The sequence below is a fragment of the Pinus tabuliformis genome, chromosome X, assembly GCF_031772625.1.
Source record: "Pinus tabuliformis cultivar Carrire ecotype Pingquan chromosome X, CPIR1, whole genome shotgun sequence".
Lineage (NCBI taxonomy): Eukaryota > Viridiplantae > Streptophyta > Pinopsida > Pinales > Pinaceae > Pinus > Pinus tabuliformis.
The window spans coordinates 474053835-474125923 of record NC_142308.1 but is presented as its reverse complement, the minus strand read 5'-3'; the positions used below and the strand labels follow the sequence as shown (position 1 = coordinate 474125923).

The 72089-nt window shown below is 39.0% G+C and overlaps 1 protein-coding gene across 8 annotated transcripts; it reads left to right on the top strand.

The window, feature by feature from the left end:
- Nucleotides 1-22219: 22219 nt before the first annotated feature.
- Nucleotides 22220-51839, top strand: LOC149140730 (5-methyltetrahydropteroyltriglutamate--homocysteine methyltransferase 1-like). Of its 8 annotated transcripts, none has more exons than XM_089446198.1 (16): nt 22316-22390; nt 23642-23727; nt 47045-47414; nt 47529-47616; nt 47989-48116; nt 48256-48447; nt 48579-48781; nt 48869-49032; nt 49155-49235; nt 49491-49657; nt 49853-49958; nt 50050-50300; nt 50413-50485; nt 50599-50727; nt 50855-51076; nt 51212-51839. In XM_089446198.1, the coding sequence occupies exons 3-16, from the start codon at nt 47065-47067 to the stop codon at nt 51356-51358; spliced, it is 2301 nt and encodes a 766-aa protein (XP_089302324.1). In that variant the 5' UTR covers nt 22316-22390; nt 23642-23727; nt 47045-47064; the 3' UTR covers nt 51359-51839. The 8 variants fall into 8 exon arrangements, with proteins under 8 accessions (XP_089302320.1, XP_089302322.1, XP_089302321.1 ...); XM_089446199.1 differs by having other exon boundaries at nt 47034-47414; XM_089446201.1 differs by having other exon boundaries at nt 22327-22390; nt 47094-47414.
- Nucleotides 51840-72089: the final 20250 nt, after the last annotated feature.

The window sequence follows — 72089 nt, the reverse complement described above, 5'->3', positions numbered from 1 at the left end:
TTCAAGGACAAAAGCTCGAGGAAGGCATCAAAGCGAATCTAGAGGATCGTATTGAAGTCAAGATCAACATAGAAGTGTCAAAACCCTAGATCGAAGAAGAAATCTTCATGAAAAGAAGTTATGGGATCCTCGCTCAAGTGATCATCAAAGAAGAGGACCTCAAAGACCTTATTTCTACTCAAGAAAGGAAGGACTTGGCTCATCCAAGGGTAGCTATATCCATGGTGTCATCATCATCAAAGATATAAATGCAATCTCTTTATCTCTGAAGCAAAGGATTGCATCTCAAAAGAAAATCCTTATCCCTAAATAAGATCATCTAAGAAAAATCAAGACATTATCAAGAAGTCATCATTGATCATCATCAACAAGGACATCACCAACAAAATATCTAAAGTGATCCCCCTCTTTTTGGAGTCAAGTATCATTCTTGAAGAGAACTATCTTCATCAAGGATAAGTTCTTTATTATCTATATCATCATCAAATGCAAGGAGGAAACAAGTGGAAAAATTATCTTCACAAGTAAGTATATTTATGTATACATATGAATCTGTCAAAATGTCTTTTTGCAAAGAAAGCAACAAATTGGTTTGGGCTTCAAACCATCTTGCATGGAAGAAGAGGACATATCTGAATCTCATTGAAAATGAGATCATGGAACATGTCAAAGGCTCAATCACCAAAACGTCGAATGAATATGCTTAAGCACTTGCAAAGTTTGTGAAAAGGGAACTCAGGGTTCAAAGGATTCTCATAGAATCCATCAAGGATCCCCTCATTCCATATGTATATAAACTCGACACCTCAAAAGAAATATATGACAAATTGGTAGAGTTGTTTTCTGTAAGCACTGTAGGACAAGTTATCTCTCCAAGGCAAGAAATCTACAATCTAAAGATATAAAAAGAAGAAGGAATTGCCTCATACATTATGAGGATATCTGAAACAAGGGATCAACATAAGGATCTAGGTGAAATAATGTCCGACAAGGCGATGACCACTGTAGTACTAAATGCACTACCAAAGGAGTGGGGAAATTTTACTTCAAGTATTTATGGGAAGAAATAAGCTACTCCATTCCAGGATCTATGGTCTCTATGCAAAATTGAAGAAACCAGACTGAAGGCATAAACTGATGTAGGACCAAGTGAGAAAAATTAAGCATATGCTACTATGACAAAGAGAAGAGGAAAGTCTGGGAAATTTGGTCCTCAGAAAAAGCAGAAGAACGTGACTAAAATTCAATGTTATGGATTTCAAGAACATCTGAATTACAAAAGAGATTGTCCTAAGCTCAAGAAGGATAATAAGAAAAGAGGAAGAGAAGAAGCCCATATCATCGAATAAGTGGAGGAAGCTTAAAAGAAGAAGTCCAAGAAAGAGGAAGTAAAAGATCTCTACTATGATTGAGATAGTCTCCCTCGCCTAGTTATTTTCAAGTTCTTGTTTTCAAGTTTTTTGTTGTAAGATATGGCTATCATGAGTCACTAAGGAAAATGATAGGATACATCATGGCATCATAGAAGCATTGAAAGAAAGAGCTCGTGACATCATCATAGAGAAGCATGAAAGATGGACGGAATAAAAGTCTATGGAGGTCACCTATAGAAGGATATAGCATTGGTAACCTCATTAGAAGCATAAGTGGTACTTATGAGAAAAGGAAAAGTTATATAGTACAAATATCATCATACATCAGTCAAAAGGAAACATTTTCTAGATGAGCATACTCAAGATCCTCTATTGGAATCTTCATTGGAAGGTTCACATTTCAAAAGGAAGCAACGGTTTCATCAAGAATTCCATCTTATGGGAATTTATGGGATGATGGTATGATGACAAAAGAGGTGAAGCAGATCAAGGGATTGAGGTTATTTCAATCAAGAAAGTCGTTGAAGGAAGTCTAGATGACCTAAAGGAAAATGAGGTATGTATGCTTGTATTCAATATTGTAGAGCCATGTCATATGGTTGCAGGTAACATGGATAAATACTCTATCTCAAGATATGAGGTGGTTGACAATAATTGGTGGAACTCTGATTAAAAGTTCCTGGGAAGAAAAAAAATATGTGTGAAGAAAGAAGGAAAGAGATTATGGAATATGCAACCATGAAGAAGGCAATCAGCATCCTAGAACTGGAAGATTTGACTAAGATATCTTGTTATGAAACCAACTCACAAAAAGATAGAAAAGAAAGATCAACGCCTTAGAATTCAGCCTCTTCGAGGGGGAAACCTCCTTTACATTACACAAATGAACAATTCTTGGATGATACAAATGAAAAGACCTCCTTTCTATATATAGGAGTCTAAGGGGTCTTAACATAATCAGAGCCGACATAACAATAATAATGTAAGGGCACAATAATAACAATAGTAACAATATGGGCACTACATGGGTACATCAATATAATAAGTGGGTTGTACTAATAAAAATAAGGGGTTACACTAGTAGTATAGGGGCCTAACATGCCCCTCTCCTCCAAAAAGTGTTGTCCTCAATGCTTGAGTAGTTCTTGATGCTTCTGTATAAAATTCTTGTCCTCCCATGTGGAATCTTCAGAGGGTAAGTTCTTCCACTTGATGAGATACTCTGAAATTGATCAATTTCGTAGCTGTCGAGTTCTTGTTTCTATGACTGCTCCAGGTTCCAATATGATTTTTCTTTCCTCTTCAATTTCTGGCAATATTGTTTGAATTGGGATCTTTTGCAACTTTTGAATAAGTGGTCATACTTCTTCATCCTTCTTCCATTCATCCCTTGCTTTGTTTATCCAATCTGGTTGGATAATAGAAATAGCACAAAACAATGCTTCCACATCCTCATCCTTGAAGAGTCTTCCCATTCAGTAAGGTTGCCATTTTTTAAGTGCATGTAGTATTGCCAACATTTCCTTCTCATAAATAGCTTGCTTGAGATGTAGCAGTAAAAATACCCAATCACCTACATCAAAACATTTTTCACTACGATGTTGATCTACCTGTTGTTTCGTTTGATTTTGCATTGAAGTGGCGTTATCCTTTAAAAGTTGGAGAACTTGTTGTTGATGCTCGATGTGATCTTTCTCTGCTTGAACCTTTTTCTTCTTGATATGTCCTTCTATCTCTAGAGTTTGAGGAGTGGTAATTTCTTCCAATCCTTTACAAGATATGGTCGGATTCATTTTTTTATGCTCGATGTGATCTTTCACTTCTTGAACATTTTTCTTCTTGATATGTCCTTCTATCTTGATAGTTTGAGGAGTGGTAATTTCGACCAATGAATTACAAGATAGGGTTGGATTCATTTCTTCTTTCTCGATGTGATCTTTTACTTCTTGCACCCTTTTCTTCTTGATATGTCCTTCTATCTTGATAGTTTGAGGAGGTAATTCTTGCCAATGCTTTACAAGATATGGTCTGATTCATTTCTTCTTTCTTTGGGGTGGGGTCCTGGCGTATATCCTCTTCTTTTGATGTTTCTTGATCCTTTTCTTCCTCCTCTTCATATTCTATGTAAAATAGTTTCTTCTCAAAACACTTATGACCTTTAGTGCATTTTCTATCACAATTGTAACAAATCCCTTTGTCCCTTTTTTCTTCCAATTGTTGTGGTGTAACCCTTGTAGGTTGTGGAAGGCTAGGAGAAACAACACTTCCATCTTTATAGTTGTGAGGGGTATGCTTCCTGGTTTCCATAATTTTGCTTTCCACTATGTCACAAAGCCCTTTTACTCTTTCCAATTGTTGTGGTGTTTCTCTAAAGAAGGTGTTGCTCTTTGTATCCTCATAATGTGTTATCATTTCCTCCGTGAAAATTGACCACGTAACAAGTTGTTTACGAGAAAAAATCCCTTCATACCATAAAAATTGATCTGGTTCTAAATATGAATATGCAATACATACCTTTTGTAACAGTGGTACACCATGTAGATCAAAATATTGCTCCATCTGAAGTATCCAATTTACTGGATCCTTGCCATCAAACTTCCTCATCTTGCTTTTTCTTGATTTTAGGAGCTCGATCTTGAAACAACTGTAACTCTGTACTTTCAGCTCTTTAAGTTCTGAAATTACGACCTGTAGTAGCCCTCTGCGTCCTCTTGCAATGGCACCAGTCTGATCCAAATTGGATTCTCCAAGGAAGAGTTATGTGAAATCTCCTACAGTGACCTGATTATAGACTAGTTCAGTAGAGCGAACTTGTAGGACGTGCCACGAGTCACTGTTTTGACCTTTGGCACTGAAAAATATATACAAGAAACTACAGTCCGTCCTCTTTCTGTACCTTCTATGAAATTTCAATCTGATGCTCAGAGAGAAAGTTATGACGATTTTCCCCAGGTCACCTGTTAGGAATGTAATTCAGGAGTTTGCAAAAATACCAACTTCCTCAGATCATATCTCCACAAATATAGTGCGAAAAGCTCTGAAATTCAAACCCGAGATTCAGCGCGAGGTCTTCTAAAATGTTTTTTTTTTTAGCTTCTGAAACATCACAGAAAAAAAGTTATAGCGAAAATTCCACGATGACCTGTTTGGAGCGGCGAAACCCTAGAATCCAAAGCTCTAATACCAAATGTTATGAAACCAGCTCACAAAAAGATAGAAAAGAAAGATCAACGCCTTAGAATTCAGCCTCTTCGAGGGGGAAACCTCCTTTACATTACACAAATGAACAATTCTTGGATGATGCAAATGAAAAGACCTCCTTTCTATATATAGGAGTCTAAGGGGTCATAACATAATCAGAGCCGACAAATAAAAATAATGTAAGGGCACAATAATAATAATAGTGGGCTTCTATGTGGCACAATAGTAACAATATGGGCACTACATGGGTACATCAATATAATAAGTGGGTTGTACTAATAGCAATAAGGGGTTACATTAGTAGTATAGGGGCCTAACATACCTCCATGAAAGTTTTGACAGTGTTGGACCTGCCAACATGTAAGGGGATCTCCCAGGTAAGAAATCCAAATTAGACCTCAGACCATTTGGTGTAGGAGTCCCAGTAGTGGGTCATACGGTAATGCCTTAACCGCGATTTTGCACAGAGGCAAGTAAGATAACTCTGTTGGTAGCAAGGGTGTGACAGCCGTAGTGAGCCAAGGAAGGTGCATGAGAGGTTCTAACACATTGGGATTGAGATGAGTGTGCCCCTTGGAAACCTGTAATAGTTCTTAGCTTGAAACAGAAAACAGGAGTGAAGATGCATCACAAGCTGGAAAGAAAGTTAGCGAGCAATCCAAAGTGTTGGTTAAACCAACAACACATTTCAGAAAGATCCATACATACTTATACAGAATAGTCCATACATGCATGCATAAGAAAAAATACATATATCATTTAGAGTAAACTAGATAGCATAGAATACACAACATATGCATGAAACATGTTGGATCTGTTATATTAAGAAGTGTAAGTTCCAGTCATACAATACATCCATGTCCAACCACTAGTTCCAATATTAGAACGTTATAGCCACAGCCGCCTGCTCCTCCAAAGAGATGTACTAGCTCTGCGCAATGGAGAAGCCAAGGCTCGTTACAATACTATCCAATATTTCTCTAAGATACTCCTATCGAAGCTTGGCTGACGAAAAGCATTTACAATGAGTTATGAGGTTCTATTTATAACAAAGGGTGGGGTGACCCTTGACATTCCCTTTTGTGACAGTTCATCTACCCTCATGACTCTTCATCTATTCTATGACTGTTACATCCAACTATCGACACTTGAACTTCCACTTGACAAGATGTTACATTACAATGCACATGTGCTCATGTGAGACAAAATGGCTTGAGCAAGCCATGCAAGACATCACTGACACTCGGTCTGTTATGGTGAGACCAACTCTTTGACATGCTTGTGATGGTGAAGTTGGTGAGCTGATGCCAGGCTTGGTTGTCCATGATGGTGTGTATGCACTCCATGGTGACATCTTGTTGAAGCGAACTCTTGCCTATGTTGCATCCGGGTGCATTGGTATGGCTCCTCCATCCAACTCGTCTGCGAACATGCGCATGGTCTTCTTGGGTGTGGACAAACCGAAAAGACACTTATGTATAGCGTCCGTGTTGACCTTCTAGTGTGTGCTGGTGGTCATGTGCATCAACTGTCAACTACATGTTCAACTCCAGTTGGACTTGCTTCTTGTCTTCACCTTGGTGAGTGTGTTGAATGGGTTGGATCGCATGTGTGCGCACAATGACATGCACGTTGCTGAATCCCATGCATACGATCAACAACACTGCTCACCGTGTCTGCTTCGTGCCAGCTACTGGGATGGATCTATAACTTGTACAGGCACATTTTCATCCGTGAGTGTATGTTGCACCCCTTGTTGTTCCTATTCCTGCTGCAACTCATTCGCTTGTCTGTGTAGCTCATGTTCTTCCTTGAATTGTTGCTTCAGCACATGCAACTCCTTCTTTGTTCCATTCTTTGTCTTCGTGTGATCTTCATGTCGCTTCGTCGCCTCATATCCCGAGTCTCCAAAGTTTCTTTCATCATCAGTGGATTCACTTGAGCTTGCAACTTTGTTCCGCCTCCGTGTTGTCAAAAACCTTCCTCTTGCATTCATTGCATTCAGTATGCTACCTTCTGCTTTCGTTCATGGTGTTGCTCGTTGTGGCTATGACCATCACACCTTGATGTCCTTGCCTATGAACAACTTGATATCTTTGTGAGTAGGCAAGCTCATGGACACTTGATTGACTGCATCCCCAAGTGTTCTCTGAACGATGTCTTTGACTCTACTCTTCTGGAAACCATTGTACCTATGTTGCTGAGAGGCATATGAACACCTACGATACTTGGAGACATGGCAACACTCATGGAAAGAAATCTGTCAGTCGAAAACCAAAATGAACTTGAGAACTGACTTGCAACATACCTGTGTGACTGATCATGAAGTCACGCAATTTTGACTGGGAGGTCAGGAGACTAAGTGCCAAAACTACGCAAGGCATAGCCTGGGCTGCTGGGAGGCTGACTGACTACTGGAACTGTGTAATACACAATCCAGTCTAATTGTTGATTGTTGGATTTACACAATGTGCAATCTCAGCTAGCAATGGTTGCAGGCTCAGTGACTGTATTGCACAATTCTCTGGGCCAGCAGTCATTTTCCCTTAGATTTATGCAAAGCAAGCCTAGACAATAGCTTCGGGGAAGAAATGCACATTTCTGGAGAGGAAGACAGATCCTTCCCTCTTAGGATTGTGCAATGTTGTCTTGGTGTGGCAGAGTCTGGGCCGAGGCTGCCCAGACTCGCCGACGGACAACTGAACGTGAATGTGAAAGCGAATCCATGGTGATATTGAGTGTAAGCATAAGATAATTATCATGCATGCAAATAGTGAATGACAAATTCAGAAAATGGAACAACATGCATGTGGGTGAGGCGAGTCGCCGAATCAATGACCGTTCGTGAAAAACAGTTTCATGCATGCGACAACAATGAGATGTTAATGAAAACTGAAACGGTGCTAGTACAAGCTAGTATGTATCAAAACGATAATAAACGCTCACTGAAATCAAGCAGATAACGTTCATACAAGGCGAAACACAAAAACGCTAGAAATGCAACACAAGACATGGAAAGTGGGCTTACCCCAAAACAACTGAGTTGAATGTGCCGATAGCTCTTAGATGCCATGTGGGATGTTAGAGCTGTAAGATTGATGTGAGGAATGAGCTCCATAGTGTCTGGTTGAAGAGTTTTGATAAAATCAAGGTTGTCACATGCATGCCACAAATCTAGGGAAAGCGACACTTGGTGGGAGGTTTCTGAAATGATCCTTGCATGTAGCCTCCAACTGCCAAAAATAGATCCCCGAAACAAGGGATCCCTTTGCATGTTGCCTTGGGAGAAGCAACCCATGCATACAAGTCTATTTTGGTCGGTCCCGGATGGAACCGGACAACTCAGCTTCACATGCAAGAGACTACTCAGCTATTGGGAGAAAATGCGCATTTCTGGCTGGGAGCTGGGCTGACTACCAAGAAGATTTGTGCAATTTATGGGCAGAGCAGTTGACTGTTGCCTAGATTTACACAAATTCTGGGCTGAGCAGCCCAGTTGGGAAGGATTGTGCAATTTGCTGGGTGAAGCTTGCTCATCATAATTGCACAATTCTGGGGCCAACAGGCTGCCAGTCAGGATTACGCAATTTCTGGAGGGAAGGCTAGTTTCCCTCCATATTTGCGCAAATTATTGAAGGAGTTGCTCAGCCTATTGTTGGACCAAGTCTGGATGAACAACCTGTGAGGGAAATGCATCAAGGTTTGATCGACAAGTTGTCTCTCTGCAAGAAAATCACTGGAGCTTGTGTACTTGACGAAGCAATACATGCTACTGTGACGGTTGGTAGGGAGGCTCCAAAACGAAGCTAAGGAAAAATTTTGGAGGTTGGTTGTAGCCGCTACAACACTTGGCGACACATTGGTAGAACTCTAGCTCTCTGAATGGACCTTGTTCGTGAAAAGCAAGTCTAGCACCTCTGGAAGTATTGTTCAGTTCTCAGCTTGTCTCAGTTTCACACTAGCTTGATTGTAAGATGTAGCATATGCCAAGTTCTTGGTCGATTGACACACATTCAAAGCCAAGGCAACACAGTTTTTTTGATTGGGGTTGAGGGGTGTATTGGTGCACAAGTAGTATAGTCGTCAGAGTCTTAGTTTCATCTCTGGTGTTGCTCCACTACCAGCAGGCCTGGACAGTACCCTGACAGAGTCACATACGAACATAAGCATGGCTCTGCTGCCAGCAAGCCTGGTCAGTACCCCAATGGATTTACTTGCATCACCTCTCTGTGCAAGAAGCCTTTCTCTTCTTTCACCTGATTCATTTTCATTTTGATTTTTTTCACTTTTTCATTTTTTTCAGCTATGCATAGCACTTATTCATTTTAGAGGTGGAAGAGGGATCCAGACTTATTGAGAGAAGAAGAGGTTGTTCCTCTTAAGGTTTTCCCCCTCACCTTACTCTACTGGACTGAGCTGACAAGGGTTAATCTAAAAACAACTGACTAGAGTAGGTGATACTAGTTAATGCGCAAGCGTTTTATTTTCACCAAGGTTCACTTCCAACAATACATATTTTCCTTCGACGTATCATGGACAAAAAGTAACAAGCTCTTCATACAGAGTCAAGATGACAAATAACCAATCAGTGATAGCTGCACAAGGCCTCTTGTACTTTACCCAACTTGTTTCAAGAGTCATACATGGTTTCATGCGAAACTAACCTATGAACAAAACAAGTAAACTAAAAACAAAGCAAATAAGAAGAAGAAGCAAAAGCGAAAGCGAAGCGAGTAAACAAACAAGCAAGCAGACAAATAAACCAACAAAGCAAGTAAGCAAACAAGCATGCAAGCACACAGACCAAAAGCAAACACTACTCCTACTCCTAATCTAACGGTGCATGGGCCATCTCACATGAAGTGATACTTCCAATGCAGCCACCGACGCATTGGTTGACCCATGTTGGTGAAGGCATGGTTCGTGAACAAGACAACTATGCAAGTCAACAAACAAGAAAGATATAACAGTGAAGAAAACACACCCCGAGTTTACAAGCTACCACAGAACAGAGATGTGTGAAAGCGCATGACATGCACTCTGTGGAACTTCCATGGTGTTGTGCTACATTGCATGCAGATGTTGAGTGTGTGCATTCTCTTGACTGTGACATGCAAGAAAACATGAGAAAGGTAGACCACTTATGTTGTGCATGTGTGCTTGTTGTGTAAGGTTCCTCCAATACATGAGCGATGGGATCGTGTAGTTCAAGTGGAGAAGCAAAGTTTGGGTGTTTGATTGATCTTCAATGCAAAGCAAAGAGTGAGGAGGAGCCTTGAGTGTTTCAACAATTTCCTGACCGGAAGTGAAACCAACCCCAAGACAGTGAAGGCCTGACATAACCATAAGCTCAGGTTAAAGTGCCTCGACAGTCTGTGGGGTTTCGACTTCGTTGACAGATAGATCATCGTAGACCAATGTCTTAGACATATTAACAACAATTGAATCAACATCATGATCAAATGAGGAAGTGAATAGATCACGACAACCAAGATAAGAAAATTCAGGATGTTTGTCGACATCCTCATGATTTGATGAATCGGTAGAGGGGTAGATGGGAAGCAAAGATGTTCACCCTCTGTGTTTTCAGGAAAGATAAATGACAAATCAGACGAATTTTTCGAGGAAGAAGTGTCCTCTCCGCACTGTAATGATAGATTGACATCCGACGTGTCCTGTGAATGACTGGAAGTAGGAACATCAAGAAATGGGTTTTCACAGGGGAAATCAGTAGTGGCAGAATCACAAGGGATGTCAGGATGAAGCGGACAAGGTGGGGCTGGAAGGGAGTCATCCTTCACCGCGAGTTCTTCATTAGGTTCCCACACACACTCATTATGAATGATGGCGCAGGTAGGCTGCATAACACGAACTTCATCGAAAACTTGATCCTTGTTCACAGTAGGTGAGGATTCCAGAATGGGAGAAAACAAGACAGTACAATCCGAAGCATCAACAGAATGCGATGATGAAGGTCGAGGGAACAAATCTAAGTGACAACCAACAGGCTTGCAAGCCAAATCTATGTAGATATCTAGAGCAGGTGGGGTGGGAGGATGTGATAGTTCAACAGAGGTGTGTGCATGATCTCCCACATCACTTCACAGTGGTGGAGTTGTTTGATGAGGTGAAGGCGGACATTCACTTGTGACAGCAACGGTGCTGGCCTCTGATTGCGTAGCTCCAACACCGAAGTGTGTTGATCAGGGTTCGAATATGTGAAGAAGATATTCAAATCTTCCATCAAGAAATTACCAATCAATATCATCGTCGGGGAATTGGTATGAAAGATTACAAAAGTGCGTGTAAAACTGTTCAACAAATTCAACGTGTGCTTTTCATAATTTCTTTGTTGAGTGATTTACGTTCGAAGTGATTGAAAGCACGGTCTATCTCTGTGACCAGATGAGCAAGAGAATGAATAGATTTTTTGGGCAGTGTGGTACACCAATGCATTGGGTGCCCTCAAAGCGTGTAGACGAACAATGCACAACTCATGTATTCTTCAAAGAATCTATGTCTTTCGCATGAGCCTACAACGCCGACCGCGTGCCTAACCAAGGCTACATGGCCTCCACCATCATATGTTTTATCTGGAAAGTTATCTGAGAGATTTTCCGAGATAATGAAGTCATTTCCATAAGACATACATTTTGGAAGAACAAGTCGGTAGTTAGTCATGATAGATGTGTAGAGATTCAAAACAAATGTGAGGACTCAACTTTTCATCTAGCCCTCCTTCTAGCACCAAAATGTTAATGGTGCTGGACCCGTCAACATGTAAGGGGATCTCCCTAGTAAGAAGTCCCAATTAGACCTCAAACCATTTGGTGTAGGAGTCCCAGTAGTGGGTCGTATGGTAATGCCTTGACCATGATTTTGCACAAAGGCAAGTAAGATAACTCTGTTGGTAGCAAGGGTGTGACAACTGCAGCGAGCCAAGGAAGGTGCATGATAGGTTCTAACACACAGGGGTTGAGATGACTGCGCCCCTTCGAAACTTGTAATAGTACTTGGCTTGAAAGGGAACACATGAGTGAAGCTACATCACAATCTGGAAAACAATTTAGCGAGCAATCCAAAGTGATGGTTAAACCAAAAACACATTTTAGAGAGATTCATACATACTTATACATAATAGTCCATACATGCATGCGTAAGCAAACAATACATATATCATTTAGAGTAAACCAGATAGCATAGAATACAATACAACATATGCATGAAACATGTTGGCTCTATTATATTAAGAAGTGTAAGTTCCAGTCATACAATACATCCATATCCAAACACTAGTTCCAATAGTGGAACATTATAGCCACAACCGCCTGCTCCTTCAAAGAGATGTACTAGCTTTGTGCAGTGGAGAAGCCAAGGCTCGTTATAATACTGTCCAAGCTTTCTCTAAGATACTCCTATTGAAGTTTGCCTAACCAAAAGCCTTTACAATGAGTTATGAGGTTCTATTTATAACAATGGGTGGGGTGACCCTTGACATTCCCCTTTGTGACAGTTCATCCACCCTCATGACTCTTCATCTACTCTATGACTGTTACATCCAACTATTGACACTTGAACTTCCACTTGACAAGACGTTACATTATAATGTACATGTGCTCATGTGAGACAAAATGGCTTGAGTAATCCATGCAAGACATCACTGACACTCGGTTCGTTGTGGTGAGACCAACTCTTTGACATGCGTGTGATGGTGAAGTTGGTGAGTTGATGCTAATCTTGGTGATTCATGATGATGTGTATGCACTCCATGGTGACATCTTGCTGAAGTGAACTCTTGCCTATGTTGCATCCGGGTGCATTGGTATGGCTCCTCCATCCAACTCATCTGCCAACATGCGCATGGTCTTCTTGGGTATAGACGAACTAACAACACACTTATGCATAGTGTTTGTGATGATCTTCTAGTGTGTGTTGGTGGTCATGCACATCAACTGTCAACTACATGTTCAGCTCCAGTTGGACTTGCTTCTTGTATTCATCTTGGTGAGTGTGCTGAATGGGTTGGATCGCATAGACATGCATGTTGTTGAATCCCTTGCATGCGATCAATAATACTGCTCACCATGTCTACTCCGTGCCAGCTGCTGGGATGGATCTATAACTTGTACGAGTGCAGTTTCATCCGTGAGTGCATGTTGCGCCCCTTGTTGTTCTTGTTCCTGCTGCAACTCATTTTCTTATATGTGCAGCTAATGTTCTTCCTTGAGTTGCTGCTTCAGCACTTGAAACTCCTTTGTGCCATTCTTTGTCTTCGGGTGATCTTCATGTTGTGTCATCGCCTCATAGCATAAGTCTCCAAAGTTTCTTTCATCATCAGTGGATTCACTTGAGCTTGCAACTTTGTTCTGCCTTTGTGTTGTCAACAACCTTCCTCTTACATTCGTTGCATCCGGTATGTTGCCTTCAGCTACGTTCATGATGCTGCTCACTGTGATGCTACGACCATCACATCTTGATGTCCTTGCCTATGAACAACTTGATATCTTTGTGAGTAGGCAAGTTTATGGACACTTGATCGCCTGCATCCCCAAGTGTGCTCTAAACGGTGTCTTTGACTCTGCTCTCCTGGAAACCATTATACCTGTGCTTCTGAGAGGTAGATGAACACTTGTGATACCTAGAGACACGGCAACACTCATGGCAAGCAATTTGTTAGTCGAAAACCAAAATGAACTTGAGAATTGACTTGCAACATACCTGTGTGATTGATCCTGAAGGTCGCGCAATTTCGGCCGGGAGGTCGGGAGACTGAGTGCCAAAATTTCACAAGGCATAATGTGGGCTACTGGGAGGCTTACTCATTGCTGGAACTGTGCAATACATAGTCCAGTCTCGTTGTTGAATACTGGAATTGCACACTGCACAATCTTAGCTGGAAATGGTTGCAGGCTCAGTGACTGCATTGCACAATTCTCTGGGCTAGCAGTCACTGTCCCTCATATTTGCGCAAAGCAAGCATGGAGAACAGCTCATGGGCATAAATGCGTATTTCTAGAGAGGAAGACAGAGTCTTCCCTCCCAGGATTGGGCAATGCTGTCTTGGTGAGGCAGAGTCCAGGCCGAGGCTGCCCAGACTCTCTGACAAGCAACTGACGCGAATGTGAAAAAAAATGCATGGAGATACTGAGTGTAAGCATAAGAGAATGATTGTGCATGCAAATGGTGAATGACAGATTCAGAAAATGGAACAACATGCATGTGGGTGAGGCGAGTCGTTGAATCAATGACCGTTCGTGAAAAATAGTTTCATGCATGTGACATCAGTATGATGTTAATGAAAACTGAAACGGTGCAAGGACAATATAGTATGTATCAAAACGACAGCAAGCGCTCACTGAAATCAAGCAAACAATGTTCATACGAAGTGAAACACAAAAAGCGCCAGAAATGCAACACAAGACATGGAAAGCGGGCTTATGCCAAAACAGCTGAGTTGAATGTGTTAATAGCTCCTAGATGCAATGTGGGATATCAGAGCTACAAGATTGATGTGAGGAATGAGCTCTACAGTGTCCGTTGATGAGTTTTGATAAAATCGAGGTTGTGACGCGCATGCCGCAAATCTAGGGAAAGCAACACTTGGTGGGAGGTTTCTGAAATGATCCTTGCATGTAACCTCCAATTGCCAAAAATAGATCCTTGAAACAAGGGATGCCTTTGCATGATGTCTTGGGAGAAGTAGCCCATGCATGCAAGTCTGTTTTGCTTGGTCCTAGAGGGAATCGGTCAACTCAACTGCACATGCAAGAGACTACTCAACTGCTGGGAGAAAATGCACATTTTTGGCTGGGAGCTGGGTTGATTGCTCAAAATATTTGCGCAATTTCTAGGTAGAGCAGCTAACTTCTGCCTAGATTTTTGCAAATTCTGCACTGAGCATCCCAGCTGGGAAGGATTACGCAATTTTCTGGGTGAAGCTTTCTCCGCAGAATTGTGCAATTCTGGGGTCCAGCAGGCTGCCAGTCAAGATTGCACAATTTCTGGAGGGAAGGCTAGTCACCCTCCAGATTTGCACAAATTCTTGAAGGAGTTGCTCAACCTGCTATTGGACCAAGTTTGGATGAACAACCTGTGAGGGAAATGCATAAAGGTTTGATCGACAAGCTATCTCTCTGCAAGAAAATCACTGGAGCTTGTGTATTTGACGAAGCAAGACATGTTGCTGTGAAGGTTGGTAGGGAGGCTCCAAAATGAAGCTAAGGAAAAATTTTGGAGGGTGGTTGTAGCCGCTACAACAGAAAGATATGAAGGCTCTGATGAAGTCTAAAATGAAAGAGACCTTTGACATCATACATCTTTTGGAGATCTATCAATATGTATGTCATATGTTGATGCAAACAGAAAGATGTCATGATGAAAGACCATCACAAAGGTAATTTTGATTTAATGTTCATTTCTTATTTTTGAACAATATCTTGATGGGTTTATGTAGGGGTGCTAAGGGAAAAGCTGTGGATTTCTTCCACCACTGATGACCATGTGGTTGGATGAAATATCCTTAAGGAAACATGGCATGAAGAAGGCAACAAAGCATGAAGGAGGACCAGATATGGACCAATAGTTCACTTTCCAATGAAAGGAATAATGACATGACTGACTCATGGATGAGAGTGATGGAAGGTTTCTGCCCCATGAGGAAGTCCCAAAAGATGTAGACTATATGACAAAGAAGAAATTCATGACATCAAAGGAAGGAGTTCTACAAGCCGCTGGTTATCCCATGATCTCCACCTGAAGAGATGTTGAACACAAGTCCATGGCCAAGAGGGAGCTTGGTCAAGTCCCTAGTTATGAGGGAGCTTGGGTACATTCCTTCCATGGAATGGATATGTCCTCCCTAATTTGAGTGGGAGAGATAGACACATCATTCTTGTCTTCATTTGGGAAGACATAATGGAGGATTAGGTTAAGCATCTAGCATCCGATACTCTTTGAAGATGAACTAGGGCATCCAAGGTAAGAGTAGTCATAGAGGATCGATATTATTTGAGGACTAGGAACCCAAGATAAGAACAGTCATGGTGGAACATACTCTGAGAGAACCCGGGCGAGGTATGTTCCGAGAGAGACAATGATGAGGGTGTTTATACATCATTGGTCTCTCCAACATTGTGCTCTGATCTTGTGGAGAGATAGAGTTGTTAGTCAAGGCCTTGCTATGTGACAATGTTGGTTGATATGATGCTATACAAAAGGGTTACCAATCTGACTCTTCTTATGATAATTCTTCATATTGAGAATTCCCAAGTACCTTTTATGGATAATGAATACCTCCCTAGTTAAGAGGAACTGTTGAAAAATGTAACTAGGTTTGGTCTTCATAATGACATGAGTAATCATGATTTTATGTAATTGATGTAAAGAAGAAAATAAAATTATTTTTGTAATGCTTGACTCATGGGTTTCATGCTCAAGGAATTTTATTTTTGGTAGAAGCTCCCATTGAGAGATATTAGGTGTGTTCATCATGTCATAAAGTCTATAGAGTCAATGTCAAAGTTTGAAGACCCTTTTGGGCATATTACACATTGTAAAAAGCAAATTTGATTATGTCAAAAACCCTCCAAGACTTTGTTACAAGCTCCTCCTCATGTTGGCCTTCAAAAGAAAAAAATGATGATCCTTGGAAGACAAGTTGGGTTACCAATGGCACAAGTCAGCTTATTTGATGGACAAAACACTATATATAGGAAACTCAGCTTTCATTTGGAGAACACAATTTCGGTCAAGGCAATCTGAATGAGAAAAGATGCGAAGATCACAAAAGAAGAAGTCTTATCACCATGCAAATAAAGAGGAAGATAACCAAGTTCATTTGGATATGTTTTTGGGATAATACCTCCACACGTGCAAGAATATAGTGTTGTCATCTGTAGTAAGGGCTGAGATATTACAATCATCTTGAGAAGACAAGTTTGGGAGGAAATCAAGTTGATCCTCTAACCGAGTTAAGGAAGGAATAGTCTCCATCTCAAGTGAAGGAAGTTGAGAGATATTATTTCTCTCAAATACTGAAACTAGGGTTTCCAAAGAAGAGTCGAAAGGTGCAGATTTGAGCCGAGGACTGAATTCTGAAGGTTAGTCGAAGTAGTGAGAGTAGGAATGGAGTTTGACTATCTCAAATAAGATGAAGAATTTAAGGAAGCCTTGTGACTTGGTCTTGGAAAGATTGAATGTCAAGGGTCTTGGTCATGGTCTTGGTATTCGTCAATTGAAGTCTCTATAAGAAGAAGAATTCTTTTGGGTTTTCCTCTCAAGTTGAAGAGGTTTTGGCCATAGTTGATTGCATACATTTTGTGTCTCTTTTTTCTTTATTGTTTATGCATTGGTAGTTGTTTGATGAAGAAGAAAAATATAATAATATAAGTAAAGAGAAGATCCTAATCTAAAGAAGTAAAAAACATTCACAAACAATTATCTCTAGAAGATAAATCACCTACTTGCTATGCCCTAGATTTCTCAACAGTAAGAAAGTATGTGGATTATCAATACATCAAATGCAAGGAACATTATGAAAAATGACATTATTTCAAATGCAAGGTATATTATAGAAAATGACACAACTTGTATAAAATAGTTGGAACTATGAAAATTATATTTTTCTTTATACTAAAATATTTAATCAATTTTTGTGCCAAGAGGCTCTCTCCAGTCCAATATGGAAGAGATGTTGTAATGTCATGTCATGATATGTTATGTTATCTAAACATTTTGATTCTAGAAAATACAAATAAAATAAATATAAAAATAAACTAAAAAAGTAAAATAAATATAAAAATGAGCCTAGTATATAAGAGATGTTGTATTGTGTGTTGTTTTCTTCCGGAGTTGTCGCATCCATGATTTGTTTGTATCGACGTTTCGAGCCCTCCACCGTGGCTCATGCTGATGATGAGCCACGGTGGAGGGCTCAAAACGTCGATACAAACAAATCATGGATGCGAGAACTTCAGAAGAAAACAACACACAAAGCACTGATCGTAGAAGATGTTGTATTGTTATCTTATGTAAACATTTTGACTAAGTCAAACAAAAATAAAATAAATAAAAATAAAATGGTATAACTAGCCTAGATCCATCTTAACTTCAATCTATCAAGTGTCGAGAGAGATCACATTTTTTGAGGTGCAGACCTTTTTTCAAGTTTTGCACTAAAAAGAAGACCCTCCTTCCACCTTCCTTAACCACTCCTGCCATGACTTTTTGACTTCATCTACCCTCACTTTTAAGCACTCTAGCCATATGATTGATCGCCCCTTAAATCCTCCCTCACCCTCCTCAATCAACTTGATCCCCTCCTCCTCCTCATACCACTCCCCTTTCGATAACCATGCTTCGTATGTTAACTATTCCATCCAGTAAGAGGTCATCACCATGTCGTCAACCTCTTTCCCCTCCAGTGCTTTTCACTGCCTCGATATTAACCTCCCCTTATAACCCTCAACTAACAATGGTTTTTTAAACACCATACATTCCCCCTTAAATTCTCCCATCGTGGTTAACAATTATGTAGATATCCTTTGTCCTCCTCTTAGAAATATTATGTTTCCACCCTCTCTTAATAGTAAGAGGGTGGTTAATCTTTCTAGTTTTTCTTTTGAACCTCCAGTCTATAGTCTGTTTGATAAAAGATTAAACTTTTCCCTTGCTCCAAGAAAATCCTAGAGGAAGAGATTATTTGTGGCATTGAATATGGGATTAAACACTTACCTGATAACACTAAAGATATCATTAGGAAAGATTGTGGAGTTGTTCTTGGAAAAACAAAACCCCCTAAGAACAATATTAGCAAGCTAGAATTTGACGCCCTCAAAGTTGACAAGGGTGGGGTTGTTGTTATCTTAGATAAGGAGGATTATCGTAGAAAAATGTTGGATCGGGAGCTACAAGAAGCTGAATAAAAATCCCTTAAAGAAAATCTCAAAAGTTGTGGCTCTAACTATAAGATCCAGTAGCATCGTTAGCTCCATTAGCCATAAGCTTATTGAGATTATCCCTCTCACTCATAAGATCTATGGGCTTTCCAAGATCCATAAGGAGCCCCCCATTGAGACCCATTGTTAATACAATTGGTGGGCCAATATTATCTTCTAATGAAGTATTTAGCTCGTAAGCTTAGGGCCCTTGTTGGCCTTAATGAGTCCTTCGTCAAAGACTCTTCATCTTTTGTCAATGAGTTAAAAGGTATTAAATTTGATCACAAGGATATTCTTGTTAGTTTTGACGTGGTCTCATTGTACACCATTATACCTATTAATGAGGTTCTTGAAGTAATCAATCACATTATGGATCCTGATACAACCAAGTTAGTTGAAATCTGTCTTACCTCAACATTTTTAAGCTTTGAGGGCGAATTCTATGAACAAATTTGTGGAGTTGCCATGGCTTCTCCACTCTCCCCTGTCGTGGCTAACTTGTTCATGGACGACTTTGAGACCAAAACATTGGCCTCAGTTCAATTCAAGCCAAAGCTTCGGAACAGGTTTGTGGTGATACCTTCATCATTTGGCATCATAAACATGAGAAGTTAGATTTTTTTCAACATCTTAACAATCAATCTAGCTCCATCAAGTTTACAATGGAATGTGAAGTCAATGGTAACCTGCCTTTCCTTGACATCCTTATCTCTAAGAAGGATGATGGTTCTTTCTCGCATTGGGTCTTTTGTAAGAAAACTCACACTAAGCAATATTTTTATCCTCAGTCCCATCATTATCCTACTCAAAAGTTGGGAGTTCTAAACACATTGGCTACTCGTGCTTTAAAAGTTTATGATGAAAGTCACCTTGGATGAAAAAACTCATCTCCTTAAAGTATTTGAGAATAATGGCTATAGTAGGTACCAAGGTCTCAAGGCTTTCCTTAAAGCATCCAAAGGTCCAAGGATCAGGAAAGAATCCATTGATCTGATTTCTGGGGTGCATCTTCCCTTTATCCAGGGGACCACTGGAAAAATTGCTCAAATCCCGAGGAAGAAAAAGGTTCCTTCCACCTTTATGCCCCTAAATACCATTTAGAGCTCCCTAAGATCAGTCAAAGAGTAGGTGGACCCTAGAAATATGAAAGGTGTTTATGTTATCTCATCTTCATGTGGGACCCCTTACATTGTTGATACTGACTAATCCATAAATCAAAGGATTCGTGAGCATGCAACCGACATCAAACATGGTAGGACTCGCTCCTCAACATTGACAGAACATGCAGAGAAGACAAAACACCACATTGTATTGAAGAGGCCAAGGTCATTGCAAGGATTGATCATTTCCATCAACAAAAGTTTAGGGAGGCCATATAGATTGAGAAAAAACCAAATACTTTAAATAAAGACAATGGTTGGAAAATCAGTAATTGTTGGATCCCTGCCCTCTTTTCTTAGGGTTCTTCATTTTTTAGTTATTTTTCCATTGTTCCGTTTTGATTTGATTCTTATTTGTATTTTCTTTTTTTTGAAAACTTCCTAATTTATATACTTATTTTCTAATTTTATTAATAATTAAAAACCATGTATTAATTTCCCTTTTAATACCTCCTTTTATATATATATATACCTCCTTTTAGTTCTTATTACTTTTATAGTAAGTTATGTATTTATTTTTTATAATTTCTTTTCTCCTGCATTTAATCTTATTCTATATTTTTAGTCTTAGTTTTATATGTTTTTTATTATATTTAATGCTTTAGAATCCTTAGTGCCTTAATTTTTTTATTTCTTAGGGTTCACTTTCTTTATTTTACTTTTTTAATAATTGGTTTAATTATAAATGTTTAATATACATATATATTTTAGTATTTTTTATTTTTTATTTTTTTAATCAGAGTTAAATAGTGATAATCAAATATATTTATATTTTATTTATTTTTTATTTTATAATATTGTTTTAATCATGTGTGAGTTTTTTTAGTGTTTTTTTATTTTTCTTTTTTTGGTTTTATATAACCATTAGGTGTTAATGAGACTTTTCTGATATTTGATTATGATTAATTTATTTCTATCTATTCATTTATATTTATATTTTTTAATTATTATTAATTATTAAGTTTTTAAATGTTTTTAGCAAATATTTTTTGATTAATTTATTATTATTTATGTAATTACTATTACAATTTAAAAATTGGGAATTAGTTTTTTTACATTGTTACATTATTTATTTTCATGTTATGATTAGATTCTTAATCTTAGTTTTGACGATGAATTACACCAGGTCAAACTTATGGACATATGATTTTTTTACAGATTTAAAAAAAATATATTCAATATAGATCACAAAAAACATGAATTCAGAAATCAAACAAGGACTACACGGTAACTAGTACTTGCCCTTTAGCTTAAATATATCTTAATTAAATTAAAAAAATAATCAAACCAAAAAATTCATCACAAAAATAAATCAACTAATAGAATATGTATTGTTGAATGCCACCACCAAAAATTAAGAAATATGATTAAGTAATATTGTTTATATTAACATATATATACACTTTAATATATATGTTTATTATATACATATATGTGTTTTATTTTTTATAATTAAATTTATTAAAATATGTTTTTAATATAATATAGGTAATTTTAAATTGAAAATATGGACCAAAAACTATAATTTATGAAAATGAAAATAATAGAAAAAAAAAACTAAAAATAAAAAAATAATAATTAATAGAAATGAAAGCTATTAAACAACTCATAATAAGATATTATCCAATCACTTTACAAATAAATAAATTTAAATAATAATTAAAAATAAGAAAAATTGAATTCCCAATATTAAATTAGGGATAAAAGTAAAAAAAATTTAGTCAAAGACAAATTAACACATTGGCAAAACTAAATGCCTAATATGTAACAGACAAGTATACAAAAAATTTATTTCTCCTATCATTTAAACATGTGCTTAATAGGTTACAAGTATAAAAAAAAGTTTATTTCTCCATCACTTAAACATGAGAATTAACCCTATCTAAATTTTATCTCAAATATATAGAAGCCTCATCCATAAGTTCCATAAGTTGATAGTATATAATCAATATTGAAACAAATCCCATTACCAATTCCGGCCTTGTATTTGGAATAAATTTACAATAATCTCATCTATGCTTTCAATCTTAAGAAACAGAGTAAAAAAAAAAAACAGAGTAAAAAACAAAATAAAAAAAAAAATAAAATAAAAAAAAAACATTTGACTCCAGAACCATTAAAAGTTAAATATTTTCCCCCTGTGGTTAAATTGGATTTGGGCAATCCTCTGCCATTTTAAAGTGACCAGAACCAAACTAGACACAACCTAGATTTGACCCACAATAAAAAAATTTACTGAAAGGAAATAAAAATTTGATAAATTTCAGTGGTTAAGTGGGACTAGAGCAATCTAATATTTCTTCTTAAACGATTTTAGCTTGACAGAACAGTCTATTGTTGAATTGAGACTTCTGTAATCCATTATAACTCTTTTGTTGAATTGAATTGAGACTTCTGTAATCCATAATAACTTTACCAGAGATTTTTAGGTTAAAGAAATTCAAAATTATTTAATTATAGCGCTGTCGCCACTGGAGTTGGATCGCTGAACATTAATCACGTATAAGAAAGTCTCCGGTCTCAGCATCTGGCAATGTTCAGAAATACCTCCAACTCGCCAAGTTGCGAATAGCGTGTAATATATTTTAATGAACAGGGGGACCCATTTCCCGAATCCCAACCTACAATGGAAACCAGTGACCCCATTTCAATACTACTCATTGCTTCCGTCTGCACTTCTCTCTTGCGAGAATTTTCTCCGCACAGCTTCTCACTTCAGGTGCAGTAAAATTCTTCCTATGTTTCAGTTCCAAATTTTCTTTCTATTAGAATTAGAGCGTTCCTGTTATTCTTTCGCCTATGATGAAAAACGCGAGCTCTAGACTTCTTGGCCCCCTTATTTGGCAAATTTTAGCTCTTGCCAACGATATTTTAAAATTACAAAAATGGCAGCTTGAGATATATCCAAATCCCTACGTTGATCTATTAGGTCTTTCATAAGTTTTAGGGAAATGCCAAATCCCAGGAAGAAACCTATATAGCGTCTGAACTCCAGCATTTTTTCTATTAAGCCTTCTCTAAAATCCTACGAGTAAAACCTGCAGCTTGTTATGCTAAATCTCAACAATCGCCTGTTGGGTGGCATTTTTGTAAATGCTTTATCACTGAAGTTACCTGACTCACTACGATTCTTCTTAACAGCTAAGGTAAATAAGGTTGTTAAGATGAGTTTCAATAGGGTCTTTAAGAGGGGAAGGATAGCAAGCAGGTTTATTAGATCTGTCACCATTCTGGTTTGGCTGGGTGAAAGCTAATGCTGGCTACTAGCCATTGGCAGAGGAATTAAGTTAAATTCTGCTAGTATTTGATCTCATTAACCAAAGTTCAATCGGTCTTTGATTCCCACCCTGCATTTTCCAAATAAGTTGCGATAAGGATAAAAACCCAAATAACTTTGTTGAGGGTCACTTCTAATGAGCGTTTTGAACAATTTAACTATCATTGCATGCATTTTGCATTTCTTAAAGCATTTCATGATCTAATTAAATAATTGTTAAGAAACTGGCTGAAGATATTACGCTTTGATTTATCTGCGGTAACCAGCGGTGCAAAGTGGCCGTAAATTCCTCTGGTTTTTGTTCTTGAAGTACCATCAGAGGTTATTTAGGGAACTGATTGGTCAGTATTTTGTTTTTTTTGGCAATAATAACTCAATAGATTTGCTCAAATTTACCAGTGGCTGCAAACTGGTCCTTTCATTGTTGTGTTAAGGGAAGTCTCTATAATCTATGCCTAGCGAACTAAATGTTAAAGGTATGAATTAATATGGCCAGTGAACAATGTTTCATATAATACATGATGGATGTTATCTGATTGGGTGACATCATGGATAAGTGATTTGATGGCGCTTATCTAATTAGGTGTCATCATGGATAAATGATTTGCATCTTATAAGTCTACTTTGACGTAGGTTTATAGCAGTCTATGAGATCGTTAGATAATAATACCTAAAATAATGTTGTGCTTACAGGTGTCTCTGTGAAAATATTATCATAGAACCACATTAACCCATATTAACCGACGATCTATTAAGCACAGGAGGATGGATCTATGCTGGTTTGTTTTTAATTTTTAATATGAGAAGTTGGTTCCTTCATTTAGTTTTCATTTAGTTTATTCATGTTATACATGTGATGCATGTGACATACTGATACATATCTTCCACCACGGGCTGTCAGAGCACTTAGCTAGAAGTCTTATTGTTATGTGAAGTCCATTCATTTACAATTTTATCTACAGATATAAGGCCCTTATAAGGTATTACTATCTCTGGGCATGGAAGCTGAAAAATTATGATAATTCTGTACATTTTATAGGCACACTGGTATAGTCGTCTGAGCAGATCTTCAGATTATCTGCCATTTCCATAGGATTCAGGTTTAAAGTGGAAACAATGCTGGGAGAAATGATAAGCGATTTTTCTGGACAATTGGTGCAGATTTCTCTTGATTGGGCATATCTCCTTTTTTATGGGATTTGCGAGGTGTGCTGTTCGGAATTTGATGTTATTTATTGGAATTGAATGTATGTGATTTGCAAAAGATGGCATCATGTTCTTGAGATACATGCAATTTCACACGAGTGTACTTCTGGTTGCCAGTTGGGGAAAGTCCTGAAAGTCACTTTCTCTTTCTGTTCTAGACCCACTGAAATTTCATGTCCTAAATATTTAGGTGGAATCCATTGTTAATTTTTCTTGAAACTCTGCAACTATTTAGATGAATTACTGAAAACAAGGCAACTGAAAACTGAAAATTGAAACCAAATTTACTTTCACCAAGATACACAGTTGCTTAACAATCTATAAGCAGCAGAAAAACACCAGAGATAAAACACATGCACACAAAATTGACATGCTTGTTTTACCTAGGAAACCCAAAAGGGAAAACCTGTTTTTTGTGGTTGTGGTATTTTTTTGGTTGTTCTTAGAGCAAATGGATCTATTACAATTCATGCTGCTACTGCAGCCTGTTGAAGAATGTAACTAGGTTCGGTCTTCATATTTATATTTGAGTCAAAGAATGAAAAATAAATTTTTATAGTTATTACGATGACTTATTAAAGCATGAGTTTCATGCTTGGTCATCATTTTATAGGTCAAAATCCCCATTGAGGACTTCTAGGTTTTATATGAGTCATTAGAGTCATTGTCCATTTAATGAGACCCTTCTTGGGCTTTTGAATCATGTAAAAATAATTATTATTGAGTCAAAAATGTAATTTTTCACCTTCACACCAAGTCGGCCCTTGCCTGATGAAGTCGGCCTACAAGAGGACAATTACCCACAGAAGACAATATATATACAAGAGCAGTTCGATCTATTTGGACATCAACTCAAAAAAATTCGATACACATCAAGGAAGTGCAGAAAAAGTGCGAAGTTCAAGGAGAAGAAGAAAGGATTGCAAGTCGAAGTTTCTGGGCTATCTCTGTCTCTCTCTCTTTTAAGCGAAGTTGCTAGGCTATTCGCTGGGTCGAAGTTCTGCTGCTGGGAAGGTCAAAGTTCTAGATTTTGCTAGGTCGAGTTTTGCTATCAGGAAGGTCGAAATTCTAGAATTGCTACGTCGAAGTGTTGCTGCTATAGGGTCGAAGATCTAGATTGAAGTCGCTGGAAGGAAGGGCTGACTTGGTGGTTGGGGGAAGTTTGTGTCTAGGTTGAAGAGTCTTGGATTATCTCGTCTTAACTATTGAAGGAAGAAGTTTGATTGGGTTTTCCCCTAGATAGGGGTTTTGCCCTGGCAGAGTGCCTACATCTTGTGTCTCTTGTTCTTGTGATCTATATACACACATAATTTGGTAATTGCTTGATGAAAGATAATATAATAAAGAAGTAAAAGAAGCCAACATAATTCACAAGTAATTATCAAGAAAGAGAAATCAAACCCTAATTCTACTAGCATTGATTTCTCAACATGGTTTCAGAGCTAAGGTCAAGGAAGATTGGAGATCACTCTATTAACTTGAAAGAAAGGGCTACTCCCTCTATGATAAGATACTTGAAAATGGGATTCAATATTGCAGGAAGCTGGATCAAAAGAATCATCTACAACTTATTCAATAAGGTCAAAAGCAAAGGGTTTTTCGCTGCACTCACAAGTTCACTCAATGATGACAATGCATGGATTATTGATAGTGGAGCATCAAGACACATGACAAGAGATAACAAACAACTTCACACTCTATCAAAGGAACAATATTCTCATGTAGTGGAATTGGGAGACAACAAAAGCTATGTTGTTAAAGGCCTGGGATCAACTTCTTTGAAGCTGGACAATGGAGCAAAGCTACATCTCAACAATATACTCTATGTTCCAGGTTTGAAAAAGAATTTACTTTCAATTTCTTGCTTAGAAGATAAAGGTGATAGAATTTCTTTTGTAGATGGAAAAGTTTTGGCTTGGGGAAAAGATTCAAGCATTGATAAAGCTAGGGTTATTGGAATACATGAAGGAAGTCTATATAGAGTCATAACACCATCTCCTCAAGCCCTAGTTCACATGGAAATCAATCCCATTGAACTATGGCATAGAAGATATGGACATTTACATTATAAGTTTATTCCCTCTCAATAAATTGGTAAATGGCATTCCTAATATCAAAGAAGATCATGAAGGAATATGCAAGGGATGTGCCTTGGGAAAGAATACAAGGAAGCCATTTACAAGCAGTGAAACAAGGTCTAAAGAAATATTGGACCTCATTCATTCAGATGTGTGTGGGCCTATGTCTGACAAATCACTTGGAGGTCATATTTATTATGTAACCTTCATTGATGATCACTCTAGAAAGACATGGCTCTATCTACTCAAATCAAAGGACGAAGTATTTGAAAAATTCAAGGAATTTAGGTCTGAAGTAGAGACCTTAACCGAAAGAAGAATAAAGACTTTGAGATCTGATAATGGTGGAGAATACACTTCAAAAGAAATAATTGCATATTGCAAAGAAGCAGGAATTAAGAGGGAGCTTATTGTTCCCTACAATCTCGAACAAAATGGAGTTGCAGAAAGGAAAAATAGAACACTTGAAGAATGTATACGAACAATGATTTTTGATCAAGATATACCAAAATTTCTATGGGGAGAAGCAACAATGACCGCTGTATATATACAAAATAGAAGTCCTCATAGAATCCTTGATAATATGACACCCGAAGAAGCATTCATAGGAAGGAAGCCATGTGTGGACCATCTTCGAATCTTTGGATGTCCCACCTATATCCACGTTCCAAAGGACAAATGAAAGAAGCTAGATTCTACAAGCATTAAAGGGATTTTCGTTGGCTACAGTCTTTCTTCAAAGGCATATAGAATCTACATCAAGGAAGGAAGACATATTGAAGTAAGCAGGGATGTTATATTTGATGAAAATCATGCCTACAAAAGATCCAAAGATATTCCAATTGATTTCGATGATGAAGACATACCACTATTCGAAGAAGAAGAGCATCACGATAATCCCATTTCAAATCAAGAAGAAGAAGAAGAAGGACCTAGTGAGCCTATTCAACCAGTGATCATACCTGACACAAGGAAGAGGCCAAATTGGTTAAAAGATACTCTTGAAGATGCCGAAGGACATGGAGTTGCAAAAGGAACTTTTAGAGAAAACAAAAGACCAAAAAGATATTCTGGATATGCTGCATACATGACAAAACTAATAGAAGTTGAACCAACTACATTTGAGGAAGCTGCTCATCAAGAAGTATGGAAGAAGGCTATCAATCCATCATGAAGAATGGGGTTTGGGAAATTGTTCCTATATCAAGTGACAAATTGGTTGTCACTTACGCTGTTGATGGAAGCATAAACAAGTACAAGGTAGATTCGTTGCAAGGGCTTTCTCTCAAAAGGAAGGCATAGACTATGAAGAAACCTTTGCACCTACTGCAATATATAATACTATATGATCTTTGGTTTCGTTGGCTACAACAATGGGATGGAATATCCATCAAATGGATGTAAAAACAACATTTCTGAATGGAACCATGGCTGAAGAAGTATGCATTGAACAACCTAAAGGCTTTGGAATAAATGGCCAAGGCACTCATGTTTGTAGACTCAAGAAGGCCCTATATGGTTTGAAGCAAGCTCCTACGACATTGTATGCAAGAATGGATGCATACCTTCTAAGAGTCAGGTTCGTCAAAAGTTCTACTGATCTAAATACATATCAAGGTTGTGGATAATGAGCTAGTCATTATTCTACTATATGTGGATGATCTATTTATTACTTGTGTAGAGCGAAGGATACAAGAATGCAAGAAGATGCTGGCAGCTGGGTTTGAGATGAAGTATCTGGGACAAATGCATTATTACCTAGGTTTGGAAGTATGGCAGAAACTTGGGAAGATATATCCGGGGCAAGGAAAATATATAATTAAGTTTTTGTAGAAATTCGGTATGATGGATTCCAAGCCCATGACTACTCCCATGATCACCAATCTCAAGAATTTGAGAAGCTCTGACTCAAGTCTCGTAGATCCTACCATCTATTGAAAGTTGGTGGGTTCTCTAATGTATTTGGTAAACTCTAGACCGGATATATGTTTTGCTGTGAACATTCTTAGCCAATTTCAGTGGGAGTCTCGTCATGATCATTGGATAGCTGCCAAGCATATATTAAGATATCTACGTGGTACTATACATCACTGCCTAAAGTATGATAGCAAGGAAGTCAAGCTGACAAGTTTTACAGATTCTGATTGGGGTGGCAGTGAGACTGATGGAAGAAGCACTATTGGTGGATGTTTTAGTTTGGGATCTACGATGATTTCATGGATGAGTAGAAAGAAAGATCCTGTTGCTTTGAGTAGTGCTGAAGCTGAGTATGTGGCTGCATGTGAAGTAGGAAAGGAGGTTGTATGGTTGAGGAAACTTCTATCAGATTTGTTTGAGAAACCTCTAAGTCCTACTGTGATAAATTGTGATAATCAAAGCAACATTAAGATGTTTGAAGGTCTCGTGTTCCATGCAAAGACGAAGCATATCAACAATAAGTACCACTATATTAGAAGTTTGGTACAGGATGGGATCGTGAAGCTACAATATGTCCTGACCGATGAACAGGTAACTGATGTGTTAACAAAGTCTCTTCCTAATACGAAATTTGAATATTTGAGAAGCATGCTTGGTTTGGTTGATATCACTGACAATAAGTGTTTGGAAGATATTTGAGGAGGCATCTTGTGTGATACAAAATTCTTGGGAGGACATTTGGTTGACATGTGTTGATGTTTAGTTCCCGAAGTAGGGAGGGTGGTGTTGGTCATAGAGCTCTGACCTTGCATTACACACCTAGTTCCCTGGGTTGATGGTTAGCAAACCTAATGGTACCTACAGAGGCTGAAAGCTTTAGTCCATCTTAGTCCCACTCGGATAGATTGCCTTGGTTAGGAATCTAGTCCGTGGCACCATGTGTGTCTAAGTTCTTCGTATTTCTTGTGTTTTGAGATCTTCCTTATACTTGTATACACGTGTAAATTATGAATACCTCCCTTGTCAAGAGGGAGTGTTGAAGAGTGTAACTAGTTTCAGTCTTCATATTTATATTTGAGTCAAAGAATGCAAAAGAAATTTTTATTATTATTACAATGATTTATTAAAGCATGGGTTTCATGTTTGGGTCATCATTTTATATGTCAAAGTCCCCATTGAGGACTTCTAGGTTTTATATTGAGTCATTAGAGTCATTGTCCATTTAATGAGACCCTTCTTGGGCTTTTGAATCATGTAAAAAGAATTATTATTGAGTCAAAAATGTAAGTTGTCACCTCCACACCAAGTCGGCCCTTGCCTGATGAAGTCAGCCTACAAGAGGACAATTCGACCCACATAAGAGGATATATATACAAGAGAAGTTCAGTCTATTTGGACGTCGACTCAAAAAAATTTGATACACATCAAGGGAGTGCAGAAAAAGTGCGAAGTTCAAGGAGAAGAAGGAAGGATTGCAAGTCGAAGTTTCTAGGCTATCTCTCTCTCTCTTTTATGCGAAGTTACTGGGCTATTTGCTAGGTCAAAGTTCTGCTGCTGGGAAGGTCGAAATTTTGGATTTTGTTGGCTCGAAGTTCTTCTGCTGGGAAGATCGAAATTCTGGATTCGCTGGGTCAAAGTGCTGCTGCTACAGGGTCGAAGATCTAGATCGAAGTTGTTGGAAGGAAGGGCTGACTTGGTGGTTGGGGGAAGTCTGTGTCTAGGTTGAAGAGTCTTGGATTATCTTGTTTTAACTATTGAAGGAAGAAGTTTGACGGGGTTTTCCCCTAGATAGGGGTTTTGCCTTGACAGAGTGCCTACATCTTGTGTCTCTTGTTCTTGTGATCTATATACACACATAATTTGGTAATTGCTTGAAGAAAGATAATATAATAAAGAAGTAAGAGAAGACAACATTATTCACAAGTAATTATCAAGAAAGAGAAATCAAACCCTAATTCTACTAGCATTGATTTCTCAACACAACCAACAACCTGTCTCTGAGAAAGTGCTAGGCTTCTCCTCACTATTCTTAGCCCTGCATAATAGATCTTTGCTTAAGATTGTCTAGACTTGCTCTCTAATCCTAATCTTCCTGCTCAACAATCCTTGTACACTTGAGGCCCTATTTCCTTGCACACTAGGCCTCTTATTTCCTTGCGCACTTCTAAATCCTTGTGTAATTCTCATAAATCCTTGCACACAATCGCTCCTCAATTATGCACACTCCACACACAAAGAATGATCTTTGAATTATGTTCCTTCGTCCTTCTCTTTATAAAGAAAATTTGATGCATGCAAGTGGCCTAGTCGAATTTCAGTTCACACTAGTGTCATTGGTTTCCTTTGCTAGTTAACTGGAGCAAGTCCAAGTTAACTAGCTCGAGTTCCTCCTTGATTTAATCTAGTTGTGATTGCGAGTTAACTGAGAACTCAACTCGTTCTCTCTCCAATCAACACTGAAGTCTTTACTCATTCTAACTCAATTTGTCATTTCCACCTCATACTGTAGTCTAATTGAAGAAGACTCCAACTAACTGAAGCTCCAACTCTACATGTGAAAACTTGATGACCATTCCATTAAATTGGAAATAAACTCATCAAAATTGAAGTTTGTCTCATGAACTCGTATTTATGCTAGAGAAAGACTTAGTCGAGGTCTTCATTGGCTAAGGCACAAGCCAGAAGACCTTCCATTGCTACATTTTCAACACACCCTCTTAACGAGGCAGGGATTCTGTACAACTCCCAACTTATCTTTGAAGTAGACAAAATTGCTTCTTGCCAATGCCTTGGTCAAGATATCTATTATCTGCTCCTTTGTTGGAATGTACGGTAGCTTCACTATCCCTTTCTGTACACGGTCCTTGAGATGATGACACCTGATCTTGCTATGCTTGGAGTGATCATGAAACACTAGATTCTCAGAGAGCTTAATGCAACATTGATTGTCACAGTGTATCACAGTGGGCTCCACTCCCTGCCTGAAAAGGCCCACAACTAGCTTCCTTATCCATATAGCTTCAGACGCTGCCAAACTGGCAGCCAAGTACTTGGCCTCTGTTGAACTGAGTGAAACTAATCTCTGCTTCTTGCTAAAATAGGAAACAACTGCTGACCCAATGCTGAAGTGTTAATTTTAGTTAACAATGGTATGATGTATGCTTAGCACAATTACTTCAATGTTCCTTTAGTAGCCCAATGGCAATTTCCAATTTAGACTTCCAATAGAAATCACATTAACCATAAATCACACTGAGATAGAACATGAATAACAAAAATGCAGAAGTGATCTGGATCTTGGGGGGAGCCCCCCAAGATCTAAAAAATTGAAATGGATCTTTAGGGGGGGAGGCCCCTAAGATCTGAAAAATTGAAGTGCTAGAAGAAAAAGAGGAGAACACTTAATAAACAACACCGCAAAGATTTTTTTTATTAAAACAGATGATAACTGTAAAGGCATATATGTGTCCTTCGATCTTGTACTTCAAACCCCTGAGGTTGTTCCAAGTAGACTTCCTCCTTAAGCGAGCCATGCAAGAAAGCAGTCTTAACGTCCATTTGATGTAGGCTCCATCCTTGAGTGGCAACAAGAGAAATAATAGATCGGATAGTGGTATATTAGGCAATTAGTGCAAATATCTCGTCATAGTTCGCTCCTTCCTTTGAGAGAAGCCTTGAGCAACGAACCTCCCCTTATATTTTTTAGCACCCCCATCAACTCCATGTTTGATTTTGTAAAGCCATTTTGAGGTGACTACGAACTTGTTCTTGGGTCTAGGCACCACCTCCCAAACATCATTCTTCATGATTGATTCGTATTCCTCATTCATTGCATCCTTCCATACTTGGTGCTTTATGACTTCTTCAAACGTGCTTGGTTTAGCTTGAACGATAGTACTCATAGCAACCAAATATCCTTGGTACTTGTTCGACTTCTTACTTTCACGAAATGTCCCTCTTGGAGCAGTATGTCTTTCAACATCTTCGAGAGTATCTTTGAGCCATAGAGGTTGTTTCCTTGAGGTTGAGGGGTCACTCAGAGGTGGATCAATAGGATCCATCGGACCATCAACATCAGGCATAGGCTCATCCATCGAGGGTTCATCTTGATTTTCCATAGCATCATCATTGTTGTCCTTCCTTGGGATAGGGAGGTCTCTAGCTGTTATAAGGGCAGTATCTTCATCAAAGGTGATGTCATGACTTACTTTCACATCTCTTTGACCAGGCACATAGATTCTCTGTGCGTTTGAATTTTCATTGCAGCCAATGAATATACGCTTCTTCCTAGATGCTTCCAACTTGTTTTTTTCTATTTAGGCACATGAAAATACACGGGACAACCAAATATTATAAAATGAGAAACATCAAGTTTTTACTAGTGAAGACCTCCTTGGGTGTCTTGAAATCCAATGCTTGATACAGGCTCCTATTTTGAACATACATGGCAGTGTTGGCAGCTTCTCCCCATAAGAACTTTAGTAGGCTTTGATCTTGGAGCATGGCATGGGTGGCTTCCATGATTGTTCGATTATTCCTTTCAATAACTCCATTTTGCTCAGGAGTGTATGGAACGATTGTTTACCTCTTAATGTCAACCTTTTTGCAAAATTCATTGAATTCATTTGATTCATATTTAGTTCCATTGTCAGTCCTTAATATTTTGATCTTATTCCTTGTTTGGTTTTCCACAAAAGCTTTGAGAGAACGCAACCATTTGAACACTTCATCCTTCTTCTTTAAAAAATAGATCCATATTTTGCAAGAGTAGTCATCCACAAAGATTGCATAATATAAGTATCCTCCCAGCGATGTTACAGGTAACATACCAGATAGGTCAGAATGAACCAATTGAAGAATATCAGAAGTCTTGCTTTCACTAGAGGGGAATGGTCCCTTCATAAGTTTCCCAGCTGCACAACCCTGACAAACACCTTCATGGTTCATGTTAAACTTGGCCATACCTGTGACCATCTTCCTTACCCCAGGTAAAGCTTTGTAATGCAAATGGGCGAACCTCCTGTGCCATAGCTTAGGTTGAAGAGAAGTATCACTAGCCAAAGCTCCCAAAGGACTTCCTCCAACTGGATAGAGACTATCAACCTTAAATCCAAGAGTAAATGCATCTCTAGGGTTTCTTTGCCAAATATGTACCTTTCCATCAATGAACGCTACCTTGAAGCCTTTATCTTCCATGACAGAAATAGACACCAAGTTTTTCTTCAAATCGGGTACGTACAATACTTCTTGTTGATGAATGGTTTGAATTTGATTCAAGTGAAGAGTGATAGTACCTATCCCTTTCACGGGGTAGGTGGCATTATCTCCAAGTATGATCTTCAAATTAGTCTTCTTTTCAACCAAATGTGAGAGAACCTCCTTGTACCTAGTGAATTTCCTTGAGGATCCACTATCAATCAACCAATGATACAAAGTATCCGGAGGAGAGGCAGTAGATAGAGCGGAAATAAGATAGAATTCATCTTGTTTTTCTACAACATTACTTTCATCATACCTAGTATTTATCGTCCTTTTGGGAGGTCGACCATTTCCATTTTGAGTAGCTGGAGCACTCCTCTTTCCTTTGTTGATGAACTTATTGTTCCTTTGATTGATATTGCCTTTGAAATTGTTGTTGTTGTTATTATCATCATCCCTTGGAGAATTATTCTTGTGAAGACACTCTCTAGCATAGTGGCTGAACCTATTGCAATTGTAGCACCTTCCTTTTTTTCCTTCTTGAATCCTTGACCCTTTCTTCTTGGACCAAAATTATTCTTCCTCTTTGCATGAGCGGAGAAAGCAGTAGGTTCATTTCCATTTGAGGGCTTGTTTCTCTCCATCATCCTAGTCTCCTCTTGAGTGCTTCTAGCCAATAACCCATCGAAACCAGGTATCTTGTCATTGTTGAGAATGGTGGTGACAAATGCATCCCATGGTCTTGGAAGGCCTCCAAGAGCAATGAGCGAGAGCTTTCTGTCATAAATAACTTCTCCAATAGATAGCAAGTCATTCTTGATTTGCGTTATTCTCATGAAGTAGGATTGAATAGACTCCCCTTTATCCATCTTGATATCCTTCAACTTGTTTTTGAGAAAGAAGATTTGATTTGCATTGTTCACTTTGAACATCCCAACCAACTTATCATATATCTCCTTAGAAGTTCCCAAATTAAAAATATAGGCAACCAAATGCTTTTGACTAGAGTCGATCAAAATTTTCTTTGCTTTGACATCACCTTTTCTATACTGTCTTAGCAACAATTGGTGCATTTGAAGGAGGCTCCGCCACTCTTACCGACACATAGTCCAATACCTCATGCTCCTCCAAAGTCAAGTCCAAAGTCATCTTCCATGCATGATAGTCAGATTTGTCGTTGAGCTTGTCCTCGGTCTTGAAGTAAGATGTAGAAGCCATTGAAAATTGTCCAATAAATCTCTCTTGGTGATTTCTTTTCTCTCTTACTTGGGCTTTGTCTTCACCTGGCCTCATATACCATGTTAGTTTTAGTTAACAATCATATGTTCTATGCTTAGCACAATTACTTCAATATTCCTTTAGCAGCCCAATGACAATTTCCAATTCAGATTTCCAATGGAAATCACATTAACCATAAAGCATATTGACAATAAATGTACATAGAACATGAATAACAAAATGCAGAAGACAAGCCAAGACAAGAGAACACTAGATTTGGCAGATGCTAGGGAAAAACCCCAAGATGGGGAAAACCCTTCGATCAATTCTTCTTATTATTATATCAAATGTTCAACAAAAAGTACAAAAAGTCAAAATTGACTTGCCAAATCAAATTCAAAACAACCCTGACAAATCTGCAGTCAACTGTAGTCAAATTTAACCCTAACCAGAAATTCAAAGATGGTCAACACATCAACAAAACATCCCCTTTGAATCTCGGTCAAAGGCAGTCAAACTTGACCTCCTTAACTGGTCAAAAAACAGTCAAAATAGCCATCCAAACAACAATCAAATGCGGTCTCCTTAACTGGTCAAACAATAGTCAAAATAGTCATCCAAACAACAGTCAAACTCGGTCAACTGAAGTCAACTTCTGCGGTCAATGCAGGTCAAAGTGCCCAGAAATTCTTGGCTTCTATGCCAAACAGTACGGCTTGCCAAAAACATTCTTTTTTCCCACAAAAATCGCAGTCAAAGGATGAGTTAAAGTGCTTGGTCAATGCTAGTCAAACCCTACAACAACTCTGAAATTTCAGCCCTGCAATCTGCGCAAAAAATTCGTCCTCTTTGCCACACGTGTGAGAGAAAAGATATGCCCAATAGCTGTATGAACCAATGAGAGAAGGAGAGAGAAGAATGTGTGAGTGAGTGAGGTGCCAAATGAGGTTGGAGGTCACTTATATTTATACAATTCGTTGAGGGTGAAGTGACATGTCTCTTGGGCTTCATGAGCCTACATGATGATGTGGCCGACTTTGACAATCTGCACATGTGTGGGCATAAATTCAAAGGCACATTTGTACTTGTCCAAATTTGATGATCTTTAGGTCAATTTTGGTCCTCTCGAAAAGAGGAATTCAATGCAATCATCATCTCCATCAAATGAGTTGTCTAAAGTGGAATTTGGCCGTAGTTGCCAATTTTAACATGAAGACACAACCTGAAGTACTCTTCCGATTTGTGGAGCTCCTTGCCTAATCTGCATCTGTGAAGCCCTCAAGCCTCACTCCATCAACCTGTTTGTACCATAGACCATAATCTGCCGTGCCTTTGAGATATCTCAAAACATGCTTTGTTGCGACCCAGTGAACTCTAGTAGGATCCATCATAAACTGGCTCAACTAGTTCACTGCAAAACATATTTCAGGTTGTGTGTTGATTAAGTACATCAATGACCCGATGAGTTGCCTGTACAATGTAACATCTACTTGCTCCGCTCTTCTAGCGTCCACCTTCCTCCAGTGTGACTAGTGGTGTGGTCATGGGCTTGTAATCCTGCATATGAAACTTCCTAAGGATCTCTGTAGTGTGCTCCCCTGCACCAAGAAGATTTCCCATCACCCTGCCATACCTCTAGCTTGAGGAAATAATGCTCAAGCCCTATGTCCTTCATCTCAAACTCTCTTGCAAGATCTGCCTTGCAATCCTAGATCAAGTTGTCTACTCCAGTTAAGATAAGATTGTCAAAATAGAGCACCAGAATGAGCAGAAGCTCTCCAACTGTGACGTAGTACAGGTTGGCATCTGCCTTACTCTTAGCGAAGCCCAATCCCTGAAGGTAGTTATCAATGCGATTGTAACATGCTCTCGGAGCCTGCTTGAGCTTGTAAAGAGCTCTCTTTAGCAAAGATACATGAGTGTCTCTGCTAAAGGTCTCAAACCCCTCTGGCCGCTCCATATAAATCTCTTCCTCAAGCACCCCTTTGAGGAATGTTGTTTTCATGTCCATTTGGTGGATCTTCCACCCAATCTGAGCTGCAAGTGCCAAAATCGTCCTAATGGATGAAATATGAGCCACTGGGGCAAACATCTCATCATAGTAGGTGCCCTCAAACTGTGAGAAGCCCTTGGCGACAAACATGGCCTTGTACTTCTCTACACTCCCATCTGCTCCATGCTTCACCTTGTACACCCAGTGTGAGCCTATTACTGATTTGTCTTCTGGTTGTGGCACAATCTCCCAGACATCGTTTTTCATGATGGAGGAATATTCCTCCACCATGGCATCCCGCCAAACTTGTTGAGAGGCTGCCCCCTCAGAACAAGAAGGCTCTGTGTTCAACAACTCAGTCACCAATGCCATATATGATATATTTGGTGTACCTCTGTGGATGCTTGCTCTGCTTGAACATAGAGCTAGGAGCCTCAACTCGCTCCTGGGCCTCCTGAATCAACCTCTTGGCCCACTTGGCTCTCTTCCTCCCTGTGCTAGAAGTCATTGACTGAGTGGCTGCCTCCACTTGTCCTGATCTCTCCCCCTCATCCTGTAATGACTCTTGGTCATCCTGTTATGTGACCCACTTGCCACTTGGCCGAGACTTAATCTGTGATATTGGCTGAGGCTCCTGCTTGGGAGTGAGTAGCTCGTCCTCAACTACTCCAACCTGCTCTTGCTCCAAGGATTCCCTTAGAGCTCTGTCTTCCTCAAACCTCACATCCTACCTGATAACTGTCTTCTTGAGTGATGGTATATACACTTTGTACGCCTAAGATGTCTCTTCGTAACCCACGAAAATTCCTTTTTCAGTTGTGGGCTTCAACTTCTTCTTGCTCTCTTTGGACACACGGCAATAAAATTTTGTACGAAAGATGCGGAAGTGAGAAACATCAGGCTTCTTGCCTATGAAAGCCTCCTCCAGTGTAACTCATCCAAGCACTCTGTGTGGACTCCTGTTCTACAAAAATACTGTAGTGTTGCATGCCTTTGCCCACAAGAACATGGGTAGCCCTTGGTCATGCAACATGACCTTGGTTGCTCCAACTATGATGTGGTTCTTCCTCTCAGCCACCCCATTTTGTTGAGGGTTATGGGGTGCTGTAAGCTCTCTCCTAATCCCTTCTTGGCACACACGTCTTTGAAGGCATTGGAGACATATTCCCTGCTATTACTAGTCTGGTTTTCTACCAAGGCCTTAAACTCCATGGACTTGGAGAAGGCCTCCTCCTTTTTCCTCATAAAGAAGATCCATGTTTTCTGAGAATAGTCATCTATAAAAGTGACATAATACCTATGTCTCATGAGTGATGGAGAAGAGAAGGGCCCATATATGTTTGAATGTACCAGCTCCAAAATCCCTTTGGCTCTACTGTCTTGGCCCTGAAAAGATGACTTGGCATAGTTGCCAAGTGTGCACCCCTTGCACACATCATGCTGGTCGAATGCGTACTGTGGTGGTCCTGTGGCTATCTATTTGTTGAAGGGTCTTCAACTACCCATGATGCAGATGCCCCATGTGTCTATGCCAAAGCTCCCCCACGTCTCTGCTCTGCGCACTTCCTGCCATGTTGCTCAAGGTTGCGAATGACTCAACCTGCAACTTGTAGAGATTCTTCATCCTCACACCAATCTGCTTCATGGATCCAGAATCTAAGTGCTTGAGGTAAGCCTTACCTCTGCTAAAGATGACATCATAGCCCTTGTCCTCTAGGGTAGCAACAAAAACAAGGTTCTTTTTAAGGCCTGGAACATAGAGGACATCCTTGAGATGGAGAGAGCTACCAGACTCCCTCTCAAAACTGACAATACCTACTCCCCTAGTCATGTACTTGCCATCGTCTCTTAGCTCAATGTGAAATTGCATGTCCTCCTTCAACTGGTTAAAATATTTCTTGTTCCTGGTCATGTGGAAGGATGCTCCAGAATCAATGTACCATACGTTGCTACCTACTAAGCTCGCCATGTAAGCTATCAGTGAGAAGTCTTTCTCGAATTGAGAAGAAAAAGCATCTACCTTCACTGATGTAGCCACATGGTCCTAACTGGACCCTTTCTTCCGGTCAAGACACTTAGTGGAATAGTGCCCAAACTGGTGGCGATGGAAGCATTTGATCTTGCTCAGATTTTTCTTCTTCTTCTCGCCCTTCTGTCTAGACTCGACCTTTCCTTGGCCCGTCTTTCCCTTAGCTTTGCTACCTTTGCCTGCCAAGGCAAAGTTCTCCTCGTCCTCTATCTTTGTTGATCTTCCAGCTCTCGTCTCTCTCCAAATTTCTTCTTGGACGCAGTCTGACCACAACCTTTCCTAGTTGGGAATATTTTCTCTGCCATTGACTACATCCTCGAAATTCTCCCAAGACTTATGAAGCCCCAGTAGTGCCAAACTCACAAGATCATTGTCTACTACAGTCTCGCCCACTCCAGCTAGCTCATCCCTAAATTGAATGAACTTGGAAAAGTACGTAATGATGGGCTCTCCTTTTCTCATCTGGATATTTCTTGGCTTGTCCTTCAATGCAAGCTTCCTGATATCACTGGAACCCTGATACAAATCCAAGATGACTTTCCACATCTCATATGTTGTCTTCTTCCCATGGAGATGAGGGATAATATGGTCTTTGACCCCCTTAAGAATGATACTCTTGGCCTTGGTGCCATTCTTGTTATGTTGGATCAATTGTTGGGGATCTGTGGGTAGAACTATTTGATTTTGTGCAATTCTAGCACACCATTATCCTCCAACACCACTTAGATCCACTCCCTCTATGAGAAGAAGTTAGAGGCTCCCTCTAAACAGTGATCTACCCTCAACCTTTGGAATGACATACTACCTATCCAAAAACTACTTTTCAAAATTCGAGCGCAAGCCTACTGACTAATCTGCGCTCTTCACTGACTAAACAATTATGGTGCTGGGTTTTATGTAGAATTCTGCTTTGATACCATGTTAAATTTCTTGAAACTCTACAACTATTTAGATGAATTATTGAAAACAAGGCAACTGAAAACTGAAACCAAATTTGCTTTCACCAACATATATATTTTCTTAACAATCTATAAGTAGTGGAAAAACACTAGAGATAAAAACACATGCACATACAATCAGTGTTGTTAAAATCGCGATATTATCGTATAATCGCGATAATTTCAATGAAAAGAGAAAATCGCGCTTAGTAATCGGATTTTTTTTTTCCCGACTTTTTCGAAAAAAATAGCGATTTTTTGGGAAAAAATCGTGGGATTTTTTTTTTTGCCTGAGGAGGAGGAGGTGACCCAAGCTACCCCTGTCACAAGTAGACGTGGTCTACCTCCTGTAGCTCCTAGTTCTTCAGCTTCTAGAGCACAGCAAACTCCATAGTCTACTGCGACCTGCCAACTCCACCGACATCTACATCTAGAGGGGCAAAGAAAATCAGTAGTATTAGACTTTAGTTATTTGGTTCATTTCATTGTATATGACATTATGACTCATGATATGAGATACATTATTATATTTTTTGTTGATATTTTGAGGTTGAGTTGGGACTCAGGAGTCGGGACTTACTATTCAGGACATGATTCACTGTTATGTGTGATTTTATCTCTAGAAATGATATTAAACATCTTATATATTAGTTCTTTTATCATATTTATGTGTCAATGTATTTATTTTATGTTGTATATGGTTTAGATATTAAAAAAATTGAAAAAAAATGAATATTTTTGTACCAAATGATTTTTTCCCGATTATTACCGATTTTTTCCCGATTATTACGATTTTTTCCGATTTTTTCCTCGCGCTGATATTATCCTGATAACGATTAGTGTAACATTGCATACAATTGACACGCTTGTTTTACCTAGGAAACCCAAAAGGGAAAACCTGCTTTCTTTGTTGTAGCATTTTATTGATTGTTCTTTGAGCAAATGGATCTATTGTAATTCAACAACCTGTCTCTGAGAGAGCGCTAGGCTTCTCCTCACTATTCTCAGCCTTGCACAATAGATCTTTGCTAAAGATAGTCTAGACCTGCTTTTGAATCTTGATCCTCTTGCTCCACAATCCTTGCACACTTGAGGCCCTATTTCCTTGCGCACTAGGCCTCCTATTTCTTTGTGCACTTCTCCTCAATTATGCACACTCCACACACAAATAATGATATGTGAATTATGTGGCTTCATCCTTCTCTTTATAGATAAAATTCGATGCATGCAAGTGGCCTAGTCGAATTTCAGTTCACACTAGTGTCACGAGTTTCCTTTGCTAGTTAACTGGAGCAAGTCATAGTTAACCAATTCGAGTTCCTCGATTTACTCTAGTTGTGATTGAGTTAATTGAGAAGTCAACTCATTCTCTCTCCAATTAACACTAAAGTCTTAACTCGTTCTAACTCAACTTGTCACTGCCACCTCATACTGTAGTCTTGTTGAGAAATTAATGCATGTAGGAATTAGGGTTTGATTCCTCTTTTCTTGATAATTACTTGTGAATTATGTTGGCTTCTTTTACTTCTTTATTATGTTATCTTTCATCAAGCAATTACCAAATAAAATGTATGAAGATCACGAGAACAAGGAACACAAGATATAGGCACTCAGCCAGGGCAAAACCCCTATCTAGGGGAAAACCCAGTCCAACTCTTCCACTAGTAGATTCAAATCAAAATGAGACAATCCAAGACCCTTTTGACCTAGACAAAGACCTCCTCCAATCACCAAGTCAACCCTTCCTTCACTTTGATGTATTCTGCCAAAGTCTCTAAGTGTCAGCTTCCTAGATGTCGCTTCAATCCAGAATTTCGGCCCCTAGCTACAAAATTTCGGACCTGTAGCTACTTTAGCAATTTTAGCCCCCAGCTACTCCTCCAGAAACCCTAGAAGACTGCACACGTGTGAGAGAGAGATGCCCAAAACTTTGATTTTTCTTTCTTCCCTTGATTAGGTCTTCTCATGCAATTCAATCTCTTTTTTGTCCTCTTTCTCTTGTAGATCAAACTTGTGTGAGCGCGCTTCCAAATGAGTCAAGCTGCCTCTATTTATACTACTTTTGCTGGGATGAATAGCCCTAATCCAGGTTGACTTTATAAGGACAGGGCCGACTTGGTGAAGAGGTGACAAGTGACACTTTTGACTCAAAACTAAATTTCTTTACACGATACAAATGCCCAAGAAGGGTCTAATAAATATGATAATGACTCTCTTGAATCTTGACAAAACCTAGAAGCCTTCAATGGAGGCTATGACCTAGAAAATAAATGAAAGAACATGAACCCATGCTTCAAAAATATTTTTCTTTTACAATAAATTTTTCTTTTGACAAATACAATTATGAAGACCGACACTAGTTACATTCTTCAACACTCCCTCTTAACTAGGGAGGTATTCATAATTACATATATATAAAGGTACATGGAAGATCTCAAAATGATATGCTCTATGAAGAGTTACAACACACACAGTGCTACAAGTTAGATACCTGTCCAGGGTATCTAACTGGGTGGGACTAAGGTGTGTATCCAAGGTCAGAGCTCCAAGACCAACGCCACCCACGCTAATTTAGGATCTAGACATCATCACAAGTCGACCAAATGTCCTCCCAAGCATCTTGTCATCCCAAGATGCTTCATCTCTTCCTATCTACTAAATCTGTAATATCAACCAATCCAAGCATGCTTTTGAAATATTTGAACTTCTTATTTGGAAGAGATTTTGTCAACATGCCAACTACTTGTTCATCTGTCGGAATATACTGTAGCTTCACGACCCCATCCTGCACCAAACTTCTAATGTAGTGGTACTTGTTATTGATATGCTTTGTCCTAGCATGAAACACGGGGTCTTTAGACATCTTGATGCTGCTTTGATTATCACAATTTATCATAGTAGGATCTAGTGGCCTTCCAAACAAATCTGACAAGAGTTTTCTTAACCAAACTGCTTCTTTTCCTACTTCACATGCAACAACATATTCAACTTCAACACTACTTAAAGCAACAAGATCTTGTTTTCTACTCATCCATGAAATCATTGCAGATCCCAAACTGAAATAGCCACCGGTAGTGCTTCTTCTATCAGTCTCACTGCCACCCCAATCGGAATCGGTAAAACCTGTTAATTTAACTTCCTTTCCATCATACTTCAGGTATTGATGAATTGTTCCACTTAGGTATCTCAGATTCTCAAGATATGCTTGGCAGCTATCCAATGATCATGACAAGGCTCCAACTGAAATTGACTAAGAACGTTTACATCAAAGTATATGTCAGGTCTGGTATTCACTAAGTACATCATAGATCCCATCAACTTATGATACCTTGTAGGATCAATGGGACTAGAGTTGGAGCTTCTCAGCGTTAGATTTGTGATAATGGGAGTGGTCATAGGCTTGGAATCCATCATACCGAACTTTTGTAACATCTTGATTATGTACTTTCCTTGACCAAGATATATCTCACCTGGTTTCTGCCAAACTTCCAAGCCCAAATAATAGTGCATGAGTGCCGGATCTTTCATTTTGAATTTAGCAGCCAACAACTTCTTACATTCTAGAATTCTGCGCTCCACACTTGTAATAAATAAATCATCCACATATAGAAGTATAATGATTGGTTCATTCTTCACTATCTTGATGTAGAGATTTGCATCAACAGAACTTTTGACAAAGCCAATCCTTAAAAGATAGCCATCCATTCTTGCGTACCAAGCCCTAGGAGCTTGCTTCAAGCCATATAGAACTTTCTTTAGTTTGCAAACATGAGTATCCTTGCTATTTATCTCAAAGCCTTCCGATTGTTCAATATATACTTCTTCATCAATGGTTCCATTTAGAAAGGCTGTTTTAACATCCATTTGATGTATATTCCATCCCATAGTTGCAACTAGCGAAACCAAAGATCTAATAGTAGTATACTTAGTAGTGGGAGAAAAGGTTTCTTCATAATCTATTCCTTCCTTTTGAGAGAAACCCCTTGCAACAAATCTTGCTTTGTATTTGTCTATGCTTCCATCAACGACATGTTTGATTTTGTAAATCCATTTGGAAGTGACAACATATTTGTCACTAGGTCTAGGAACGATTTCCCAAACCCCATTCTTCATGATAGATTGATATTCTTCTTGCATTGCTTTCTTCCATTCTTCTTGATGAGCGGATTCTTCAAAGGTAGTTGGTTTTTCTTCGATTAACTTTGTCATGTATGTTGCATATCCTGAGTATCTTTTTGGTCTTTTTCTTTCTTTGAAAGTTCCTTTTGTTGCTCCATGTCCTTCGACATCTTCAAGTGTAGCTTTTAACCAATTTGGCCTCTTCTTTGTTTCGGGAATGATTATAGGTTGGATAGGTTCACTTGGACCTTCTTCCTCTAGGTTTGTAGGTGACTTGTCATGTTTCTCTTCTTCTTCAAATAGTGGTACATCTTCTTCATCGGATTTGATTGGTATATCTTTGGATTTATTGTAGGCATGATTTTCATCAAATACAACATCTCTGCTAACTTCAATTCGTCTATCTTCTTTGATGTAGATTCTATAAGCCTTTGATGAAAGGTTATAACCAACGAAGATACCTTTTATACTTGTAGAGTCTAACTTCTTTCGCTTTTCTTTTGGAATATGAATGTATGCAGGACATCCAAAGATTCAGAGATGGTCTACACTTGGCTTCTTCCCTGAAAAGTGTCATATTGTCAAGGATTCTATGAGGACTTCTATTTTGTATGTATATTGCTGTCATCGCTGCTTCTCCCCATAGAAATTTTGGTAGGTCTTGATCAAATATCATAGTCCTTATGCATTCTTCAATGGTTCTATTCTTCCTTTCTGCTACTCCATTCTGTTCGGGGTTGTAGGGAACAATGGGCTCCCTCTTAATGTCTGCTTCTTTGCAATATGCTATAAGTTATTTTAAAGTGTATTCACCTTCATTGTCAGATCTCAAAGCTTTTATCTTTTTTCTCGGTTAGGGTCTCAACTTTGGATCTAAACTCTTTGAACTTCTCAAATACTTCATCCTTTGTCTTGAGAAGATAGAGTCGTGTCTTTCTAGAGTGTACATGGGCCCACATACATCAGAATGAATGGGATCTAATATCTCCTTAGATCTTGTATCACTGCTTCTAAATGGTTTCTTAGTATTCCTTGCCAAGGCACATCCCTTGCATACTCTTTCATGGTCCTCCGTGAGGGCATTATCTTGTAGTGAATATGTCCAGATCTTCTATGCTAAAGTTCGATGGGACTAATTTCCATATGAACAAGAGCTTGAGGAGATGGAGTTATGACTCTATAATATCTTCCTTCACGAATCCCAATAACCCTTTGCCTTTTCAAAACTAGAATCTTTTCCCCAAACCAAAACTTTACCATCTACAAAAGCAACTCTATCTCCTTTATCTTCTAAACAAGAAATGGAAAGTAAATTCTTTTTCAAACCTGGGACATAGAGGATGTTGTTGAGGTGTAGCTTTGCTCCACTTTCTAGCTTCAATGATGTAGATCCAAGGCCCTTGAATGGATAGTTGATGTTGTCTTCAAGATCCACTGCATGTGATGATGATCCTTTTGATAGAGTATGAAGTTGTACACTTTCTCCTGTCATGTGTTTTGAGGCTCCACTATCAATAATCCATGCATTGTCATTGTCAAGTGTACCTGTAAGTGCAGCTAAGAATCCTTCACTCTTCACTCTCCTAGATAGATTGCAGATGATCCTTCCATTCCTGCAATTTTCATGAGATTGAGTCCCATCTTCAAATAACTTGCCATTGAGAGAGATCTTTTCTTCCAAGATTTCTTTTCCTTCCTTCAATTGATAGCCAACAAAGTGATCTTCAACTAGTCCTTCTTTCACCTTAGCTCTGATACCATGTTGAGAAATCAATGCATGTAGGAATTAGGGTTTGATTCTTGTTTTTGATAATTACTTGTGAATTATGTTGGCTTCTTTTACTTCTTTATTATGTTATCTTTCATCAAGCAATTACCAAATAAAATGTATGAAGATCATGAAAACAAGGAACACAAACTATAGACACTTAGCCAGGGAAAAACCCCTATCTAGGGGAAGACCCAGTCCAACTCATCCACTAATAGATTCAAATCAAAATGAGACAATCCAAGACCCTTTTGACATAGACAAAGACCTTCTCCAATCACCAAGTCATCCCTTCCTTCACTTTGATATATTCTGCCAAAGTCTCCAAGGGTCAGTTTCCCATATGCAACTTCAATCCATAATTTCGTCCCCCTGCTACATAATTTCAGATCTGCAGCTATTTTAGAAATTTCAGCCCCCAACTACTCATCTAGAAACCCTAGAAGATTTCGCACGTGTGAGAGGGAGATGCCCAAAACTTCGATTTTGCTTCTTCCTTTGATTATGTCTTCTTCTAAATTCACTCTCTTTTTCGTCCTCTTTCTCTTGTAGATCAAACTTGTGTGAGTGTGCTTCCAAATGAGTCGAGCTGCCTCTATTTATACTACTTTTGCTGGGTCGAATAGCCCTAATCCAGGCTGACTTCATAAGGACAAGGCCGACTTAGTGAGGAGGTGACAAATGACACTTTTGACTCAAAAATAAATTTCTTTACATGATACAAATGCCCAAAGAGGGTCTAATAAATATGACAATGACTCTCTTGACTCTTGACAAAACCTAGAAGCCTTCAATGGAGGCCATGGCCTATAAAATAAATGAAAGAGCATGAAACCCATGCTTCAAAAATATTTTTCTTTTACAATAAGTTTTAATTTTGACAAATACAATTACGAAGACCAACACTAGTTACATTCTTCAACAAGTCTAACTGAAGAAGACTCCAACTAACTGAAGCTCCAACTCTACGCATGCAAACTTGATGACTGTTCCAGTAAACTGGAAATCAACTAATCGAAACTGAAGTCTATCTCATGAACTTGTATCCATGCTAGAGAAAGACTAAGTTGAGGTCGTCACTGGCTAAGGCACAAGCCAAAAGACCTTCCATCACTACATTTTCAACATCTATCTTCTGCACAATCCAATGGAAATGTTTGAACTGGACCACTGGTTTATACCCAATTGGTGTAGATCTTATGAAAAGTGAATTATGACAGAAATTCTAGAGTAGTCTCACATTATTTCGAATTCATAATCATGCATTGTGCAAGTACTGGACAATGTTTGCAGAAACTTGTAGTTGTGCTTGATCATCAACACAAAATCTTCTGCTCAATAAGTTTTTTTTCCATATCATGCCTTGCAATTTTCGTCACTGATTATCCCTTTATATAAAGTCAAGTACAACAAGGGATCTTGTTTGTAGGATGGTAATAGAACACTATAAAAATGATATATCAGATCTGTACTTCATACATCTTCAGCTTTTATTTTGAGAAGTGGCATTTAATAAATTGATTTTCTATATTATGATATAGAAAAAATAGCTGGCATATTTTACAAATTATTTTGTTCACAAAACTTAGCTACCAGCTTCCTATTCTGATATCTTTGCAGTGCACCAGCAGAGGGATAAAAAGACTGAAAAATGGCTTCCCATGTTGTTGGTTATCCCAGAATTGGGCCCAAGAGGGAACTCAAATTTGCACTCGAGTCTTTCTGGGATGGCAAGAGTTCTGCAGAGGATTTGGAGAGAGTTGCCAAGGATCTGAGAGTATCCATCTGGAAGCAGATGGCTGATGCTAGTTTGAAACACATTCCAAGCAACACCTTTTCCTACTATGATCAGGTTCTTGATACAACTACCATGGTTGGAGCTGTTCCCCCTAGATATGGATGGATTGGTGGTGAGATTGGTTTGGACGTATATTTCTCTATGGCTCGTGGAAATGCTAAGCATCCTGCTATGGAAATGACCAAGTGGTTTGACACCAATTAGTATGCACACTATCACAATCATAATGAATCTCTTTTTACTTGTTTTTACTGATGTCTTGTAGATGACTTTTATCTTTTTTGGCATTTCTAATGGGATCTGTTTGGATTTTCCAGCCACTACATTGTTCCAGAGTTGAGGCCAGATATTAAGTTTGCCTACTCATCCCACAAGGTTGTGGACGAGTACAAGGAGGCCAAGGAGGTACAAAATCTGTCTCCTACTGTCTCTTTTTTCTTCCTTACAAGAGTATTAGAAAGCAAGCTAATCAAAAGTGAGCTTGAATATTATTATGATTCCGTTGAAGACAAGATATTCTCTCTTTTAACACAATTGCCATTGTAGCTTGGGAAACCATGGGGGTGAAGGTAATCTTTCTGTGCAAGTCAACTCACTGCTACCTCTAAGTTGGAACCAATCCTCTAAAACTGCAACATTCCGTTGTTTTCTTACAACGTTAATGACTTTTGATTCTTTTCATTCTTAAGGCCAAAGTAAATATTTACATTGAAGCTACTTCTTTAATTGAGTGTTGCTCTTTATGACAACTATAAGGCCTGCCTTTCTATGCTACAGGTTGGCATTGAGACTATGCCAGTTGTCATTGGCCCTGTGTCATACTTGCTACTGTCAAAGCCAGCAAAAGATGTAGCAAGAACATTTGATCTCCTTTCATTGATTGATGAAATTCTTCCTATATACAAGTAAACATTCATATGGAAGGTTCAGAGATGATTATATGTTTTTAGAAGTTCAATAAGACAATTAACTTTTTAAATTGAAAGGCAAATTTTAAATAACATTGGTGTTAACGAGGTTGTCTTTACTGTTGGTATGATTAAGGGAAGTGATTTCAGAGCTGAAGGCAGCTGGGGCAGCCTGGGTGCAGTTGGATGAGCCCTTCCTTGTAATGGATCTCCAGGAACGTGAACTGGGGGCCTTTTACAAGGCTTACACTTACCTTGAAGAGGAGCTTGATGATATCAAACTGATTGTGGAAACTTATTTTGCTGATGTACCGGTTAAGACCTATAAGTAGGATGCAGCTATGGAATTTGCTCTTCGTTATTTCATATAGTGTGCTTATACTTTGAATATTGGTTTGTGGAATTGCTGATTTCTGGATTTAAATGTTTAAATTTAATACTGTGTCTTGTTCCTTTCAGAATGTTGATTGGACTGAAGAGTATCTTTGGTATTGGTTTTGATCTTGTCCGTGGAATAAATACCTTAAACCTAATCAAGGAGGTTGGCTTCCCTCATGACAAATATCTCTTTGCTGGTGTAGTTGATGGACGAAACATCTGGTTAAATAATTTGTCTGTATCATTGAGCATTTTGGAAGATCTGGAGAAAATAGTTGCGAAGGGTATGTAGCATGGCTGTACTCTAGCCGTATGCCTTAATAGCTTAATTTTTAAAATTTCACAGATAATGATTGTTGATATTCTTGCAGACAAGCTAGTTGTCTCTACTTCCTGCTCCCTCATGCATACAGCAGTTGATTTGGTTAATGAAACAAAGCTTGATGGGGAACTTAAGTCATGGCTAACATTTGCTGCACAAAAGATCAATGAAACAGTTGCTCTAGCCAAGTTGTTGGCTGGTCAAAAGGATGAGGTAAAGCCTTTGGTACATATTTGTAATATATGTTGCAATTTAAAGTGGAAATACGAACATCTTTTGTATCCTGAATTGCTAACATTTTGAGCACTGATATTTGCATTCATTGTTCTCCACAGACCTTCTTTGCTTCAAATGCAGCAGCCATAGTTTCAAGGATGTCATCCCCTCGGGTGAACAATGAAGCAGTGCAGAAAGCTGTATGATCATAGCTTCTTTGTGCTCATTCTCTTTATTCAATTCAACACTGTCTAAAGCTTTTACCCTTTTTTTCCTGAAACTGTTTACAAAGTGCAGTCTTTTGATCAAATATATCATGCTTGCAAAGTTCAAACACAACAATGCTAGGTGAGATGCTTATTAGTGAACACAAATACTGACTGCTTGAATGATGTCAACCTGGAGGTGTGATTTTTAGGATGACTTTGAATCCTCTATCTTATCTGGAAATACAGGCTGCAGCACTTAAAGAATCTGATCACCACCGAACTACACCTGTATCAACCCGTTTGGAGAAACAGCATAAGAAACTCAACCTTCCAACTCTCCCCACTACAACCAATGGGTCTTTCCCTCAGACAATTGAACTTCGTAGAGTTCGACGTGAATACAAGGCAAACAAGTATGTTTTTCTATATGAATAGCCAAGTGAAAAGTATTTCAACACTAATAATTGATCTTCATAGAGTTCGACATGAATACAAGGAAAACAACTTTGTTTTTCTGTATGCATAGCTAAGTGAAAAGTTTTTCAGAAAGATTCCTTTATTTTAATTTGAGGGACATGTAAGAGTACTAACTTATGGAAAATTGGTAGGATTTCAGAGGAAGAATACATCAAAACCATCCAAGAGGAAATTGCTAAAGTGGTCAAGTTGCAAGAAGAGCTTGATCTTGATGTCCTTGTACATGGAGAGCCTGAAGTGAGTGCTCAATGGCCCAATGGTTGATGCTTATGGAGGATCTTTCTATGTCGTGAAAGAAATCTAATGATTTTTCTATCACATGCTGCAGAGAAGTGACATGGTGGAATACTTTGGAGAGCAGCTTCAGGGATTTGCATTCACAGTCAATGGTTGGGTTCAGTCTTATGGATCTCGTTGTGTTAAGCCACCAATTATTTATGGAGATGTTAGTCGCCCCAACCCTATGACTGTCTTTTGGTCAATGCATGCCCAGAGCTTGACTGCTCGTCCCATGAAAGGAATGCTTACTGGACCCATCACAGTTTTGAATTGGTCCTTTGTAAGAAATGATCAGCCCAGGTAATAACAGAATAATTTCTAATAACAATGGCTAGTTGGGCATGAATCCTTTGCATTTTTTTCCCGCTATCATCCTTGTATGATTGAAAACACTAATGAAATGGTATTTTAGGTCTGAAACATGCATGCAAATTGCTTTGGCAATCAAGGAAGAGGTGGAAGACCTTGAGGCAGCTGGTATTCAGGTAAGTCTTGACAATTGGTTGTGTTTAATTCCATATCCTCTATTATCTTTTCACTTTCTTTTCATATCCATTTATCTCCTTTTTAATGAAGCTGTTTTTGCTCTTGATTCCAGGTCATCCAAATCGATGAACCAGCTCTCAGGGAAGGGTTGCCTTTACGCAAGGCAGAACATGTGCACTACCTGGACTGGGCAGTTAATGCTTTCCGGATTACCAACTGTGGTGTAAAGGATACTACCCAGGTCTGATCTAATTTTTAACTCTACCTGATTATACACTTGGTTATGCAATGATATAGAAAGATGGGGTAGTTGGCATTGGCTTGATTGCTACTTAGTTTCATCTTTGTCCTATTGTTTGATTCTGCAGATCCATACACACATGTGCTACTCCAACTTCAATGATATCATCCATTCTATCATTGGTATGGATGCTGATGTCATTACTATTGAGAATTCCCGTTCTGATGAAAAATTACTCTCAGTTTTCCAGGAGGGTGTGAAATATGGGGCTGGAATCGGCCCTGGAGTATATGACATCCATTCTCCACGCATCCCAGACACACAAGAGATTGTGAACCGCATCCACAAGGTGCTCTTACTAATACTTTTAGTTTATAAAAGCCATCTCTTTTCACTATTTTTAAAAACAAACTTACATAGTTATAATATCAAAGTATATCATGAGGAGGAACGCTAAACTGACTCTTACCTTCTGCATTGCTAGATGCTGTCTGTGTTGGAGACAAACATCCTTTGGGTAAACCCTGACTGTGGTTTAAAAACTCGAAAGTACAGTGAAGTTGTTCCATCATTGACCAACATGGTTGCAGCTGCAAAGATGCTGAGAGATGAACTGACAAGTACAAAGTGAGAATAACCTAGTTTTTTTTTTGACTAATTTTTATTTATTAGTCTTCTGTGAAACTTCTGTGAAATACAGATTGCCCCCCGTCAAGCCTGAAAGCAAGGATGAGATTGCTGGTACCTTGCCAACCCATCAATAATTGGGTTACAAAGAGCCCAGTCAACAATTCAGTCACAAAGAGTGAACATGTCACAAGCAGGATTTTAACTAGGGTGGAGACGATAACAGATCTCCTCTCAACCACCTGCACTAGATCCATGTGACAAGAATAGGCCATTTATGAAAGTCTGCAGTTGATTTGTGTTTCAATACAGGAAGTACATTTCTTTTCTCTGAATTTTGGAATGAACAAGGCTGTGTATATGGGACTTGGTCTGTTTGAATGTCCTATATGTGCTTTTAGGGATCCTTTTACATGAAAAGAGTTCGGTATTGTTAGAATTCAAAGCTATATTAATTTGTGTTTTACCCTTGGTTATTCCGTACCTTTCCAGTTTCAAGAATAGAAAGGATAAAATGGCGTAGATGAATTCAAGAACTTTGACATTCGATCCAACTTTGGAGGCAAATATTTAGGATAGAGAATCGATAGCTCAGAGCCATAATCTTTTAATGTTTTTCGAATATTCTGGCCAATTTTGTCCGTATTGTACATTCTTTACTGTCCCTCTACTTGAAGAAGCCCTTTTTATTAATTCCATCAAAGGAACTTTATTATAATTAATCCATCAGAAACAACCCTAAAATTGATTGATTAAGTTTTCTCTTTGTAAAACAGATTAAATATCTGGCAGCAATATTTTTTAAAAGAGTGCAAGTGCAATGCAATGGATCACCACATTCTTGTTGAAAATGCTTTAATTGCACCCTTTGTTGCATCAGCAGCAAGGTCTTAGCCCTGGGGCTACTTCACACTAGCAAATAATCCATAAATTTGCCTCTTTTCACTGCGATTTGTTAAAAATATCAAATCTGTATAATCATTTTTTTTTGATAAAATAAAACCTCATCACCTATTTACTGCCATAAGAAATTTTCAGAAAAATAACGTCATATAAAAATTTAATTTTATTCTTCGGTCCTAAAAGGATATGACTGAAAAAATTCTTACTGTGTTAGTTATCATCTTGATTCCTGACTAGTATACAACTGACTTAATAAGAAACACACAGCAATGTATTTATCTATATCCTTCATATAGATAGCATGGAGATATGTGTTATACATGGTTAGCATTTGTGCTGGTGGGTGATGCATATTCTGGGTCAACAAAGTTTGTTTGTTTTATATTGATGGGCTTCATCTTTATTCCAACTCTCTATATGAGACGGCCTTACTTCCAATGTCTCTTGAATATTGGCTCCTCATGGAGACAAACAGGATCAGTCAACCTCTTCATCGTACTAAAGGATAATATATCGGTATGACTTTAAAGGCAATAGAATTCTTCTCTACCACCCCATATGATGTAGGAAAGAACTAGACTTACCTTGTCTTGTTCCAAACTGTTTTTAGTGTTCATGTTTGGAAGGATTTCCTTCAGCATTGAACAAGATTCCCGACAAGTGTTCTATAGCTCCTCCAAATTTTCCTTAGGGCCTTGTGCTATTGGACGATGAGGAACATTATGTGAAAAATTCTACTGCAGTTAATTTGGTTATTATTCTCCTATCTTTAAAGTTTTAAACAGATTATTTGTCCTCGCAAATTATTTACTGCAAATAACGAATAAAACACAATTGCAAATTTCACCAATTAAATAAACTGTGGAAACTTTGATAGAAAACTTGAGAAAACCAACCACACAATGGACACAATGTTTTTGGGCAAAAAGTGCCTGGAAAAACCTTGAAGGGAAAACCAGTTCTTTAGATTTGATGGTTTTATTATTATCTTCAACAAATTTTGTAATTGATAAATATTACAATTGCTTGTCAAACCACGACAAAGCTCTAGCAAAATATATCTTCACCTCCACAAATCGATCTGACCACTAGAAGGTTCACAACCTCCCTTTGCAATCTAACACAACCTCTTCTGTAATTTGCACTGCTACTCCAATAACTTGTTGCGAATCCTGGAATCCGTCTTTTCTGCAATCACACTGATTTCTTGTAATTCACTTTGCAACTAGAAATCTCGATATGCTAAACTGGCAACTCGTACGACCTATCCTGGCAATCACGATTTCTTTGTCTGCAGAATAACTCTGGGAGAATTCCTCCTCTAGATCTCGGAAATTGGAAGAATACTAATGAAAGAAAATATCCGCAAATATTCACTATTTCAACTGTTCTTGAAACCCTCACTGGTGTCAAGCCCCACGCTATCATTGTGCCCTCTTCACTGCAATGAATTGATCATTCTATGATCTTCAAGACTGCCCATCGATTTCCTTTATAATTTCTCATTGAGAAATCAGTGGCCAAGATTGAGATTTGAAATGATCTAACCGATGGCTAAGGTCACTTAAAAACTTTACTAGAAGTCTCTAGAGGAAAATCAACCATGTTTCAATTATTACTAATTAATTAATCTATTTCCCTAAGTTAGATTTTGGAAAATAATTAAAAATGATTAATTAATTTAATTAAGAGATTTCCATTCAAAAGAATAACTTGGGCTTGGAGACATTTTCCGCTCTTGTGTTCCTACTCTCACTGTTAGCGCACGAGATTCTAACATACTTGGAATTTGTTGCGCAGTTTGCCAACAAAACCCACTCAACATCAACTCTCTCAGCAACACCCACAGAGTGGATGAAGTCTCACCCGAAATGCTAATGGGTCACTGTTGGAACCAAGTTTCCACAATCTGACATGATTCTTAAGATTCTAAGGCACTAAATTTCAACCTACAACGTATGGCTCAGACATCCACCGAACATACACATAGCTATCATCATAGGACTGTGCAGGATCCTTGGACTCTTATGTTTACTAGTTATTGCGCAATTCACCAGTGACAGTATGTTGAAGGCTGGCTTGACTTACATCTCTCAACAATTGGGTCAACATCAACAACACAAGGCACCATTAATTACGAGGACACTGTAAAACATTAATTCATTACCAGGCCCTCAATGAACATGGTCATTCGAGACATTATAAAATTCGTCCGTCGTCCCATCGTCTAGTTGTCTAATCATGTGACCAACCAACGATCTATCTCAAGCCTCTTCCTTTATCGACTCCTGCGGCCTTCCTAAACCTTCTAAGCCTACTCCACTTCTCCAGTTGTCTTCTCGGCTAGCTGGCCATTACGATATTTTTTGACATTTTCCCTTAGCTATCCCATGTCTGCTTAACTGTTTGCATAAAATATCCCCTTCTTGTTTCATTCCACTTTGTCTGCCTCCATCTTCTTATAAATATCTGTAGCCTCTCTTGCCATGACATCCCTCTCCTCCTTTGCCAACCACTACAAAATCCTAACTACCTAATCTTATTCGCATGCGTCCCCGCTCTTTGGACGCTGCCATCTTCTCCCTGCGTCGTGTTTCTCCTCATGCGCCAACTACCTCTACCGCACATTGTTTGCTTCTCTTCCCGCACTCCTTTATCCTTCTGTGTGGTCACCTACTTTAACAAAAACTTCAAACAAAAAATTGGCCTCCAACAGGCCCCCAACTCAAAACTGTGGCTCGTCCTGAGCCACTTAGTCTTTCTTCTGAGAGGAGAGTTTCTCTTCTACGACCTTTCGTAATGCATTCAAAGCTTCCTCTTGTGCCTTAATATTGGCCTTAAATTTGTTTACTTTACCAATAATCTTGTGCTTGTTCCCGTGTTCGGGTCTTGGGTGACAACACCGACATCCTCGCAACTTGCTCTTAACACACTTTTCAACAAATCATTACGTTCATATGTAATTGCTAATATTCGATCTTGTAGGTTAGTCCATTGCTTCTTATCCTCACGGAGCTTATCACTCTGCTCCCTGAGCCATAACTTTTCATGTACTGCTCCCGCTTATCAACAAAACTCATCATACATATGCTCTGCTCAATTTGTCACATTCGCTCATTAACCTTCAATATTTGATCAGTGGCTTGTGCCACAACAGGAACTTCCAACAAACTTCCATTATTGAGCACCCTTCTCAACTAGGCTCTGACAATGTCTCTCATATTTAGCCATTTGCTCCTTAGCTTGCTGAATCAGTTGCCTATGCTCACATTCTTCTGGTGGTGTCTGTGGTTGTTGGCATGCCTCTGACTATGTCATTTGTGCCTTTAGACCTTGTATTGCCTCACTGATCCTCGCTACCACATCCTTGGCCGAAGTGGAATCGTCGACGAACCCCTCTATGAGTTCCCCATAACCCTGCGTCAAAGCAGTGTGCCATTCTGCTACGTTCTCTGCTATCCTTTCCTTCTCTTGCTACAACCGTTCTTAGGTTTTCTTTGTTTTTTCTAATTCTCCGCTAGTCGCAGTCAACCAGTTGTGTACCTCTCACATTGCACTGCGTTGTAGCTAAGTCAAATCCTCCACATCCAACTAGGACATTATCAAGTTGATTTGAGCCGTGATTACAATGTTCTGCTGCTCAACCACCTCCCATGCTTCTACGACTTCATTAGGTAAATAGAATATCTGCTTGGGTTGCTTGGATGAAGATGATTCAGGCGTGGGCAAATAGAAGTGAGGCTGAATCCCCGCAGTATGTAGTCCTCCAAACTCCGACAAAACCACTTGTAGGGTTAGCTTGGTGCTCAACTCACTTACGGCTTGTTGTAGCTTATCCAATTTTGTTGTAGTAACATCTTCCATCTGCTCACCGATTCTTTCAAAGTCATCCTTAGTTAACACGGTTTGAACTGGAGATGCATGGGTGGCCTTCTGCTTCTTCCTCGCCCACATTGTCGACGTGCTCCTTGCGGTACTCTTCAAAACCCTTTCTTTCCCAATGTTGTTTTTTCTCCAAATGCTAACGACCTTTCTTGTGATTCTTTCTTTGGAATGACAGGGGAGTGCACCTCTTGTTGTTCTTGGTTTGACGGGGACCCTTCGGTCCCTTCACTAGTTGAAATTTCCTCAATATATGGACCTTTCATGGATCCTCCCATGAATCCACAATTTCTTGAACCTCTTGTGCCGTGAATTGATAACTCGTTTTCAACCAACACTGTTTTAGATCCCTGCACGATAAGATCCAGATAAAATGAAGATCAACTTTAAACCGCATGACACCTTTGAATTTGGAGTTGTCTATAATGCGACTTTTTGAGATTCCGGTGACGGAATCCGGCGGAAGAAATTGAGATGAAATCATGATTTGTTGCAGTTAAAATGGTTTTTTAACTGCATATTCGGATTCAGCACCCTGAAAAACCCCTGGGACGGTTTCATTGTGAAGAAACTAGTTATCAAACTTCGATTTCAATAAATTATTGCCGGATTTTCACCGGAAAAAATCGCCAGAAAGGCTTTCAAAAAGTCGCCTTAAAGACTACGGCTTTGAATTTTACCGCACTTTCTTCAGGTAGTGAGGGGGTCTCTCGAATAACAATGCGCAACATCTCCCCATATAGAAAGAACATGATTGTGTTGGTCTTCTTTTGGGTCCATAGGTTTTAGAACCGAGCTGCTAAGATGGGATGAGAAGGATTATTCGCTGGCTAAAAGCTCTCTGGTTTTTCCAAAGTGACTAAGGCAATCAATATTAATAGCCATGCATAATGGAATTTTGAGTTACGCTATTTAGTATCCAAGCAATCTTGTTAAAACTGCTTCAACAGAAATGGCGCCCACCCCAACTTTCCCCCTTGGTGCAATGATTTGCTAGCATGATAACTCTTGTTGGAACTTTGTTTACCCTACATTTGATCAATAATTCACTGGTTATCGCTTGCACAACAAATCTAGTAGCCTAATCATTGATCAGTGAGATTAGATACCCTCACTTTCCTCTGTTTTTTTTGAAAGTTTTAGTTACGTGTGCATTGAGAGTTTTATCACTGATTATTGGCTCTGGATCCTCTCCCTCGATTGGTAAGCATGTAATGTCATGAATTAGCTTGATGATCAACGACAATGATCTGTGTAGCCACATGTATGATCCACAGATGCAAGCTAGCAAGCATTTGGTGACTACGCTTATCTTGTCCCCTCGCCCAAAGTTGCAGGATGTGAAAGAGGTTAAAAATCCCACTTGTTTCTAAGCTACATGCCCTTTTTTGCAGTTCCAATATGGGTACGCCATCTGGGGCCTGCACTAGTTGCAAATAATCTTGGAGGTCTGGAAGTTGAGAGGGATCATAGATATTGTGATGCGAGTATTTGATCTGTTCAAGAAAATTTTGAATTCTCCCTTCTCTGCATACTTCAGGTGGGAGAGGAGGTATTTATACCATATACTTAGCATCTTGAGGAACTGGAATAGAAGCATGGGGTTCTTTTACTGGCAATACATACCTAGACTCTGCTCTATACTCAATGGTTATAGTAAGCTTAATTGTCTTGGAACTGGGTTCTGCACTAGCATCCTCCCAAGTTTTTTTTGAATTGCCATTCTTTGGAGATGCCTTGCTTCTTTATGTCTGCTTAGCCCCACCCTTTTGCGGGCACAAAGGGTGCTTTGTACATGGATTTTGCTCCGCAAAGGCTTTGCTCTCTTTCCCCATGGCTCAATGTTCATTACTCTTTTGCTTGAAATCTTAATCTCTACTGCTCAGCTCTGCTTTGATTGAATTTCATTACCTTGCAATTGTTATCTCATGTGCTCCTCTTCCTTTATTCCTCCTGACTCCTTTGATGGCACAATTGTATTGCATGCTTGTATTCCCCAAACTCATACTTCCATGCATACTTTTCACACTTTCGAACCATCACCTTGTCACGACACCAAGATCCAAGGCAATTTTCCACTCTTACGGGTGTCCTCTCATTGTAGGTGGGGTTTACTAACACAGCTTCCCACCATGATCATGGTTTGTCGACGACGATTTTCTTAATGAATACCTGCCTTGCCTAATAATTATGAATCAACCATTCTAAATGTCTTTTCCATTTGTCCACTAGATTATGAACTAACCACATCTCCAATTATTGATTTCTGGCAAGATCATTGATCACACAGTGGTCTCGCACTTAGTGCCAATGTGACCCTAATCCTAATTCACAACAAACATCATGTCACTACTTAATCTCGTCGGCCTTAATTTGCTATCACTTCCTTCCTTTGCACCAACTTCTTGATGGTAAGGCACCCCCAACACTGCACATTTTCCAGTGTGATAGAAATGCTACACAGTATCCCCTCCGATACGCAGTGTTCTGCTACTTCAAGAAAATTAAATGAACTGCTAACTAATAACTCTAACAAATACCATTCTAATTTTCTACATACCATAATCAATCTACATTATTTATGTACAACCAATACACTGCTCGTCTGTGTAGGAGCTCATATGTCTCAGTATAGTTTCAACCAACTCCAATTGACAAATCTCTCACACGACGTACCATCCAAGTTCTTTAGTTGCACCATGTCCACATCTATTACATGTTGGATGATATACGACCCCATACAATGCATCTGGAACTTCCTTGGATGCTTTAAAAACTTAATATCGTACAATAGTACGAAGTCCCCAACCAGAAATGTCTTCTGTTTAATTCTCCTATCATGCCAAGCTTTATACAGGGCCTTTGGCTCTTCCTGGTGGAAATTGGCTAGTGCTCGATCTTCTTCCAATTGCAGTAACTCTTGCAACCTTCGCTCCACTTCCCAGACTCCAATAATTGTGTGGCTCCCGCGATGCGTAAACTTGGCACCAAAAACTCCATGTGCATGACGACTTGCTGCCCATATACTTATTGGAAGGGTGTCTGGCTAGTTAACATTTTGCAGGCAGTCCTATATGCCCACAAAACCAATGGTATCCTCAAATCCCAGTCATCATGTTGCACATTGCACACCTTAGTGAGTGTAGTCTCTAGTATCTTATTAAACGCTTCCATAATTCCATTAGCTTGCGGATGGTAGGGGGTACTTTTCTGGTGATATATTTCAAACTCCTCTGTAAGTGCTGCAATGGTCTTGTTCAAGAAGTGAGTGCCTTTATCACTCATTAAGATTATGGGACACCCAAATCTGGTTACTACATTCTCAAACAAAAAGCATACAATTGTCTCTGCATTACAATTCTTTACTTGCACAACTTTTGCCCATCTGGTCAAATAATCAATAGAAGTAATTATGTATTGTGATCCAGTCCTCCTTACTAGTGGGTTAATTGGTCTTACAAAATCAATGGCCCATTTTTCAAAGGATTGTAAAGTGAGTTGGGTGACTAACGACATTTTGTCTAGATGAGATGGCCTCCCTACTTGCTAGCATACATCACAAGCCCTACATAACTCCTTAGCATTAACATGCACCGTAGGCCACCATAATCCTGTGTGCAAAATCTTCTGTGTCGTGGCCGGTCTTTTGCACAGTGTCCTCCTGCGACACCCGAGTGTGCCTCTGTCAAAATCATCAACAGCTCATGCTCCAAAACACAACTTCACATAATTCCATTTGCTCCTAAGCTATATAGAGATCCTGTAATTAACTGGTAATTAGCCACTTTCACTACTAGCTGCTTCTTTTGCGCAACCATATAATATTCTAGTGCCATCCCTGTACTTAGAAAGTGCACAATCTTTGAAAAATAGTCATCTACCATGGACATAGCAAAAAGTTGTGCATCCGAAAGATTATCCTCCAAGTTATGTGCCTCTTCTCCTGAGGTCAAGTGCGACAACTGATCAGGTCATGTGTTTAATTCACTGGGCTTAACCACCACTTGGAAATCGTACTCTTGAAAATAGAGTAGCCATCTGCAAATTCTCCTCCCCGACATAGGCTTTTTGACGAGGTACTTCAATGAAAAATGATTAGTGTATAACTTGAAATTATTACCCAATAAGTAGTGCCTAAAATTTTGTAGTGCATACACCATCGCCAATCCTTCTCTTTCCGTTATAGTATAGTTCTGCTCAGTCGTCAATAGATTTCTACTAGAAAAGGAAATAGGATGGTCAATCTCCCCCTCTCTAGCCTGAGCTAAAATCACACCTAACACTATCGATGACACATCCACATGAACACGAAATTATTTATTCCAATATGGAAATACTATGATAGGCGTGGACACCAACTTCTCTTTCAAGGTGTTAAGTGTTGGAAGAATCACCGCATCTCTATAGAATCCGTAATTTCCACCCTGGGGATCCTAGTTACTGGCTTGTAATGTTTACCAAAACCTGCGGGTTTTGGTGTAACGGCAAACCTCCACATGGTATCAGAGCTTGGACCCAGGTTCGATTCCCCCAAGTTGCGTTTGAGGGGGGGTGTTGGAAGAATCACCGCATCTCTATAGAATCCGTAATTTCCACCCTGGGGATCCTAGTTACTGGCTTGTAATGTTTACCAAAACCTGCGGGTTTTGGTGTAACGACAAACCTCCACATTAAGGGTTTGTTGACCCTCATTCCATTAGAAATTTGCCCCTTTCTTCAATAATTTTTCCATAGGTGTTGTAATCTTGGCGTACCCCTATATAAATTTTTGCTATAATAATCTGTATTCCCCAGGGTAGATCACAACACTCTAACTGATGTAGGCGATGGTAGGTCTACTATTATTGCAATCTTGATCAGATCCACCAACGACCCTCCTTTGTAGATGACATGTCCCAACATAATACCAATGGGTGCACATAATTTACATTTCTTAATATTCAAGGAAATTGCAGATGTTTGCACCTATCCAACATCAGTGGTAGCACCTCAATATGTTTCTTCAACAAACTTAACGATGTCTAGTCATCTAAGTAGACCTCTATAAACTTATGGATGAACTAGTTGAACGCTGCAACCACTATCCGTGAGAAAATCGTTGGTGCATTCTTCAATTTGAATGGCATCACCGTGTATTGGAAGCATCCCCATTTTGTTGCAAAGGTGGTCTTATGGCAATTCCATTGGAAATATTTACTCGATGATAAACAAAAAATCCGCGGTGAAGGAGTAAGCCTCCTACCTGCCCACATTTTCTAATATCTCATCTGTGAATGAGGTAGGAAAGGGATCATGCATGCGAACATCATTCATCTTTCAGAGGTTCACGTAGATCCTAATTTCACTAGTCTTCTTGTTCTGGACTACCATTGGACTTAACCTTTCAGACTCCAACATGGGCTCTATAATCTCTGCTTGCGACAACTTATCTATCTCTCGCTTGACCTTCTCCTTATAGATTGGAATTAATCAATAGGGTTGTTTGTTCACAGGCTTAACATTAGGTTTCAAAGGAATCCTCATCTCTCCCAATCATCGGACAATCCCCTTCATGTCTTCACACAATAGCTCTGTGACTTTCTCTACTATCTCATCATCCCAATAGTCCCAAATTGCATCCATCTTGGAATTCTCCTTTGTCCCAATTCTCACCTTTCAGGTCCTGATAGGCTGCGCATACTTGATGAACTGCAACGATGGTCCATCTACTGCACGTTCCCCTTCAACCTTTGGGATTTGTATATTCTGAGGATAATCCTCATCTTCACCCTGTTTTCCACATTGTAGCATTCTAGAAACTCTTGCACTTGCTTTAAATTTTTATGTGCAGGGCATAGTGGTTTGCATTCCATCCCTATTGATTCCCTTATGGTGAAAATTTTCTGTCACAACGCCTTCAAGGCTCGTCGAGTGATGTTTCTTCTAATTCAAAGCTAAAAGTGGCTCTAAAACTTTGTGCCATTTCATTCTAGTCCTTTGTTCCTTTGCACACTTCTAACTCAACATACCAGTTTGCAAGAATGGTGTCAAGTGTATGTGCAAATCGATGTACCCACTCTTGTTGCGGTAGACATCCTTTCGTCCATGCTGCGACGCACCATTTTAAGTGCGTTCTTGAGAACTCCATGCTTGAGCACTTCTCCCCAGGGACCCTTGAAGTGGTCCCAAATATAAGACACATTAATTGTCTACACTGTTTCCACCCCGTGACCTGGTCCTTATATGCAACCCAACATCTAGTTGGCTTGCGCGCATGGCGACATCCAGTGTGGGTATCCTTCAGTGTTCCAGTATCTAGTCTTCAAACTCCTGTACAAAAATATTCACTTCAGATAATCCATCAAAGTGAGGTGGATTGTGCACCTTGGTCCCTATCTAGTGCACCACTCTAGTGATGTGTGCGTACTGTAGTCTATTCTGCCAATTTTCCAAAGCTTCTTTTGAATCTGAGGCATAGGACCCAATATTGCGGCAACTCAACACTCAATTGGTTGTAGGATTCGTGTAATCCTCTCATCGAGATGTCACATAGTAGATATTGTCCAACTCTTCTTGACTTAGCTCGCCTTTAACTTGCGCCCCATACAGGTCTCTTTGCCATGGTTCAAAAGGCCTATCACGCAAATGTCTCCACCTTCAAAAATCATTTGTCTTTTCTTCAGATTAATGATCATTCGATTTTTGAATGCCAAATCAATCCCCAACAAGGATGGGTAGGGATCAGTGTCATCAATGATCTCAATAACTTGAAAATCATCATTACTCACCAATCCATCAATATCCACTGGCACTCCTTTTAGTCTTCCAATTGGGAAAATATGGTGTTGATTCACAAACCTTAACTAGATGGGGGACCAAGTCAACTTGGGTTTCCCCATCATCTCCCATATACTCTTCAGAAAAATGTTCACATCGGACCCCAAATCTATTGTGATATTATCCATTTCATATTCTTCAAGTTGAGCACCAAATCTAAATTTCTTACTGGTTCTCTTCTCACGAGCCACTTGGTTCAGCGCACACTGAGGCTCGCGTGGTAGTTTCTCCAGCTTCTTTGGAACATTTCTCTACCATATTCCTAATTTTTTCGAGTGCTTGTGTATCCTTCACTAACTCTAGATAACTTTGAAGTAGGTTCCGAACTAGATCTGCCTCTTTCACCTTCTCTATGCCTATAATATCATCATAGATAGTAGGCGTGGTTGCTTCACAGATTTCCTTTGATTTATCCCATTCAACAACAACCATGTCCTTTCATGCTTCTTTGTGCATCACCTTTTCCTGCACAAGATCAAACTTCATAGGAGGTTCAAGAGTTCTTCTCACCCATTGCAGTTGTGGCACACCCGATTTTGTAACATCTGCTCCAATCCTAATACCTCCTTGAGTCACTGTGCCAACCTATTGTTGACTTCGATGAGGCTTAACAACTATCATCCACACATCCGGTCCTTCTCTTTCCATTTGGAAATCAATTGTGGACAATTCTCAATCAAATTATCTAATGCCCTACAATAAGTATACACGTAGCAGGGATTAGTGTAGTCCCACGCAAGATGTCCACGTTGTCCACAATTATAGAAGACTATTGTTCCTCGACCTCGTACTAATCCTCCTCTTTCTCTAGTAAGCCCCCCTAATCCTCTAGCTTCCATTCCTTGTCCCTGCCCCAACTGATTGTATTGCATAGGTTGGTTATACTCTAGTTGATTGAAACCAACTAGCTTTGCTTCATTCCCTGCACCCGAACCAAATCAAAACCACACTCACACATTAACTCTAATGCATGACATTGGTGGATATCATGTCCCACTGACTTGCAGAAATCAGAAAATAGAGTGCGGGTCATAGCTTCATACTTTTGCATCATTGGATAGTTCTGAGGAGTGTGTCCCCACATTGGGTAAATTTCACACCACATCCCTCTACCCTATGCAAGTGGATTCACTATTCTAGTCACCATGTAGTCTATCAACAACTTACACTCGTTCCTATGGTGACCTTTGCTCTGATAGATGGTAAACCATACTTCATCGTGCTTATATTTTCCCTTAGTCAAGTGTTGAAGCTACAAGTTCAGTGCAACCAACTGCGACTGTACCTGAGCCCATGCCATTTCTTTCTCCACCTCTTTCTAGTGAAGCCTTCAACTTTTATGTGAGCTCTAATGCCTCTAACTACGTACCTATTTACTGTTGCGTCAATGGTATCCTGATGTGGGGTAGAAGTTTGTCAATAAACCATTCTTTGTTCTACACGTCTAGAATTTTGAGTGCCAGCCTATCCTTCAAAATCTTAAATCGTTGATCAAAGTCCCACATAGACTCACTTAAGCCTTGCTTAATCTCCTTCAACTCAGTGATGCACTAGGACTCAGACTTTAACTTCTGAAATTTCCTTATTAAAGCATGCTTAATCTTACTCAAGGTCTTTTTCTATCCCGCTAGAGTCACACTCTTGAACTTTGTATACCGCGTCAATGTGTAGTCCCTGAAAGTAGCTTCCTGCTATGCGATCTTCTTCACCTTGTCCTTGATCTACTTGGCTATCCAAACAACCTCACATACAAACAAATGTTGTTCTGGGTTTTCTTTCCAAACACCATGAACGATTGGCATCCTTAATTCCACACCCACCATTGAACTTTGTGCAATACTTCTTGATGAAGTATTCCCAATTGCACTTGTTGAACGAATGGAAAACTATGCATTCGTTTGCGCATCAAACTGAGCTTAAGAACCTTGCTACAATCCCCCTATAGCTTGAATAATTCCACTACTACTAATACCTCCACCTCCTTGACTATAATTACCTTCTACACTAGTTGTGACAATATGTTGAGTACTTACCTCTTGATTTGTAGAAGCGTGCGGGGTCGTGGGTTTGACATGAGGAACACACTGATTCTGCTGTCCAGGATCCAAATACCTCGTGTTGCATGGACTCAACTACTCTTCTTCCTCTTCTTTAGTGCGTGAAGTACTAAACTACATTCCTTTGTAACTCTGGTCACTTCCACTACTCCTCGCCCTATGATGGCATCTCTTAGCCCCCTCTTACTGGGCTTCACCTTTCGGTAGACATCGACACTGACCGACCTCCTCCCACATCACCCCATCAAAACCTCCTTCCACTCCTCAAAGTAACAACCTTAAAACTCTCTATCTCCATACTGTCTCCTCACCTTCACTTGCGCATTTCTTTACTCACTGTGAACTTCCACCACATTCTTCCTACCTTTTCTCCTTTCCCTCTTCTCAGACCATCTCTTGGTTCTCCCCCATTTCCCTTGACATGTGAGTGGTTTAGCCACTCATGCTATTTGATTCCAAAGGTAGAACTCTATGGCCATATAGTAACATCTTAATGGTTAATGGTAATGAACTTATAAATATGCCTTGTGATCCCTTAAAAAACTTTCTCTACGCTGTAGTATAAGATATTGTTACTTCCACTACAAACTCAACAATGTATCCCTCCAACACACTTTCAAACCAGAAATCTACAACACATGAAATTTTGTTACTTACTGCTTGCAACTGGGATACTTCCTCTAGAGTTCACCTCCTTGGTCCATCATGGCGATACGTTGGATTGTTGTCCTTCAACCACTAAACCCACTCAATCAAGATATTTGGGAACTCTCCAAAGAAAGCTTTGTGGAATTCAGTAAACATGTGCTTCTGCAACCATTTCTCCATGGCATGCTTTTTATCCCCGATCTCTTTCATTGCAAAATCATGCTATTTCCACTTAATCCACCGAGTAATCTTCTCCTTAGTGGTATTCCATGGCTTCTACATACCTACCATAGAACAATCACATCACCCAATGATCCCCGGTCCTAACAATGGAATCATTTGTTGGTGCACAAGATTATAATAGACCCAGGACTTATTGCGCAGTTGGACAACAAAACCTGCTCAGAATTGCCCCTTTCGGCAACACCCACAAAGTGGATGAAGTATCACCCAAGATGCTAATGGGTGACTATAGAACTAGGTTTCCATAGTCTGATGGGATTATTAAGATTCTAAGGCACTAAACTTCAACCTACAACGTAAGGATCAAACACCCACTAGACAAACACCTAGCTATCATCCTAGGACAATGCATCCTGCAAGACCCCTAGACTATTGTGTTTAATGTTAGTGCACAAGTCACCAGTGATAGTACGCTAAAGGATGACCTAAATTACATCTCTCAGCATTTGGTTCGGCATCAAAAACACAAGTCACAATTCGTTACAAGGATACTGTAAAGCATTAATTCATTACCAGACCCTCAATGAACATGATCATTCGAGAGATTCAAACATACTTAGAGCAATAACAAACCATTTTACATGTATTGAAGCAACATGCCCTAACCAGAGAAACACACACATGCATTGGATAATATATAAGGGGCAACCCAACCATCCATTATATTACTATATTATGAAGCAAAGGCACCGGGCACTACAACACATATATTTTGTAATTAAGCTCACCAAACATCATTCCCTACTTAGAGTACAAAAAGGATCACATACACAACACAAAATCATACAACCTTTACTATAAATGTTTTCCCTTGCATCATGGGGTACAATGCAACTACAAACTCAGATGCTAACACTTAAGACTAATGACACAAAAAGAAAGATACATTCACAACAACACTCTCATCTTCAACAACTACAATATGATATTTTGTCATCCCTTCATCCAGTTGTCTAATCATATGGCCAACCAATGATCTGTCTCGAGCCTTTTCCTTTATGATCTCTCGATGGCTTTGTAAACCTTCTTATATTGCTCCTCCAATTCTCCAGTTGTCTTCTCGGCTGCTTAACCATTAGGATATTTTTTGACGTTTTCCCTTAGCTGTCCCATGTCTACTTAACTGTCCGCCAACAATAGTCCCTTCCCATTCATTCCACTTCATCTACCCCCTTATTCCTATAAATATCTATAACCTCTCTTTCCATCGCAACCCTCTCCTCTTTCACCAACCACTACAAAATCCTAATTACCTAATCTTATTCGCATGCATCCCTGCTCCTTGGACATTGCCATATTCTCGCTACACCACATTTATCCTCTACACCGATTCCCTCTGCTATGCACCATTTATGTCTCTTCCCGCACTCTTTTATCCTCCTGCGCGGTCACCTACTTTAAAAAAAACTTCAAAAAAAAAAATTCAACCTCCAACACCCACTGACACCACTCGGGGCTAGAACACTTATTCAAGCTACATCAACTAACACATTACACTACCAATGCTCATTAAACACAATTTGGTTATGAATATTGACCACTCTCGTATTGCCAATAATTTGGTGTTTGGAGTTGAAACTAAGACAAGAAGCATTGATTTTGGATCATGTACCAAACCGACACTCTTATTCCAGGTGTTAGCCATAAGTGATTGGTGATTTTTGAACCACATAAGTTCATGTTGAATGGATTAAATATAGTTGGAGGTAGAATGCCATCACTTTCCCCAATTTGTTTGACACGTGGGTAAAAGCATTAGAATCTAAGTATTTTATTCATGGTTGTCCATAAAAATTAATTTCCGATCCAACTTAGCATTATGTTTCTTTTATTTGTGGTTTTGTAGAACCTCATGTTCCTCCATATTCGGTGCTACTAGCTTTCTTATGTTGTTTAAGATCATGACTCTATTGTCATTGTGTTGAACTTTTGAAATGTAGTGATGAAGAGTTTCCCAACTTTTCCCTGTAGATGGGTAGGGTGAAGGATGAGAAAGATTTCTTAGTTTGGTTATCCCTATAATTTAACATCATCAATTTTCATGTCTTCCATGAAATAGGGGTTGTGTTTGTCTAGTTATTTGCAAATGATGGCCCCTCGTCCTTGACCAGAGCACCATAATGGAAGAGATAAAATGATTGGATGGTTTTCCACTTAGGCGAGAGATAAAGGCATGGAGCTTTATTGATCTTGGGCCTACTAGTAAAATAATGGTTGAGCCAAAGCCCTTTCCCTATTTCTACCTCACACTTTACTATACCAAGGGTGGATAAATTTTTGTGAATTTGAATGCCTAGTTTGAAGTTTAAATTATAATTCATGCTAGGGAAAGGCTTCCCTTTTGTTTTTTCAATCCCATTACATTGGATATTAGTCAATTTATTTACCTCCTTCTCTCTTAGGCTGGGTGTGGCATAACCATATTCCTTTCAAGGGGTACAATGAGGTTCCATGGAGGACTTTGTTTCCTTATTTTTATGCTTCCTACTTACAATATAAGCCTGATGTGAGAAGAGAATTCGAATCTCAGTAAAAGAGTTCTATGTCGCTATCTGAGTTGTTATAATATATGCTTATGATAGTTTTCACCCCCTCAAGGAAGTTTGGGCTCCAACGATTTGAAGTGCATGGTGTGCTAGATTGAAATATTGACCAATTACTTACTCTGGTCTTCAAGTTCTTATCTTCTATAATCTTAGGTGAAGCTTTAAACACTGCAATTTCATCTTCCATTGTGGGAAAATATATTATTTGAGTGAGAATTGGCATTGGTGCAAAATGTTTTGTCAGAATTCTCTGCTTGCATGGGAGTTACATTGCAAAGTGGAGACCTTAATGACAATGGTGCTTGAGGGTATAAATGGGCTTTCCTTGCTTACCCTAGTGGCATTACTCAAGGATCTAGGTGGGCTTATGGGGCTTGAATGAATACATCTTCCTTCCAACTATGTGATAAAATTTGAAAGTCCAGGGTGACATTAGGTTGCCCCCCTTTTGTTTAGTTATTTATGCTAAATATATCTTTAGTGATGTATAAGTGGTGCTAATTTTACACTATATGATTGCAAGGTTAAGTTTATGGATTGTGTTAGGATAGGTGTGTTATACACCTTGAAATTTTTCTCAGTAATAGTTATGTGAATCATGCTATGGAAATTAGATTCTAGTAGGTGCTAAAAATAATGTGTTGGTGATCTCATGCATGGAGTAACATTTTTAGTAAAAGCCAAAAATGTTGTGATAGTTGTCACATGTATGGAGTAACGATTTCAGTAAAAACAAAAAAAATGCATGTGCTTTTCTACACAAGGAATTAGAAAACAAAAATGGTTTATAGTTTTGTTATACCTATATATTAAAAACTTGGGTTGGAGGTATTATATGAGGTTGTTGAAAGTATTGTTATGCTCCCAAAGTTTATCATCCACTCAGGTATGCCACTAATCACCCCTGTTAAGAGCATAAAGACTCTTAGTTGAAGTTAATTACCTCAAATTCAAAACATTACATTATCAGTATAGGAATGTAAACTGTGAGGCACTACACTATATGTATAGAGATTAAGACATTAATGAGTCTATACTACACAAATAATCCTACATGAAAATAAATCAACTTACAAGAAAGATATCATGGGATCAAGTCACTGGATAACATACCTATTTGTTGAAAAATGCAACAAGAAATTCTCAATTTGATTTTTCCTTGATTAAATTGAGAAAATTTAAATTTCCACATCAACATACAACTTGGATGCAGTCAACTTGTGTGACATAGATTGTGTCACCCACTTTACTTAGTAAATTCGAGTTGGTGGAGTTAGAGTTCAGGTAATCATGCGTGATTGCTAATTTGTAGCAATCAAAGTCGGTTATCTCAAGTTGTTCTTAGTTAAACTAGTTCCAACTATTGGAGGAACTAGCGGAAGGTCAGTTGTGCAGTGAGATTTCATTCTAACTTAATAATCATCCAGTTAACTGATCAATACCCAAAATAGCTAGTGCATGTAGAGAATTCAAGTTCCCCAACCATGCTGGAGATTCCAAGGTAGTGTAACATCAGTTGTAGGCTAGTATTGAGTGTACAAGTATTGCATGTAGTTAGATGATCAACCTTGGGAATTGCACAATCCATTTTGGAGAAATTCCTAAATAATAGGGTCCTAATTTCTCAAGGAATTGAGAAAGGAAATATGGGCTCAAGCAAAGGAAAAAATTGGCTAAGTCTGGGTTAGAACTTATTAGTGAGCAGAGAGATAGGTTATTCACTTGCAGGTTGTGCTCAGTTGAGCAAAGAAATTATTATACATCTCTATTCATCAGATTAATACAAGCATGCATTGGGGTTTTTAGCTGATTACTTTCCCCGGGAAAAATAATGTGTGCATGTGCGTTATTTCTTATTGCATGTCTGAAATTTTTGTTCTAAATTGTGAATTAACTTCTGCAGAGAAGTAGAGTAGGTGCATGTCTTATGATTTTGATTAAAAATTCATGAGAAATTGCAAATATACACCATAATTTCTACATGGTATCGGAGCTGGATTCACATTAGAGCATGAATTTCGAAGTTGTTTCTCAGGAGGTTCGAATTTGCAGTTTAGTGTAGAAAGATATCTTTAAAGATGAGAAGATGACCTTCAACGAGCTAAGGCTAGAGTATGCCTTGGAAGGAAACTAAAATTTCATCGCATGGAAGGATCACATGGAGGCGATATTTGATGACAATGTATTGCTAGAATACAACAAGAGAGATGTTGCAAAACCAGAGGAATCTAATCCCAAAACATTGCTCTATGGAAGAAAGATGTAGCCAAGGCGAGGATAATAATATTGGAGGGAGTATATGACCAAATTGTCACCAATCTCCATGGGAAAGAAACTCCTTATGCAATGTGGAAGGCATTGAAAGATCTATTCGAGAATAGCAGTGACCACATGAAGCTGACACTCAAGGATAAACTTCAAAATATCAAGATGCAAAAACATGACACTATCCTGCAATGTTGAGTAGGTTCACACAAGTTCATGATGAGATTACAAGAGTTGTTGTTACTGTTTCAGAGGATGACATGGTAAGCCTAACCCTTCTGGGACTTCCCAAGAGATGGAATAGATATCAAGATTCAGTGAATGGGAGGGAGAAACTACCGAATTGGGAATGTTTATGGTATGATTTGGTACAAAAGGAAATAAGGCTAAATACCAAAGATGGGACTTCATCCAAGGGCGTGGATGAAGAAAATATCTCATTGGTTGGAAAGGGAAAGAAGGGAAAATGGAATAAATCTCAAACCAAAATAGAATCTAGCCAAGGGGGAAAGAAGAAATATTTTTCCAAAATTAAATGCTTACATTGTTATGAATTCAGGCATAATACCACGAAGTATCCACAAAAAAGGTCAAGCAAGAAGACCTTGAGAGGAGAAGCAGGTGAAGCCTTGGCTTCATAGTTCGAGCTTGACTTTACCCTTATCACATGCATGACCAACACAGTGGTGGGGAATGTGTGGTACTTGGACTTAGGTGCCTTGTTCCACATGATAGGGTGTAGAGACCTTTTCAGTGCCATGGAGGAGAAATATCTCCAAATGTACATCGAGCTAGGGGACGACGGAAGGTACAACGCGACCAAAATTGGTACAATCACCTTTCAAAGGGAGTCAGGCTCCCCTATCAGGCTCAAGGATGTCATGTTTGTTCTAGGCCTATAGAAAAATATCATCTTTGATGCAGTATTGGAAGACCGTGGTTATGATGTGATCTTTAGTAAAGAAAAAGCATTCTTGAGACACATATCCATGAGACAAGTGAAGCAGATCAAGGTTCGTGTGAAAAAACTATATAAGCTAGATGTGGAAGACTGTGTTGCATTAACCATGATAGAGAAAGTGTAGGGCCGTGATGTCGGTGAACTTTGGCACTAAATACTTGGCCATTTGCACCATGGTGCCTTGAAGATTATGCAGCAAATAACCACTGGCCTCCCCAAAGGAGCACTTGAGAAGCAAGATGTATACAAAGGATGTACCTTGTGGAAGTACACAAAATCCACATTCCATGATCAGGATAGAAAAGAACATGCAGTCTTATAAAGGATCCACTATGATGTCTTTGGACCTTTCTCGATAGCCTCCATTGCCAGACATAAATATTTTGTCATTTTTATTGATGACTTCTCACAAAA

What these genes read in the sequence shown, in the direction of transcription:
- LOC149140730 (XM_089446194.1), top strand. Translation starts at nt 22,260, where the DNA reads ATGAACAGGGGGACCCATTTCCCGAATCCCAACCTACAATGGAAACCA. An exon ending in AGTACAAGGAGGCCAAGGAG is followed by an intron (nt 47,617 to 47,988) that starts GTACAAAATCTG and finishes TCTATGCTACAG; the next exon opens with GTTGGCATTGAGACTATGCC. An exon ending in CGTGAATACAAGGCAAACAA is followed by an intron (nt 49,658 to 49,852) that starts GTATGTTTTTCT and finishes GAAAATTGGTAG; the next exon opens with GATTTCAGAGGAAGAATACA.